At 34.7% G+C, this 72,089-nt stretch overlaps 5 protein-coding genes across 5 annotated transcripts; 2 read left to right on the forward strand and 3 right to left on the reverse strand.

The window, feature by feature from the left end:
• Positions 1-13,156: 13,156 nt before the first annotated feature.
• LOC123251052 (olfactory receptor 4S1-like) lies at positions 13,157-14,098 on the forward strand. Its single transcript, XM_044680221.1, has one exon. It carries the CDS (start codon positions 13,169-13,171, stop codon positions 14,096-14,098), a length of 930 nt encoding a protein of 309 aa, XP_044536156.1. The 5' UTR covers positions 13,157-13,168.
• Positions 14,099-28,927: 14,829 nt separating this feature from the next.
• On the forward strand, positions 28,928-29,881 carry LOC123252166 (olfactory receptor 4C12-like). Its single transcript, XM_044681557.1, has one exon. It carries the CDS (start codon positions 28,928-28,930, stop codon positions 29,879-29,881), a length of 954 nt encoding a protein of 317 aa, XP_044537492.1.
• A 5,931-nt stretch (positions 29,882-35,812) lies between these two features.
• Positions 35,813-36,742, reverse strand: LOC123252881 (olfactory receptor 4C12-like). The gene has a single exon (XM_044682112.1). It carries the CDS (start codon positions 36,740-36,742, stop codon positions 35,813-35,815), a length of 930 nt encoding a protein of 309 aa, XP_044538047.1.
• Positions 36,743-47,947: 11,205 nt separating this feature from the next.
• Positions 47,948-48,877, reverse strand: LOC123252888 (olfactory receptor 4C5-like). The gene has a single exon (XM_044682121.1). The coding sequence runs from the start codon at positions 48,875-48,877 to the stop codon at positions 47,948-47,950; it is 930 nt and encodes a 309-aa protein (XP_044538056.1).
• Positions 48,878-62,950: 14,073 nt separating this feature from the next.
• Positions 62,951-63,880, reverse strand: LOC123252877 (olfactory receptor 4C12-like). Its single transcript, XM_044682109.1, has one exon. The coding sequence runs from the start codon at positions 63,878-63,880 to the stop codon at positions 62,951-62,953; it is 930 nt and encodes a 309-aa protein (XP_044538044.1).
• Between the last annotated feature and the right edge of the window lie 8,209 nt (positions 63,881-72,089).

The following is a 72,089-nucleotide window of genomic DNA, read 5'->3' on the forward strand; positions in this document are numbered from 1 at the left end:
AAATCCTTGATGTTTATTATCTATGTAATGGTGGATAAAGTGCTTTACCTCTATGTGTCTCAGGAAACTTATTGGTCCTTTTATCTACAAAGCAGAGAGAGGTCATGATCTCCTCAAGTAAACAGTTTACATATGCAAATACCCACACTGATGAAATGATAAATCATTCACTTGTTGATGCAAGTGCATTCGAGAAGTATAAATGGAATGTCCTGTGGAAAGTCAACTGTTCAATTAAATTCAATTTGTTAAGTATTAAATACGCAGCTTCTCTGTCCCAATACACCAGTGATGTCAAATTCAAATACAAACGGGGCTACTGATCCATATATAAGGATTCCTGCCTATAGCAGATTGACTAAGAAAAGCAAAAATTAACTATATTTATATTCTATGATACTTTTATTTCTTGTGTTAAATATTTCCTAGTTAAATTTTTATTTTTTATATATTGATATAAATTTGGATAATCATTTAATATTTTTTCTGACATTTCACAATCTGTATTACCTCCTTCCCCAAACAGTAAGCAATATGATATCGGTTGTGCATATGCTGTTATACTTTACTTATTTCCATGTTCATATTATGAAAGAAGACATACGTTACTTTTGGGAGCAAATAAAGAATGGTATACCTTAATCTGCATTCAAAATCCATCCCTTCCTTCTATGTCATTGGATAGTCTTTTTTCAGTATGATTCCCTTGGGGTTGTCCTGGATCCTTGTGTTTGTGATAATAGTTGTCATTAAAAGATGATCATTATGCTTTATTGATGTACTGTGTTCAATGCTCTTCTGGTTCTACTCACTTCTCTTTGCATCACTCCATATATCTCTTACCAAGTTTTTCAGTGATCAGCTTGTTCATCATTTCTTATAGCACAATAATATTCTATAACAATTATTTACTACAACTTGCTCTTTCCCCAGTTCTTGGAGATCCCTTCAGTTTCTAGACCTTTGCTACCACAAAAAGAATTTTTATAAAATTTTTGTACAAGTAGATCCTTTACCCCATCTTTGATCTTCGGTATGTAGACCTAATAAGTGGTATCACCAGGTTAAAAGTTTTATGGTCCTTTGAGCATGGTTACAGCAATCATATTTTAAATCAAGTTTTGTTGCATTCATGAGAATTTCTCGTCATGACCAGCAGTCACATATTTGACATCTCTATTACACAATATGTATATAAGCATATCAATGAGATATGTCTTCTATTAAAGGAGTTTACGTTCTACTGGGGAGTTACAGAATATCTACCCTCTATGCTTTTGTACTGGCTTTCACCTATGCCTATAATGTTGACTTTCCACACTACCACTATTGCCAAACTCCTCTCACACCCCAACTCTAAGGGTCATCTATCTTTTATGTGACTAATTTATTACATCTTTGCTCTTCCATTAGAATGTGAACTTCTTAAAGGTAGAGACTTTTTTGTTTTTCTTCAGTTTGTATCTATTTTGGTATGCCTAACACTCAGCATAGCACCTGATACAGTAAATTGTTTTAAAAAATGGTTATTGGTTGACTGGTTGGTTGTTCGGCATTTTCGAGAGGGTATCTGCTTTATGATGGTAAGAGAGAGGTGAATATGTCTAACTAGCCCCCACAAGGAGGATGAAACTCTCTCAGAGGCCTCTCCTGGGAGAAAGATTTTGTATTTTATCCCACTTTGGAATAGCAGTGATGAGAAGTCACTGGCTAGTCAGCAAGGGAATATAAAGTTTATAGTATTATAAGGAAATTATTCTTAACCTCTAGTAAGAATTGGGGACTAAGTAGGAACAGACATCATCTTTGTTGTAGCCCTAATATCTCTGGTTTGAACTTATGATTCTGCTTCTGACTTTCTAGAATTTTATATCAAGTGTTAGCTGCATCCTTTAATGCCTGGAACCTTTTGATCCTCGATTTTTCCTCTCTCTCTTTTTCATTTTGGAATTTCTCTCTGCTATTCTTACCTACTTCTTCCATTGCTGAGTTCTTCCTGGGAACTCTATTTCGGCAAAGAATCTAGACAAGTCAAGCTTTATTTCCCTCTGGGTTCCTTCAGAACTTTCAGATGTAAACACTATATCATCATGTGGGTATTTGACCCTCCCACTTTTATGATGTTTTTTGCTTCCCTTTTCCCTTTATCATATAAATTCTTTGACAACAAAGACTGTTTTCCTTTTCTTATATTTGTATCCCTAGAATTTAGCCCAGTGCTTGGCAAATAGTAATTACTTAATAGAGGTTAGTTGCTTTGTTGTAGCATGGAGCGACAAATACATAAAAATGTATACTTTTATGTATATATGAAATAAATGTAAATTTTGGACAGGGGGTCCTAATATCTAGTAGAATTGGAAAATCACTTTTTAACATGCAACATTTGAATTTAGCTCTAAAGATCCTATTGGTTCCAACAGAAAGAGGTTAAGGTAGGAGAGAATACCACTTATGAATAAGAGTATGTGCCATGTCACAGAGATGGTAGATGGATTGTCATATATGGATAAAAATAGGCAATTGAGTTTGGTTCAAAATATAATTGATTACATTTTCATTGAAATTTAAGGTTTTTAAAGTGCTTCTTTTTTACAGTAACAACTCCACCAACCATGAAGGTAACATTCAGAATACATTATTTTTTAGTTCTTTAAAGACATAGATATACAAAAAAGAGACCCTCAGAAGTAATTTGAATTGCATATGGTGAAAGAGCTTGTAGGTAGCAGAGTTGTAATCTGAATTTAGGTCTTTTGAATCTACGTCCATGGTTCTTTCATTTTTCTGCTTTTATAAGACAGTTCTGACATGCTGATAATCAAATTGAGGAAAATGTCTATATATATTGAAGTTTATTTTTAATTGAATCTTCCATTTTCCTTCTCCTTTTCCTTCCTTGAGAAGCACACCATAAAAATAAAACCCAGCCTCTTTCTGATTACCTATTTCTTTTGGTCTCTTGGTGTCTTTATGTTTTCAGATCCCCAGCTATTTCTTTCTTTTTTTTCTCTTCTTCGTTTTCTTTTCTTCTTCTTACCTTCCTGACAACGTTTGCTCTTTCATTTGCCAGGCATTTTGTGAAGAAACTAGTAGGCTCAGGAAGAGAATTTTGAAAAATAAATACTGATGATGATAAAAATTTTTTTAATAGAAATCAAGAGGAAATATGCTAAAAGTCCTTCCCTGCATTTGTAACTTTGGAAAAGTCCTCTCTCCTCTTTTGTCCTCAGTTTTCTTCCCTAGAAAAATGTGAGGGATGGATTAGTTTGATTTCTTTTTTTGTTTTTTACTTCCCTAAAATCTCCTATGATGTTCTAACCTTCGTCAGGATCTATTAAGGAGAGATCTAGACTTTAGTGCACTAGGATTATAGGAACTTAAGTAGAGAGATTTGTTAGTGATTGTAAGTTCTGTCTATGGATTCCATCTTAGCTGGCCTAAGAAAAATGCCCTGCTTAAAAGTAGTCTATTCAGAACAGGCTACAGTTAGAGTGGACTAAACTCAGAACCTTGGACATATTATACAAAAGGCTGTTAATGATCCTTCTTCATAAAGCATTGCACATTGTAACTCCTCAATAAATATGTATAAAAGAAAGACGACTGCTATTGATATGTTTTGACCTTGTTACCTCTAGAGTCATGTGTTGTCATTGAAGTTCAATTTTTTAAATATTAAATTATAACAAAAGAATTTGATAGGAGAAATCTCAGTGACCACCTAGTAAAATAAGCTTCCAGGGCTGACTTTATATAAACATACATATATGCAATATATGTATGTACCTACACACAAACATACACATAGATATATGTATATATACATATATACATTCATATCTGCACATGTATACCTACATACATATGCCACACACATATCCTCCAGCAATATGTCCAATAAGAGGTCATTCTTCCTTTATATGAAGGACTTTAATGAACCAATTAGTGGGCTACCTCTTGTGAAAGTCTATTTCCCTTTGGGAGAGCTCTAATTGTAAATATTTTCAGAACATGCTACTAATTGTCTTTATTTCTATCATTGATAGCCCCAAATATCAAGTCTAAAGCACCTTTTATGCAATGACTTTTTAAATAATTGTAAGCTAATAGTATGGCTACTTTGAACCTTTTCTTCAACAGAAGAATCAATTTCCTTTTTATCTTTTATTTTCAATGTAGAAATACATAATTTATTGATCATTTTATAGACTGAGACACTGATATTTCAATATATTCAAAGGTTATTTCTGTTCAGTATATCATCATCAACATCATCCACCATGCTACCCTCTTCCAGAATTCAACTCTCAGTAGATTTATCTTATTCATTTTTGGAAGTTCTATTTTGGGGATCTGATTGATCATTTACTTAATTTCTTATTATATCCAGAGATAGATCTATTCACATTTTGTTCCACTCCTGGAAACCTCTTTAACACCAATGCAGAAGCATAACTCTTCTAGTACTTTCCATTTGTTAAACTTTTGTCAAATCAACTTTGCTATTTTTCCTTGCAAGATGTGTAAATCTTCTCTACATCTCTAATCTTTACCTTCATAACTTTCCAAAAGGAAATAATTTTCCTGACAAGGACTTCCTTATAAATGATACCCCTTCCCTTAGAAAATATGCTCATTGAGGCCAAGGACTGTCTAATTAGAGGCATGCAGAAGCCCATTCAAATGGTTCTTTTGAGCCAATTTTTAAATTTCTAGTGCAATTGATTATTTTTACCTTTAAATAAGCAATTTTAAATAATGACATTTATAGTTTTATTGATTGCCTTAAGATTGCAATGGAGAAAATGTTAATAATGCAGTTTAAATTTAAAAAGTGTATCATCATACTCTTAGTTATCTCCCTTTTCTAATTGTATCATGAATTTATTTTTATGGAGTTCTTAATAGAGTCTAAGGGAATAAGATCACAAAGTTAGTCTTTCTGGGTTGAGTAGGGGGCATGATACTTTTTTTGATGATCATCAGGAAAGACAACAATGACAGTAATTGGGGTGCAATTCTTCAGTCATACAATAATAAGGTACAGAAAAAAAAAGACGCAAATGGCACAAAGGTATAGGGACAAAGCCATATGGAATAGGGATAGGGTTTGGGGTGACAGAGAAAGGCATGTAACAGTTTTAGCTTATTAAAATCAGTCATCTTTCAGTTCAGGTTTTAGACTTATCAACTTATATTGATTATTTTGCATCCTGCCAAGAGCAAGATAAGTAAGTGGAGGAATGGTTCACCTGAAGTTAAATACCTAGGGAACCTCAATTCCAGCCTGGATGCTGTGCACCCTAGTGGTAGGACATAGGAGTCACAAAAAACATGGCTTGTTAGAAGACTGGGCTTCTGGGTTCCCCATCAGGGTGGGTGCCCTGAGTAAGAAAACGTCAAAGCCAGTGCAACGTGGCCATGGAAGGAGTTCAGGAAGCCAAGTCGTTCTAATAATTTTCATATCGTCTCTGGTCTTAGGGATTTTGCTCTCTCTCTAAGCCATCCAGGCTTTGGCTTATCTATTTAGCCATTTCTGGCAAGCCTCAGCAAATAGTGGAGGGAACTGTGTGGAGCTGGAATCTGGCACCTGATCTTAAGTTAGTAAGGCCGAGACCTCTCTCTGTCTGTCTGTGTCTCTGTCACTCTCTCTGTGTCTCTGTCTCTCTCTCTGCCCTAATAAATGCTTATAAATCTAGTAATAAGCCTCCAGATCAAATTTTATTTCTAATATACCAGAGCCACATGGTAATCAGAATTTGAAAAGATTTTATCAGTGGAAATCATACTGGTATCCACACAGTAGTATCTGATTTATCATTGCATCCTAATGACCACAAAATCTTTTTTAGCTGACTTGTAGCCAAAAGTTCCCATATGCATTTTCTTCCCAATTAAGATGCAAGGTGCTGAAGAACAGAGACTGTTTAAAATTTGGTTTCCCAAATAGAACAGTGCTTTGAAAAAAGAAATTGCTTAATAAATGGCTAATCCTTCCATCCCCTGATTCATGAAAAATAATAGACATGGACATGGAATTTGGATGGGGAAGTATAATGGAAAGATTCCACCCATTTCACAATGATACCCAGGACTAATTTATTACCATGGACTTGAACAAGATCCTGGTATTTGTAACTGGAATGTATATTAGTAGCAATTTCTTAAAACATATTAATTTTTATGGAAGAAGAAACTGAGGCTTATAGATGAAATGAATCATTCAGGATTAGATATAGAAAGTAAGTAGGGATTTGATCTCCAAATTTTCAAATTTTAAATCAGGTACTCCTGAAATTTTATTTTTCTGCTCAGATATGAATATTGTTTAACACATCTAATTCATTCATCAAATTTAAAAACATTTTTGAAATATCTTCCAATATATTTCTTCAGTACTAATACATAGAATGACCTGAAGCCAGAAATGGGTCAGCAAACTTGTGAATTTATCAACCAATTTATATATGTGGTATCTGAAACTCATGATCCAGGTTTCAATAAAGGAAAGAGAGCAGTGCTCTTTTATAGTTCTCCACAGTCAAATCATATAACTATAATAGCACAATACACAGTTTCAGATTTTATTGTTTTGTTACTCTCTCATTTACAATTGAGATAGGCCCTTAATTTTAAATTATTTTAAATTTTTAAAAATCTGTTTAGTCCAACTTCACTCTTAAAAAGAAATTAAAAACAAAATCTGGAAACAAATGTGTATACATGTATTTATGAGTGAATATGCAAACAATAGTCAATCCAAAACGGTATACGTGTATATACATGTAAATATGTATATTTGCATGTATATAAAAACTATAAATTTGTCAAGATCACAATATTGATGATTATTGATTGACATAGTTTAATAAATATGTATTTGGTATTTAATGTGGTATTAAATTATGAGTTATTATCATTATGGATGTATGTAGATGTATATGTACACACATATTATCAATCCAAACAACACATATATGTGTATAATTGTTCCTAGGTTCTTTTATGGCTATATAAATTATTATTTTATTGCATGATAATATATATTGTTAGATATATTTAAATAGAATATATTAATAATATTTAACATAAAATATAATTTTATTAAACTATTAGGTACATTTTGATATACACACATTCATAAAATAGTTCATTTAAACACATGCTACATTGTCCTTTTCAAAAACTTTGTTCTATATATAGATTCAATTAACAATCATTTATTAACAGTCTACCATTTGGAAGACAAGGTATTTACATAAGAACCATTGGTCTTCCAAGTTTATCCCTCAGTTAATTATTACCTTTTGCGAACCCTTCCAAATGGGGAACATTTCTCTCCAGAGACCACTATACAAAGGCCCAGGCATTTGGGAAAGCTACTTAATATTAAGGCATTTTTTTTTTCAGGGTGAGAAAGACAGAGAGCTTTCCCAAGACTTAGTTTGATGATATATTTAGACATTCATGATGATAAAATACTCATTATGGTGATTCTCTTCACTTGGGGATTTTCCTTTATCCCTTTTTTCCTCTTCACTGATACCAGAGAATGGTGAATAACCAAGGAGAAGTCCATGTATATCACTTGCTGGCAAAAGCTGAAGAAGTTAACTGAAATTATTGGTGTTGTGTTTCCTGTATATGTGGATGAATCTATATTTTCATCCTTTTTGTGGTGGGGGGCCATGCTTGTTTGTTGGTGAGAATGGAGAATGACTTGTTTATTAGCTTTAACCAAGGAATGCAATTTAGTAGACATGACAGAATTGTAGAGCTCAAAGCTAATGAAGATATAGGTAAAGCAACAACTACAGTGGTGTGTTTTGAGAAGCATAGCTCAGGACTATATCTGCTAATTCCTTTTGTAGTACTTGAGAGTAGATCTGAGATTAACTGACAGAAAAAAATGAAAATATGTGTATTTTCCAAATTTTGAGCCTTTTTTTCTAAAGATACTTTCAAGGGAGCAAGACAAGTCACAGAATTCATGAGCAAATGGTCACAAAATCTAATGGAAAACAAGTTTTTTTTTTCTGTTTGATTTTCCTCCTCTGTCCACACCCCCTTATATTTATTTTTTGAATATTATTTTAATTCTTATGACAAGTTTAGGGAAATGTTGCTTTGTTTTGTAAATACTCTTAAGATTATTGGTCATACTTCTGTTTTTTAAATGTTATAGTAGCAAGTGCAGGAGCAGCAATAGCAGCAGGAGCAGGAATAGGAGCAGCTGCAGTGGTAATAATAGTAGTAATTGTTTCCCAAGAAGGAGAATTTAGAAAGTAACCCACAAAATTTATAATTTACATTTTAAAAGGAAGATATGTGCAAAAGAAATTGATGATTTGATAGTCTTCTGTGTATCCTACTATGAATATGGAAATATCTTATTTTTTAGTGTGAGGATAGAATAATTTTTGGCCAATATACAAATAAAAAAGCATATTCTTCATGATCATATGTGATAATCAATTATGGTTCTGGACTTGATTTACAAGTTGTACCATATTTTACTTTTTCTGGATGATAAGACCAAACGGTTCCTGACCACAGAATGACCAAATGTATAAGTAGAAAGGGCTTCCAGAAATATAAACAATCCCAGAACTATTGTGGGAGAGAGACTATGGTTTCTAGACTGAAAAACCAATACCCAATAGAAAAGATGCTTTTATTAATATAGGCTTAACTATATGATGTCTTATTTCCCTTCCAATTCTAAAATTTTGATATTCGTTATCCAAGTCTAGTTTGATCTAGGTGAGCTCTAATATTCATTTTAACTGAAATATTCTTTGATATTTGAAATTTGAACACAAATTCTTGTGTGTTTAAATGTCTAGTATCCAATGTTAAAAGTCTATTTAGAGGTTGATCTACTACCACAGTCCTTGTAGTCTGAGTGTTAACTAAATTGAATTTCATTAGGATGCCAGTGAAATGCTTTGCTGTGTGTATCCTCTCTGATCTTCTCTACAAAGAATTCATTTAAAAAATTAAAGTGAATCAATTATCAACTGAATATTGACAATTTTGAAACACCCCTTAAGATAATGCAGGACAGACTAGCTATCTAAGAATAGAAACACTATCATGTAACCATATATCAACATTAAATATACCTATAGTGCTTTAATATACACAAAGCATTTTACATGTTTCCTTTCTTTCTTGTTATATATGTTATTACATGTATTAAACTTTACATGTATTATTTCTTCTGATCCTCAAAACATGCCTGTGAAACATGTACAAAAGTTATTATTATTTCTTGTATAAAAAAATTAAAAAATTTAAAGGATAATAACTTGTCCAAAGTTATACACAAGTAGGTATCAAAATTTGCTTTCAAACCCACTTCTTTTCAGAATCAAATCCAATTTTCTTTTTATTACATTATGTTGCCTTCCTAGAAATATGATTTCCTGATCATAACGGAATTGCAGCTTCTACGATTGAAGAAAATTTAGAAATTAACTACTTTTATTCTAATATTTTATCAAGCAGAAAACTGATGCCCAATGAGGTAAGAAGAATTATCCAAGGTCTTCTAACTAGTAAGTGGTAAAACCAAGCTTACATTCAGGTATTCTAGATTATAGATACTTATTTTTTCCAATGTAATATTCTATCAGTTTTGAAACTGTATTTCCACTCCTTCTGTTGTCCCAATAGCTATTAAAATCCATTTCCTTCAACCTCTAGGAAGACTTGCAAATACTTTTGTCAACTGACCTCTTCTCTTCTACTCCACTTCTCTGGCAATATGAATATAATATAGTGAATTGTAGGTGCTAGAGTAACATAGGCCTAGTAGATATTTAGAATTATGGAACTTGTATTTAAAAAGTAACAAAAGTTGGGGCATATTTATGCATTTGAAAAATACTAATTTGTCATTTGTAATACTAATTGTAATTTGTAATAAAAATACTAATTTGTAATACTAATTTGTAAGCAACCAAAAGCAAATATTCTAAGAATAAAAAAGAGATTTTAAAATGAAGAGATAGTGAGTTCTTTCCAATGACTTTTTTTAAACCCTTACCTTCTGTCTTGGAGCCAATGGCTCCAAGGCAGAAGAGTGGTAAGGGCTAGGCAATGGGGGTCAAGTGACTTGCCCAGGGTCACACAACTGGGAAGTGTGTGAGGCCAGATTTGAACCTAGAACCTCCTGTCTCTAGGCCTGGCTCTCAATCCACTCCACCACTCACCTGCCCCATTTTCCAAAGACTTTAGACCTTAACAGAAAAATTGAATCTCCATATTTTCTGTTCCTGAAGTGGGACTTTTCTTTTCATAAATTCTGTATATTGAGAGAATACCAAGGAACTGTTTTTCCATGGAAAGAGAATGGGCAAAAGATTCTTAGATGCATTTTTAGTAGATATAAGAAAGAGGTAGTAGGTTCCTCTTTCCACATAACCTTTAAGCTGTAAGCTTTAACAGATTTCTGATTATATTGTGCAGCTAAGCCTTTTATTCATGTTATATGGATAAGAGTTAATGGAATTCAATTGAGCAGGCAATTATTAAGCACATTTTGCATACCAGGAACCATACTTATTATAAAGACAACATTAAACAGTTCCCTTACATCATTATCATAATAATAGTAGAGGTATTGGTAAGTTAAGCAAGGTATATTAATATTTTCTTATTTGATCTTTAGCTTTAGGAGATAAATTTTATTATATTCCTCATTTTTATATATGAAGAATCTGAGCCATCCAGATGCAAATGATTTTCCTAGGGTCACATAGCTAGTAAGTCTGTGTGGCAAAATTTGAACTCAGATCTAGTACTCTATGCTATCTTACACTTTACTCCATCTAAGAACATACATTTTCTTTGGAAGACAAAAAGCAAATAAATAGGATATAATTTGAAGAATAAGAAAGCAGTAACAATAGAGGAAAACTTGTTAATCTTCTTGTATGAATTGGTTTATGAGTTAAACCTTGAAACCACTAAGGAATTGAAGAACTGCAGGTAAAGAATATTCCAGGTACGGGGAAATTACTTACAAAAATCCAGAGAGATTGGAGATAGAAGGCTAAGTTCAAAGAACAAGAAGCATTATTTGGTTAGAATAGGGTCACTGAATATGATAAAATGGTGAAGGAGTCAGAGCACCTGGCTTCAGATCCTGTTTCTTTCACATTGTGACCCTTTTCAAGTCATTTCACCTCCATGTGCCTCAGTTTCCTCTTCTTTAAAATTAGGAGAACAAATTAGATTACCTTTGAGGTCCCTTTTAGTTCTAAATTTAATTATGTCATTAATATGGGATAGTTGCTACATTTTTATGGGTACAATAAAAGATGCATTTTTATTAGAGGTTTATAGAATGTATCAAACCAGAGAGAGGACCTTAGAGAACATCTTCTTCCACTCTATTTTATATGTTTGGAACCTAAAGCCCAGTGAAGTTAGATCACTTCCCCATAGTCACACAGTTAGTAAATTGAACAGAGAATGACATCAAGCCCTTATTTGATAGATTATCTGACACAAAAATTGGGTGAAATGTCCTTGGTTTTGTAAAAAGATGGGGTACCAGGGATGTTAAAATATAACCTAAATGGTTATGGGTACACACACTGGGTTGAAGGAGAAAGAGCACCAGCCAGGATAGGGAGACCAGAGTTCACTGCTAAGATGCTGCTGTTAACTGTCAAGAATGGCAGTTGGTCCAGCTCACCCTAGGCCAGGGTCTTGGAAACCAGCAGGCAGGGTAAAAAATTTTAACAGTTTATTTATGATTAACTAAATAAAGGTGGGATAGGGGATTCTGCACTTAAAAACCTAAAGGGCAAATCACACAGCAAGGGGAGGACTTGTCTACTCTATTCTAATTGACCTAGGCCAGACTGGGCTTAAAGGAGCAGTTCTGGAGTCACTGGGAAGGCTGCTTCAAACCTGGTTCCAGCCAGATTTGACCAGCACAGCTAAAGGGCCTGAGGGTGGCTTTGAGGGTTCTCATGGTAATCTAAAGATGATTACAGGATGCCAAAAGCCAAGGTGATCCAAGGTACCCAGGTAGAGAGTGTGCTTGAGATGCTGTCTACCAGATCCCTAAACTCCTCCTCCACTTGGTGCAGCTCTTGCAGGTCTTGTCCACTTGCTGAAAGCCACCACCACTCAGGATCCCAGGGAATCAGGATGCAGGGTGTCCTTAACTCTGAGATCTCCCAGGGCTAGCAACAGTTTGTGCCAACCACTAATGGAGTCTCTCTCAGAGTACAAGCCCACTTCATGCTCCTTCATTTCATCTTGGAATCCTCCAGCCCTTCCTGTTAGGTCCATATAAACTATTGCTACATAAATTGCTAAGTAAATCTTCCTCACATCAGTTTCCCTGGAGAGGTTCCCAAGAGATGGTTTATAGAAATAACTTTGTACCATGATGCTCAGGAGGGAAGCTGCCAAATACCATTTTCCTTTCACTTGTCCTAAATGTAATATAGTATTGTTACTAGATAAAAAATAATATCAATCTGGAAAATTATTCATACTAATAATTACTTAGACATAAACTAACATTTTTATAGGTTATTTTGAAGGTTTTTTCGATTCTTAGTTTCATGAAAATTTCAGGCTTTGTTAAAACAACTTATTGGAGCAATCAAGTCTTCTGATGACCTGAAAAGGTTACTCATAATCACACATGACAATCTCCATGTGAGGTGATATGGGTAACTGGCAATTAAAGGCAAGTATAATTCCTGTTTTACCTCTGGTGAGATACAAATCTGTCTCATAAGATTATGGGATTTTTGCATTATATTTCCGTATTATTATTAAATCTACTTCCTTCTCCCCTTCCCACGAATGTAGGAACATTGATTTAGATCTAGAAGGGAATGTAGAGGTCATCTAATCTGACTCTGTGAATCACATATGAAGACTCTGGGACCAAAAGAGTTAAAAAAACAAAAACTTGCCAGAATGTAAACTCCTTGAAAGCAGATTTTTAAAAAAATCTTTTATTGTTTTCCCAACTCATAGAGCATATTTTGCATATAGCAGACACTTAGTAAATGCTTATTAGATCATATGACATGCTATTGACTTTTCATTCTCTTCTGTGACATTTTTTCTTGTGATATTCTTGCAGGTGTTTGTTTTGATCACTATTTAGCTGCAGAGTAGAATATATATGGAAGACGCAAGGAATGTGACAGAATTTATTTTCTTGGGAATCCTTCAAGGTTGGAAGATGCAGCGAGTGGCCTTTGGTTTCTTTTTAGTACTCTATGTCCTGACAATAGTAGGGAACCTGCTCATTGTGGTCACTGTAAATTTCAGTGGCCACCTCACTTCCCCTATGTACTTCTTTCTTAGTTATCTGTCCTTTGTTGATGTCTGCTACTCCTCCACCACCACCCCAAAGATGATGGCAGACTTGTTCATAGAGAGGAAAACCATCTCCTTCAATGGCTGCATGACTCAGCTCTTTGCCGTGCATTTTTTTGGTTGTACAGAGATCTACCTGCTCACTGTCATGGCTTATGACCGCTATGTGGCCATCTGTCGCCCTTTGCACTATACAGTCATCATGAACCGCAGAGTATGCCGGACCTTGGTATTGGCGCTCTGGGTTGGAGCATTTCTGCATTCCATCATTCAGACACTGCTTACCATTCAACTGCCCTTCTGTGGACCCAATGTGATAGACCACTATTTCTGTGATGTCCACCCACTGCTGAAGCTTGCCTGCTCTGACACTTATGTGGTAGGGCTCATCGTTGTAGCCAACAGCGGCATGATCTCATTGATTGCCTTCTTCTGCTTGGTCATCTCCTACTCTGTCATCTTGTTCACTCTGAGAACTCAGTCAGCTGAGGGCAGGCGCAAGGCACTCTCTACCTGTGGCTCTCATGTTGTTGCTGTATTGCTTTTCTTTGTCCCCTGCATCTATATGTACATTCGCCCAACTACCACCCTTGCAGCAGATAAACTGGTGACTTTATTTAATACAGTCATGCCTCCCATGCTAAATCCCCTCATATATACCCTGAGAAATGCTGAGGTAAAGAAAGCCACGAGGAAGCTGTGGAGCCAAAAAGTGATTTTAAGAGAAAAGTAATTGAGGCGATTTAGCAAAGAGAGTTAATAGCTACCATATATGTATTAAGTTGCAGTTATGTCCAGGGTCTCATTAACACTAGAAGTGGCACTAAAATATGCATGTTCCCTGCCTCTGAATAACTTATAGCTTCTGAAAATTGATACCTGACAAGGTCTACAATGACAAAGCATAATTAGCAGAGAACAGTTACCAAATCCATGACTGAAACTCCCTTTTGAGTCTAGATTAGTTTTGTTAACCAGAGGCATTAAAATAAATAAAATGGTGTGCTCTCAGGTGATAATCCCCACTTCCTAAATCTAAGTGTTCTTGGGAAATAGAAATAAAATCATCCTCATGACTGACACCAGTTGGTCTCTAATCAAATCATAAACTAACTTAAACTGTTGATTTATTTGTAATTAAATAGGGGTAGGATATATCATATTTTGGGAACAGTCATTAGTCTTGGTTAGAGAACTTCATCAATAATTTTCCTTCTCATAGTTTTGGAACTACACTTTATTCTGCATTAATAGCTCTGTGGATACTGTGCAACATTTTTAAAATGATTATTATTAATTATCAATGCAAATAGTTGAAAACATTTTTATATAACAATACATATCATTTTCTATGCACACAAATAGTTGGTAGTGGACAAGTACCAGGCATACTTCTTTTTTTTTTTTTTTTTGAATTCAAAGCTGGGTTTAGACACTTATTAAACATTTGATCCTTTCCAACTCACTTAACCCATTTTGCCTCAGTTTCCTCCTCTGTAAAATGTGACAGAGAAGGAAATAACAAACCATTTGCATACCTGTCAAGAAAAATCCAAATGGGGTCACAAAGAATGAGGCATGACTAAAAACAACCAAAAAATAACAACCATTTAAAAAATAATTACAGTTCACCTGGATAAAAAGCATGATTCTTTGCAATGTATTTCCCTCATGAGCACTGACTAAAGTAGTAAAATATCACTACTCCCATTTTATGAATGAAGAAACTGAGGCAAATAAAAAGAAGAACCACTCTATAGCAGTATTAAGTCCCTCCTCCAACCCCCAAATAGGAATATGATTAGATTTTCACTGAAAGACTATAAGAACAGTAGGACTTATTTGGGAGGATAGAAAGGGTGATGTTCAAGATATTCCTTTCCCTTGATGCGATTTCCTAAAAAATCCTGGGCATTTTTCAGGCCATTCCAATCTAGAAGATGTATAACCACATCTAGCTCTATTTGGCAAGGTAAGTTTCCATGTTCAGAATCCAGGTAGTGAGGTACAACTACACAGTCAATGTCCTATTGTATTCTCATTTAATATCCTTGATATGTTAGGGCTAAGTAAACATGGTTTTGTCAATTATTCAATGATTTATAAGGGGCTAAATTTATCCCAACATCAAATCTGAAGTCACGTCATGCTGGCATCAAACGTGTCCCTAGAGTATCCATATTGTATGATTTGAAAGAAACATTTTGTTCCTTGCTCTTCCTCTTACCCCCACCAACATCTTCATCAGTGCTTGAATTCCAACACTAGCCTTCCTTTATTCTTAAACTTTCCTCTCCTCTATGTTCCTTTCCAGGCCTCACTTTTTGCAGAAAAACTGTCTAAAATTCAAATCTAATAATTGATATAAATAAATAAAATATAAAATACTGCACTTTATGAATCAAGTTAAATTCTGTTATTATCTCATAGCCTCATTTCAATGATATATCCTTTATTTCAAACTGAAAAAAACGAGAAAACAAAATTACCTTCCTTTTTAGAATCAGAAGATCATAAGTGGAGATAGGAGGGAAAGTTTAAGGCTTCAGGAGAAGCTAGTTAATGGAAGAAGGAAGCTGGAGATTTGAGAGGATGTCCTAATTTGGAGGCCCTAAACACTGTTTAAAGATTCAGGGCCAAATTACAGTGTAGATAGGGAGCAGATTTCAGAAACTCAAAAATGTATTAAAATTTGATCATTCAAATATTGATTGAATTATTTATATCTTTGGGCTTGAATCTTTATTTTGTTACTTTTGATCAATATGACCTTGGACTAGGAACTTCTCAGAGTCTCTGGATAATGAAAGACTCTGCACATACCAAGATAATCTCCAAATGATTATATGGCTATGAGACAAAAGGCAATATCATAAGTAAATTAGAAAATCAAGGAAGAATTTGCCTCTTGTAACTATAGATGGAGGGAAAACTGATGAGCAAACAAATGAGAAAAAGGCTCATGGAGATAAAATGAACAATATTTATTGTGTAATTTTTAAAAATCCCAACCAAGTTCATATAGATTGTGAGAAGATGGTGGAATAGGGCATGAGGTTGCTAAACACTTGAAAATTCCCCACAAAAATATTAGAACTAACTCCATAGTTTTGATGCTAAAAGCAGCAAAAATGAGAAAAATGAGAAAAAAGATGCATCTTTCAACTGAATCTATCAATTGCCATCAAAAAATGACACCAAGATGAAATGCACAAGAATATCATTGTGAGGTGTTGATGCTTACTTAATGCTATGCCAATTAAGTTACCAAGAAAATTATCTTCTTAAGGTAGAAAAAATAACAGAATTAATTTGGAAGAACAAAATATCAAAAAGCAAAGAAATTTAAAAAATGTTAAGGAAGTCTTGTAATCCTAAATTTTAAATTATATTATAAAGTAATAATTATCAAAAAGTATCTTATAGGGGGCAGCTGGGTAGCTCAGTGGATTGAGAGCCGGGCCTAGAGACGGGAGGTCCTAGGTTCAGATCCGGCCTCAGACACTTCCCAGCTGTGTGACCCTGGGCAAGTCACTTGACCCCCGTTGCCTATAAAAAAAAAAAAAAGAAAAAAAAAGTATCTTATAGTGGCTAAAAATCAGAGGAAGAAAAGAGACATGCAGAATATTATAATAACCTTGTATTTGATAAAAATATAGATCCATGCTATTGGGATAAGAAATCAGTATTTCATAAAAATTTCTGAGACAACTGGAAAATACTTTGTCTGAAAGGAGGTATAGAAACTAGATATCTTATGTTTTTCACTAAGATAAGATCAAAAGCAATATGTAATCGGAATATAAAAGGGCACAATAAAAGCTAATTAAAAGAAGGAATATATTACCTATCAGAATGGATAAGAGAGGAATGTATGAGTCAACAAGAAAAGAAGAGCTTTATGAGATATAAAATCAAAATTTTTCAGTACATTAAATTGAAAATGCTTTGTACAAACAAAATAAATGTTGCCGAGATTAGAAGGGAAGCAGAAAACTGAGAAAAAAAATTTCCAGTTTCTCAGATAAACATCTCCTCTAAAATGTATAGAGAATTTTGCCAAATTGGTAAGAATAAAGACCACCCCTCAAAAGATAAATGGATAAAAAATATGAACCAACAGTTCTCTGATGAAGAAATCAAAACCATATTTAGGTACATAAAGATGCTCTAAATCACCACTGATAAGGGAAATATAAACTAAAACCAATTCTGAGTTATAATCTCACACCCATCAGACTGGATAAAATTACAAAAAAGAAAAATGAGCAATTTTGGTGGGATATGGAAAATTAGGGAAACTAATACACTGTTAGTGGAACTGTGAACTGATTGAACCATTTTGGAGAACAATTTGAAATTACACTCAGAGAGTTAACAACTGTGTGTATGAAGAAAAATACCACCATCCAGCAGCATCCCAATGGTGGGTGTTACAGAATAATGTCAAATCTAAAGACCTTGGAACCTCTGCCATCAGTGTAAGCATCAGCCTTGCCATGCAATGTCACCATGGAGGGAGGAGCTAGTGCTGTTTAAAATGGGAGTCCTTCCCAGAAGGAGAGAGGTTTCTTTACTTCTGCTTTTCAACAGACTGACTCATTGGGCTGCTGCTTGGCCTTTTTATTTGTTACATGTGTATATCCATAGACCCAGCCTATTTCCCAAGGAGACCAGAGGAAACAAAAAAGAATGTATATGTTTCAAAATAAATATTTTTGAACTCTCCTTGTGGTGACAATGAACTGAAATTTTAAGCAGCCAAAAAGAAACTACTCAAACATTGTGGAGCCACAGTCAGTAAAACAAAAGTTTAATGACTTCCTTGTTAAAGGAAAGGAGTGCTTGGAATATGATGTTCCAGAAATCAAAAGAGCCAATTGATGGATGGAATCCCTTCAGTTTCTAAGAAACTTAACAAAGAAACCAAGTATAATGGGGGTGGTGGGGAGGATATTTATTTAAATAGAGAACTTTCAAGTATTTCTGATGAAAAGAATAAAGGTGAATAGAAAATTTGACATTCAAACATATGATTCAAGAGAAGCATAAACAAGCAAATATGAAAGATAAATAATAAAGGACTTAATATGGTTAAACTTTTTTCATTTGTAAATGGGAAGAACATACATGTAACTGCTAAGAATTTTATTATTGTTGGGGCAGATAGAAGTAAGCAGAGACAGGATATGGATGTGAGACGATTTTGTTTGGATGATTTGAAAAAATAGGAGGGTGAAGAGGGATGCACTTGGAGAAGGGAAAAAGGAGAAGTAGAATAAGACAATTATCTTATACATAAGAGGTGCACAAGAAAGAGTTTTTATATTGTAGGGGAAATGCAAAGAGGTGATGGGCAATGCTTGAAACTCAGGCTTAACAGAAAAATTGATAATTAGAAATAAAAGGTACCATAGACAGTGAAGTCATATTAAAAAATCAGAGTAAAATTTCTCTAAGTTCTCCCCCCCCCCCAGTGTATAGGGAACTAAATTAAATTTATAAAATAAGAATGATTAATTGTCAAGGAATACGAACAGGTAATTTTTCAGAAAACAACATCAAAGCTATCTATTGCCATAGGAAAAAATGTGGTAAATTACTCTTGGCTAGAGAAATATAAATTATAATAACTCTGAGTTACCAACTGACATCTATCAGAAATAACAAATAATGGAAGGACAAATAATGAGACAAAGTAAGTATACTAATGAAATATTGATGCTGTGAAGTTGTCCAACCTTTTTAAAGAAAAATTTGGAACTATACCTGACTGTCAAAAAAATATAGATATACATATATATACATATATATACACATATAAACACATATATATGCATATATACACATATATGCATATATATGCATATATATGTATGTATATACATACATATATATGTATGTATGTGTATATATATATATATATATATATATATATATATATATACACTTGTCCTTGGATCCAGTAACACTACTAGGTCCGTAACCCAAAGAAATCAAAGGAAAAGGAAAAGTATTTCTAGCCAATTCTTTTTGTGAAGACAAAGAATTAAAAATTGAAGGGATGACCTTCAATTGGAGAATAACTGGCTCAAAAAGTTGTATATGATTCTAACAGAATACTATTGTAGGATAAGAAATAATGAGGGAAATTGTTTCAAAAAAATGAAACAAAACACGAAAAGGCCTTATAAACTGATGCAAAGTGACCAGTGACAGCAATATTATAATGATAGTTAACTGAAAGAGTTAGATACTCTGGTCAATACAATGATCCATAAAATTTCCAAAGGACTTAATGGTGAAAAAATTCTATTTGTCTCTAGAGAAATAACTAATGAACTCTGAGATAAAATTGACATATAGTTTTCTCACTTTATTTTTCTTGCTGTTTTGGTTGATATGGCTGATATATATATATATATATATATGTATGTATACATATATATATATTTGGTATAATTTCACATGTATAATTGATATATTTCTTGCCTTCTCAGTGGGTGGTAGAAGGATCAGAGGGAGAGAGAAAATTTGAACATATTTTTTAAAAGTTTAAAATAAATAATATTTTAAACTAAAAATATCTATAATATTGTTCTATATAATATTGCACCTAATATAATAATTTTATTTCAAATAATTGATGTTTTAAACATGGCTTAAAGTAGAATGCTGTGCATCTGTTAGGGACAGGATTTATTCCTACCCCTCACTGTCAAATAAAATGGTCTCAGCAATTTACTTGGCAAATAATTCTGACTGGGGAGGTTAGAGTCCCTGTGAAAGCTTCAGAGCCAGTGGCTAGGTTGGGTCCTTAGAGAATCAACTTGATGCAATCTGTTCCTGTGTAAAGGTAGCAGGAGTTCCAGTGAGAGAAGGGTGAGATAGACAGCTGGTTGTTGGCTCTGCTGATGCTAGAACATACACTCTCCCTTTATCTAGTCACAGAAAAGGACAAATGACAAGCTCTCTGAATCCACTATAGCAAAGAATCCTTTGAGTTGAACTTGAGAAGACAAATGCCCACACTTGGATTCAGAGGATTGACTATGTGAAGCAGATTAATTAAGAGTATGGACTGTTCTCAGTAAGAGGTACTTCATGTTAATCTTCTATCAGTTCAATACCTTTCCGACACTGAGGTATTTATCAAATGTAGAAATTAAATTTTTTTCTTATCCTAACAAATGATATACAATTTTTACTTTTTATTGTTTCAAATATTGTTATTGAAAAATATCTATCTTTCTTTCTCCCTTTTTGTCCTTCTCTTCAACTTTCTTTTTTTTTTTTAAGTGATGTAGAGGCAGAAAACTATACTAAGAATAAAGAGGTTTGGGTTCTGGTCCTGGTTCCCTTAACTATTGACTGTATTATTCAATGGGGAAGTAGGGTATGTCACCTATAGTTCCTGGATCATAATTTACTTAATTGTGAAGTCACAAAATGACCTTTAAAATCTATATAACTCACATTCTGAGCTTCCAAGTTTATTGGAAAGATTCTGGGATTTAGAATCATGAGATTTGTGTTCAAATCTCAAATTTAATGTTTTTTAGCTGTGTGACTTCCAGCAAATAACTGACTTTCTACACTTCACTAGACAAGATATAACTTGCTGGAGATGTAGAAGGAAGCAAGGAAACAAGAATTCATGAAATGCTTACTACATGCAAAAACATTGTGTTAAGTATTTAAAAATATTATCTCATTTGATCTTCACAACAAACCTTCAAAATAGTTCTTATTTTTTTTATCTCCATTTTGAAGTTGAGGAAGCTGAGATAAGTGTTAAGAATTAAGCCCAGGGTTGCATAGCCAGTCAATTTTTGAGACTAAATTCAATCTCTGTTCTTCCTGTCTCCAGGCCCAACCACCTATCTGTCCCAAGAAGGGATTCTTATTTAATTCCAGTTTGGATAAAATTAAGCTGACTGCTGAGATCTTATCAGGCTCTGGGATACTCAGGACAAGGCAATGCAACCTTTGTAAGGTTAGAGACAAAATTAGTTAGTGAAACTCCTGCTGTTATCTTTCTAAAGGGGGCAGCTGGGTAGCTCCGTGGATTGAGAGCCAGGTCTAGAGAAGTGTACATAGGTTCAAATCTGACCTCAGACACTTCTCAGCTGTGTAACCTTGGGCAAGTCACTTGATCCCCATTGCCTACCCTTACCACTCTTCTGCCTTGGAGCCAACACATAGTATTGACTCCAAGATGGAAGGTAAGGGTTTAAAAAAATAAAAAAATAATAATAAAAGCACTGGTGACCTACTTAAATCACCTCTATTCTAGAGGAAGCAGCCTCATTTCCTTCAACTGATATTCATATGTCAGGATCTTAAGGACTTTCAACAATATGGTTGCCAAACTCTGGATCCTCTTTTATTTATCAATGACCTTACTATACTTTGAAATACAAAATGCAACACTCCTGAGGAGGTCTAAGCAGAAAAGGATAGAGCAACACTAGTGAGATCTGAGTATTATTTCTCTCAAGCTAGACTAAGATTGTATTGACTTTTGGAGTGCCACCCCTCATTGTTTATTTATATTGAGATCCCAATCCCAAACTCCCAGACTACTTTATCAGCACTGTCAATGATAAGTAGCCCTAACTTTTCTTCTCAAGTTTCTTTGAGCTTTAGGGTCTTAAATGTTAAAATGAAAGAGCTCTGGATGATCAGGATATCTTATGCTGGAGACTATGAGCAGCTTTAAAAAAATACATTCTGATAACTTTATTCCAGTATAATGGGTTTCCTTATTACCTAATTATATTATGTCTTTAAAACACACTGAACATATTTCCATAGGATAGGTTTGACTGGAAGTTGAGTAGGGGAAGGAGACCTGGACTTGATGCAATTCATGTGTAACAGACACCTGAAAATAAAAAAAAAAAAACCTAACACATTCATGTCAGCCTGGTAGATGGTGGTTCGTTTAGGGTTAGGAAGTTTTTAAGTGAGGAATTTTTAAGCCATTTGAAGTTGAGATGCTAACTACTATTACTGAAGTATTTCCCTTTTATTGTTCCACCTATATATCTCTTCTTAAGAGGGTTTCAGTGGAAAGGAAGCTAGAAACCTCTACAAATGAATCAGAATCTTTGACTTTGTGAGTTGGTTTAACTTTATAAACTTCCTTCCTTCTTTACTTCATTCCTTCTTTCCTTCCTTCCTTCCTTCCTTCCTTTCACCTTTCCTTCCTTCCTTCTGTCTTCTGTACTTCCTTTCTTTCTTCTTTCCTTCATTCCTTCTTTCCTTCATTCCTTCATTCATTTCATCTTTCCTTCCTTCCTTCTATCTTCCCTACCTCCCTCCAGCTTTCTGTCTTCCTCTCTTTCTAATCAATATTTCAACTACTCTGATGTCCTATACAATATGATGAAACATTATAATGATTTAGATTTATAAATCTGACTGAGTTTGGAGGAGTTAGAGGAGGCAGAAATGTGTATGTGGGATTTTTGTTTTGTTTTGTTTCATTTTTTTGAGGGGGAAGTAAGACTTGAAGAGCATGTATGGAGAGTATTGTATCTTGTTCTGGTTTTGCTACTGACCTGGCTTGGGCACCAGTTGGAAGAAAGGAGCAGGAATTATAGTAGAAGAGCTTAAAACCCCTTTTTTTCTTACACTATACCGTGCAGATGCTTTTTGGAATTCTGAGACTGGGCTCCAATTTCTATTCTGATACTTCCTCCATGAGTGACCTTAGACAAATCAATGACACTTTTAAGGACTCAGTTTCCTCAAGTGTATAATGAAGGGTTGGATTGAATGTTTCATATACTCATTGATAAAATATAAATTGATGGAATGTTTTATACATTTCTTTGCTCTAAAATTATCATATCTGGGTGACCAGAGATCAGAATATAAAGAACAGAAAATAAAAAATAAATACTCTATTATCACAACTAAAACACTTTTGTTATTTGCTCCCTCTTTTTCTGTCCATCTCAGATGGCCTTAATCTCTGCATTGATCTTTATGAGTTTAGAACTAAATGCAAATACTTTGTGTATCTGTCTTCTGCTTCTGAGATGGCTAGTGCAATTGAGCAGTTGTCCTCTCTTTCTGATACTTCATGCTTATCCTGGCTCTCTTTTCCTTTAGAGTCAGACCAAAAGGGGGTGATATAAAATTAATTGTGGGTAGTAAAACGAGAAGTAGGAATGGCATTGTAAAACCTGTTTACCTCCATGACTACCTGCTCGAAAAATTACCTCATTTCTTGAAAGATCAGTTTCTCTAATTATAAAATGTGGATAACATTCACAATCTCGATCTCAAAGGAATGTGAAATCTACAACTTCTTAATTCACAGAGGAACAACTACTTTTCTGAAAATTAAAGTTAAAGGATAAGGGCAACTATGTGACTCAGTGGATAGAGTCAGACCTAGAGATGAGAGGTCCTGGGTGTGACCCTGAGAGTGATTTATGCTGTTATATATATGAAAATTATATACGGAAAGTACTTTGCAAACCTTAAAGGACAATGCCACTGTATGCTTTTATTTCATTCATAGACTCAGAATTCTCTTCTTCACAACTCATAAAAACAGGGAAACTTGTATCAGGTTCTGGCAGGGGTACTATTTACAGAAAGGGAAACAGAGTTCAGAAGAATTGAAATGCAAAAAAAGGAGTAAGCTGACCTTCTGAGGCTAAATTGTTGAATATTAAGTCAGAGAACCTAGAATCATATCCTTTGTGACCTTAGAAAACTCATTTTCTATTTCTGTACTTCATTTTTTCATCTATGAATTGACAATAAATTATATGTATGTATGTATATAATTATTTGGATGAGTATAAAATATACATGTGGGTATGTTACATATAGCATGTGTTTATACATATGTTTATATACTCAGACATTTCTACAGATAGCCTGCATTTGATACTTAAGAGAAATATCTAAGAGGAATCATTTTTTTATGTCTATTATCCCATATATAAGATGAGGAAACAGGTGTAGCAAGTAACATTGAGTGGTGTTGAATAAGAGGACACCTAATGCTCATTGATACTTTGACTTACATTATATTTTTTGATGATTAAAATTTGGTTCTGAAAGCTAGGTGGATAAAGTACACTAAATCACGGCCAACATTGTCAGTAATGGATGAAGTAAAAGAGACAAAAAATTGTGTATATTTGTGTTTTTGTATATGGGCATGTGAAAGACAGACAGACAGACAGAAATAGAGAGACAAAGACACATATAGACAGAAACAGAGAAGTTACATAATGGTTTATAGTTTAAAATATTATTGCTGCCTACTCTGTGTGACCTTCATGACATCACATTTTATTACATATAAAATAGGGATCTTATTCTAGAAAATTGTTAACTTTTTCTAGCCCATAATCTTTATAAAATAATGATTGTCATTATGGCACTTTAGGTTTTACAACAGTCCTTTCATCATAGAAATTATGTAAGTTTGTTTAAATATCAGTATTTTATAGACGTATATAAAGTGTGACATAATTTATAAGGGATCCCATTAATGGTAAATGATGGCACTTAGACTCATTGCTGGATCTTCTAGTTCCAAGTCAAAATCTTTGTTTACTATATGTTGATGTAATATAATTTGAAGAATCACTAAGAGGTTGCAGCACTTATAACCTATACTATATTGAAACATTTCACTCTGTTGCTTGAGAGGAAGAATACAAGTGTTATTAGGTTAGATGTCCCTGAATCAGCTGAGAAATGAATGAAATGATCAATCCCCTAAAAAGACATTAAAAGATTGAAATAAAAATGAAGTTAGTGACCCTGGATGGTGTTGGATTGTAAAGGATAATTTAGGTTTAAGTGTTTCCAGAGTCCCTGACAATTTTTTAGATTTAGATTTGATTGTTTTGAAATTGTATTTAGAATATTTTTCCATGGTTACATGATTCATGATTTTTTCTACTCCTCTTCCCTTACCCCTCCAGGAGCTGACAAGCAATTCCACAAGGTTATGCCTGTATCATTGTTCAAATCCTATTTTGATGTTATTCATATTTGCGGTAGTGATCTTTTAACATCAAAACCCTAATCATATCCCCATCAAACCATGTGATTGATCATATGTTTTTCTTCTGCATTTCTATCCCCACAGTTCTTTCTCTAGATGTGAATAGCATTCTTTCTCATAAGTTCCTTGGGATTGTCCTGGATCATTGTATTGAAGCTAGTAGAAACGTCTATTACAATTGATTGTTCCATAATTTATCAGTCTTGGTGTACAATGTTCTCCTGGTTCTGCTCCTTTCTCTCTGCATCAATTTTTGAAAGTCTTTCCAGTTCACATAGAAAGCCTCCAGTTCATTATTCCTTTCAGCACAATCATATGCCACAATTTCACTCTGTAGCTCCATAACAATCATATACCACAATTTGTTCAGTCATTCCTCAGTCGATGGACATCCTCTCATTTTCCAATTTTTTGCTACCACAAAGAGTGTGGCTATACATATTTTTGTAAAAGTACTTTTCCTCATTAACTCTTTGGAATACAAACCCAGCAGTAGTATGGCTGGATCAAAGGGCAGGCAGTCTTTTAAAACCGTTTGCACATAATTCCAAATTACCTTCCAGAATGGTTGTATCAGTTCATAACTCCACCAGCAGAGTATTAGTAACCCATTTTTGCCACATCCCCTCCAACATTTATCACTTTCCTTTTGCTGCCATATTTGCCAGTCTGTTAGGTGTGAAGTGATAACTCTGTCCCCTTTGAAGTGCTTTGTTTTTGATTGGTATGGAAGGGTTTTTATAGAGGAATCTACTTTTGCTGCTTCTAAGCTCCCCATCTTGACCCCTAACATTTATTTTAACTAAATCCATTGACTTCTTCAATACTTTTTTTGGATTTATGGTCAGTTGTGAAGTCTGGAGTGAAAGCCCACTCTGCTACTCTCTTTACAATATGAAACATTGTCAGAAAATAATGAATGAGGGGGGCAACTGGGTGGCTCAGGGATCTGAGAGCCAGGCCTAGAGATGGGAGGTTGTAGGTTCAAATTTGGTCTCAGACACTTCCTAGCTGTGTGACCCTGAGCAAGTCACTTAACTCCCATTGCTTAGGCCTTATAGCTCTTTTGCCTTGGAGCCAATACACAGAATTGACTCCAAAATGGAAGGTATGGGCTTAAAAAAAGTGAAAATAATGAATGAAAAATGTACAGGTTGACAAGGGGGAAGGTTTCTTTATTTCATTGCTCTGCCGTTGTTATTTTTGTTGTTCTCCTCCTTCCTCAGTTGTGGATCAAAAACAAAAAATCAAACCAGTCACTTGACTTGTACCCAGAGAGACTCTCTAAGAGGGATAGGACCACAAACAATGAAGAAATGATGGAATCTCATTTGGATAGTCAAGTATAAAAATGACTTAGATACAAGCCACCAGATTTTAATAGTAAAATATGGAAATAAAATAAAAAAATATTGGGTACATATGTGGTGGTGGAATTGACTTTAGCAAAAGGTAGTAGGGATAGTAGAAAGGAGAATTGGTTTGGAATTACAGGACCTGAACTAAAACCCTACCACTAATACTAATTACTTGTGTGACATTGGTCATTTCATTTTACTTCCCTGGACCTCGGTTTCCTTCTCTATAGAATGAGAAGATCTGAGCAGATGACCTTTGAGGTCTCTTAAAGATTGACAGATATTCCAAAGTCCAAAATTCCACTTAATTTTGCGTGTTAACTGCTCAGATTGCCAATTTTCTAAGAATGTTTTAAACATTGGAATGAATTCTGTAATAAGGGAATAAAGCAAGTGTATGGGGTTTGTGGGTCAGTAGGTAGGAAAGGAGGGTGTAATAGTGGAGGTAGTAAATTGAGGTGGTAGGAGAGATGTAAGGGAATGGCTGAGTTTAGGGAAATATAGGTCCATAAAGTATAATGAGCGGCAAGGGAAGAGGATGAGGTAGTTGGGCAAGCAGCTGGAACAGGGAGACACAGACTGGGGACACAGGCTTGAGACAGAGGACACTGAAGGGAGACAGGCTGAACCCTTCCAGGTAGGAAGGGCACTTCTACAGACAAAAGGTTAGGGCCAGCCAGAAATGGTTTGAAACTAACTAGAGGGCTTTCTAGTCAGTTTCTCAAAGAAAGAGTCCCCAGGCTCTTCCCTGTCTGTGAAATAGAAGGGCTTCTCAGAGGAAGTATAGAGATCACCACTTCCTCCAAGATGGACACCTCCAGCTCCCCTCAGGACTCAAAGAGAAACTATTCCTTTCTCTCCTTATCCCTCTTTTATCATTCAACCAAAGATTTAGCAGAAGGTTTGATCAAATGACAACAGGGTTTATTAAGTTTCAGGGTTGATTATAAAGGACAGAGGGATACAAGGTTTCTCTAACAACCACCTAGAGAGAAGCTTCAGGTGGGGGAGGGACACAGCAATGTGAGACTGAGAAAAGGCCTGCCCTCACTCAGTCCTGGGAGGTTTTGTTGCCTTTAAGGTTAGGAAGTTACACACAATGAATCAGGAGATAATTTGTATCAAGGGTAAGCCCTACTTGACTATGGAGAAAACCTAAGTCTTCAAAGTTTGATTGCTACCACCCAAATCTACCCTTCTCCCAAAATCCACAGGAAATCAGGAAGGGCAATGGTGATAATTCTATCCACATCTAGAGGAATTAGCTAAGCTACAAAATCTCAAGAGGAAAGGCACAGAATCAAGGAATCAAGGCCAGGTTTGAGCCCCAAGACCTAGCTCAGTTGACCCTTCTGCTCTGACCACGCCTCCAGGATCAACTCCTCTAGTGAGGGTTCTAAAGACTCTCAACTGCCAGAAATTCTGCAGTTAGCCTTTTGCAGGGTTGTTTGTACCTCTGCACTACAATTCTTAAATTTATTTTTATTGTTGTCAAATATATATAAAAACATATTTGTCAAATACATGTATGTAATGAGCTAAATATGCAAATATGTGTGTATACACAAATGTAAATACATTTGCACATATAAACAAATGTAAATATAATAAACATAGGTACAGTCACAATCTACAATATGTACAAAGATATATCACATAAAAGATAATTATATTTTATATATAATGAGATGTATATGTGTGTGTTATCTATTTCCCTTTATTAGAGATAACATAAGTCTCCATCCAACACAGTCCCTGTCTTTGATGTCCAGTAATGTATTTCTTTTTTTCTAAAAACATCATTTTTTCTGTATTCCTCTCATAGGTTAATATATGTACAAGTGGAAGAGTCTTCAGAGAACCCCTAAAATAAACATGTCATTTTAATGTAAACAGAGTGAGACCTGGAAAAGAGATATAACTTCCCCAAATTGACCTATGGTAAGTACTATAGTCAGAATTTACTTCTCCAATTAATTTTTACTTCAAATCCAGTACAAGCCAACTGGCAATGCTACACCCTCATTATTTATTTATTTTTTTATTTATTAAATTTGGCAAAAATCATTTTAGCCTCCAGAGATTTCTTATGAGAAAAAATTTAAAGTGTCAATAGTAACAAGTACTTATTTTTACAGACAATGACCCTCTTCATGCAATGATCATCTCGACAACCAATAAATACATGGAGAATAAAAGGAATGTGACAGAATTTATTCTCTTTGGGCTTACCCAGGACCCTAGTTTGGAGAAAATTGTTTTTGTCATGTTTTTTGCCATCTACATTATAACTCTGGTGGGTAACATGCTTATTGTGATCACCATTATTTCCAGCCAAACTTTGGGTTCACCTATGTATTTCTTTCTTGCCTTCTTATCCTTTATAGATGCCTGCTATTCCTCTGTTACAGCCCCCAAAATAATCATCAATTCAGTGTCTATGAGAAAAACTATCTCATATGAAGGCTGCATGATCCAGCTCTTTTCAGAACATTTGTTTGGGGGATCAGAAATCATATTGCTTACAGTTATGGCCTATGACCGCTATGTGGCCATCTGCAAGCCTCTTCACTATATGACTATCATGAATCGCCGTATGTGTATCCTCCTTGTCCTGGTGGCCTGGGCAGGAGGCTTCCTTCACGCCCTGATCCAGCTACTCTTTACCTTCAAGTTGCCCTTCTGTGGCCCCAATGTTGTTGATCACTTCATGTGTGACTTATATCCATTGCTTAAACTGGCCTGCACAGATACTCATGTCCTGGCTCTGCTGGTGGCTGCCAACAGTGGATTCATTTGCATGCTAAACTTCCTGATGTTGCTTGTTTCCTATGTAGTTATCCTGCTGTCTCTGAAGTCCCATAGTGCTGAGGGACGCCGTAAAGCTCTATCTACCTGTGGCTCTCACATCACTGTGGTTATTCTATTTTTCGTGCCCTGTATTTTCATGTACATGCGCCCTCTGACTTTCTTCCCTATTGACAAAACCGTAGCTGTATTTTATACTCTCATTACCCCCATGTTAAATCCTTTAATCTATACTCTTAGGAACAAGGAGGTCAAAAATGCCATGAGAAAGCTCTGGAAGAGAAGGGTGACATCTGACAACTAATAAACATTCTGGCATGAAATAAAATTGTAGATATGAATGGAAGAGATAAAAAGGGAGCCCTCTTACTGATAGCAGAGAAGTGATCAGTAAAATGAATAGTGAATAGCATGCAATCATTTTATTAAATGTTTATAATATTTCAAGACATTGTGCTAAACACTGAGGAGAGAAAGGGTAGGGGTAGGTAGGCAATGGCAAAGCATTCCCTACTCTCAGGAAACATTCTAATGGGGAATATGTTATGTAAAATTTTAGGTACATAAAAGATATATGTATAGAGTAGATGGATTTAATATGAAAAGGAGTCATCACTAGCAGGAACTGGTGGTGATAAAGAGTATAGTGTGATGGGGAAAGAGTAGGTATCCTGAAGAAAATTAGCTTTTTAAAAAAGTGTTTAAGGAAATCAGAAAATGGGAAAGTCAGAGGTGAAGAATCCTGGGAGAAATGGTAGAGTCATAGTTGAGATATCACTAAGAGGTCAGTATAGTTGAATTGGAGAGAATATATAGGGGAGTAAGATATAGGAATGTTTGAAAATAAGCAACATGCCAGGTTATGAAGACCTTCAATTTCCAAACATTCCAAAAATGTATATCCTACTGTGGCTCCTTGAGGAGAGGGACAAAAAAATCAGAGCTATACTTCTGAAACATCTTAGCAACAGAATGGAGGATGGGTTGGAATTAAGTTAAGGAGACAAATAAAATGACATTTGCAAATCAGCAATACCATCATTAGGCCTATATATAAGAGAAAAAAGATAAATACATACATGTATATATAATATATATTTCTATTATCTCTTATTGGAGTAGCAAAGAACTGAAAATTAAGGACAGCATCTATCAGTTGAAGAATGAAAGAATAAAGGGTATATAAGAATATGATGGAATATTATCATATCATAAGAAATGACAAAAGGGGTGGTTTCACAGGAAGTCATATAAAGTGAAGGGAGCAACATAACCAAGAGAAACAAAATAACAAAATCACTGTGAAGATAAACAACTTCAAAAGACTTAAGAATTCTGATCAAAATAAGAATCAACTATGATTCTAGAAGAATGATGATGATGATGGTGATGGTAGTAATAATAAAAAAATTTGATGACAAATTTCTATAATTCATATAATGTTTTAAAGTTTGTGAAGCACTTCACATTTGTTAATTCATTTGATCTTCACATGTAAGGTAGGTACCATATTTATTCTGATTTATAGATGATGAAATTGATGCTGAGAGGTTAAAAGGTTTGACCAGGTGTGGGAAGCCAATAAGAGAAGTAGCCTCAAATAGATAAAAATCTGAGACTCTTATTTTGAACCCTTTTATGATCCATAACTCTTCTTATTGAAAAACATTATAGCCTTATTGGAAAACTTTAAATTCCTAGCAAACCAGCAGTTAAGAGGTTAACAATTTGTCTCCAAGACTAAAGACAGAAATTAAACAAAAAGCTGCCTGGGCTCTGAATCTATTTCTAGACAAGTCAAGGTCAAAACTGGACAAAATTTAGACAAAACTTCCTCCAGAGGGGGCTATTCACCCCTGAGAAAATATTCTCAGACATAGCTTACTGATAAGAATCCAGCGAATATCCAGCCTTGGCCTTGTTCTATTTTGAAGCCAATGAGATTTTTTGTGTTTTGATATGACATAATTTGTAATTTCTGTGCAAATGTGAAGTTCTGGGGTTCTTTTGTATGAAATCAGTCTTGAAATATATATATATATAATAAACTCCATGCTGCTGGAGACAGAGCTGGAAGCATGAGATGAAAGATCTTCTGTGACTGTTTCTTTCTTATCAACTAAGCCATCCTTATAAGACTATCGGGAGATGATAAATAGATTTTGACAACCAGGATTGCACAGTTAGTATCTATACAAGATTGGAAATCAGGACTTTCTGATTCCTAGTCCCTCTGTCAACTACATGTTACCTGCATCATGGTGAAGTGATAAAACATAAGTGAAGAATTCAGAGATACTACAGATATATATAGTGGATGTGTGAGCATATGTCCACACGTGAGCAGATATGTATACATATACATGTTTTCATATACATTGNGCATGAAATGAGTCTTGAAATATATATAATAAACTCCATGCTGCTGGAGACAGAGCTGGAAGCATGAGATGAAAGATCTTCTGTGACTGTTTCTTTCTTATCAACTAAGCCATCCTTATAAGACTATCGGGAGATGATAAATAGATTTTGACAACCAGGATTGCACAGTTAGTATCTATACAAGATTGGAAATCAGGACTTTCTGATTCCTAGTCCCTCTGTCAACTACATGTTACCTGCATCATGGTGAAGTGATAAAACATAAGTGAAGAATTCAGAGATACTACAGATATATATAGTGGATGTGTGAGCATATGTCCACACGTGAGCAGATATGTATACATATACATGTTTTCATATACATTGTTATGGATACCAATAATGCAAAATCTTTTCTATTTTATTTTATTGCAAAGGATTTATTTTTTGCTTACTTTAATAATAGGGAGATGCTAAAGAGATAAAAATAGAGATTTTATTTTTTGTAAAAATAAAACAATTTTTAAAGGAATTTTATAGAAGTAGTCCAAATAATTTGTGATTACCGTGAAGCTATAAGACAGAATAAGATGTTATTTAGTTAGGAAGAACAAGATTTGGCATTAATTTTGATATGGGGGTTGAATCAGAGTGTGAGCTAAGGGTAATGCATAGGTGAATCTTTATGATTGGGAGCTTGAAATTTCAGGGATGTTTGAAACAGGGAGGGTTTGAGAGGAAAGAAAATAATTTTATTTAGAATGTATTGAGTTTGCCTATAAGACATACAGTTGGAGATATATGACTAAAGCTCATTAGTGAGAAGTTAGAGCTAAAGCTTTGGGAATCATTTGCATAGGTAGGTTAATTAAAGCACTGAGTTGAAAAGATTACTAAATGAGAAAGTATAGAATGAAGATGATTGGGAGATGAAATTGGGAGACACATCTGTCTCTTTGTATTCCTTTGAACCCCTAAATTTCTTCAGTGTTCATCTTAAACATCTCCTACATAAATCCTTCTGTTATTCTCCTGGATGTATGTATTTTCTTTTCTTTTTTTTTAAACACCTTCTGTCTTAGTATCAGTTCTAAAAAGTGACTTGCCTATGTCACATAGCTAGGAAATGTCTGAAGACAGATGTCAACCTAGGTCCTCCAGACTAGGCCTGATACTCTTTCCACTGTGTTACTTAGTTGACTCCAGATGAGTTAATGAATTTTTCCTGAAATTCTGTTGTATGCACTTTGTATCTATTTCATGCCTCTCTTTATGTGTGTATATATTGTTTACCTAAGATAGAAAGGAAGATTATTAAGAACAGAGAGGATTTCATTGTTTTATTTATATCCATTGAGACATAAATACAGAGTTCTTGGCATAAAACAGGTCATGACTAATAATATATAAATGCTTGTTAAATAATTGATAACTTTAAAACTTTTATTGGATTTTTTTAGTTGAATCACTTTATAATAATCTTTTCCTTTAATGAACTATCCTTTATGATGAAAAGAATCAATTAGGAGGAGGAAGAGGAAGAATAGGAGAACTACTAGAATAGGACAATATATCCATATATGTACGCATATATACATATAGACAGTTATGTACATATATGCAATTATGTCTGTGTATCCTGATAATGGTTGATATAGATAGATAGATAGATAGATAGATAGAGAGAGAGAGAGAGAGAGAGAGAGAGAGAGAGAGAGAGAGAGAGAGAGAGAGGGCGAGGGGGAGAAAAAGAAACTCTTTCCTCCATTAGAATAGAATCTCTTAGGATAGGCATTATTTTTCATTTTTCTCTGTACTTTCAGTACTTGGAAAACTTCCTGGCATAATAAGCATTTTATAAACACTTGGTTGAATGATTGATTAATCTAGTCTAATTCCATCTTTACTGCCAAAATACATTTATTACAAATGCAAAAATTCTTGGTTATGGATCTAGAAATCAATACATACATTTCAAACCATGTTTATTATGTCATATTATCACGCCATCCTATGAGTCTACTGACTTAAAAATTCATATCTTAGGCTACCAATGAACTTACCAGGTTTTATTTTTTCCCTATGGCCTTACCTATTCTAGCAAGAAATCTTTCATAAACCTGTCCACATCTTTCCTTTACAAGAGTTTACAAGAGATAGTAAGCATTGATAAAATTAAAAAAGAATATGTCAAAAATCATAGAAGGATTGTTTTTTTGAAAATATGAATTGACCACCATTTTGTTGTAGGTAGCACTATGAACTACAGATTAAATTTTAGGCATATCTTGATATTTTTCTTCTGTCATTCATATTGATCAAATAAGCAAAAATAACATTTTTCTGAATGAACAAAAAACAGACATATTCAGAATGCTGAATAACTCACTGGAAAATATTTATAACTTAGTGAAAGCTATGAAATATGAAGTGGCATTATAAATATATTTTAGATCCATTGTTTGTATAGTTCACCTTCAGGTAAAATAAATCTATCCTACTTCTTTTTCTATTCTTCATTTGCAATGTTCAATTTCCCAACTCTGTGCCTTTATACTATCTGAATACACACACACAAACATATATAATGTATCTCTTTTTTTCTTTCATTTTTGGTGTGTGGGTCTATTTCTTTGTTTATTAATGTCTGTGTCTCCCGATAGAATAGAAGCTCCTTGAGAACAGGCACAATTTTTGATGTTCTTTGAATCTCTGGTATAAAGAAAGCTTCCTCAATCAGTAAACAGTTAATAAACCAGTTTTTGAATATTGATTGATCTAGTTTTTTGTTGTTGTTCAGTTCTTTAGTCATGTCCACATCTTTATAACCCCATGAACCATAGCACAACAGGCCCTTTTATCCTTCAGTATCTCTAGATACATGTTAGTTGTTTTCTTAAGACTATGACATCTTAAGACATCTCATCCTCTACTGCCCCCCTCTCCTTTTGCCATCAGTCTCTCCCAACATCACATTTTTTTTTCCTATGAGTCTTGTCTTCTTATGTGACCAAGGTATTTAGTCTTCAACTGTAGTATTAGGGTCTGAAATTAATTGAAGTTTTGACTGATTTGATCTCTTTGGTCTCCAAAGGAATCTCAAAAGTTTTCTCTAGCAGGACAATTTGAAGTCATTGATTCTGTAACACTCAGCTATCCTTATGTCCCAGCTCTTGTTTTCATACACTATCACTGGGAAAGCAAAACATAACAAAAACAAACAAACAAAAATGTAGCTTTAACTCTATGGACCTTGTCTTAGTTCCATTCCATCATTTATAGGATGAGGAAAATTTAGATTAAATAACTTGTTCAGTTTACTGAGGCTATATTGGAACACAGGTATCCTGGCCGTAAAGCTAACACTCTCTCCCTCATACCATATTCCTTCTATACTTAATCCAATGCCATTCTCTTTATTGGTATAAATGTATGCAATATATTTCTAGGGTAAGGGTTATCAGCCCTTTATGATACTTCTCTTTAAGGCAGAGCAGTTTCATACTGAAAGAGGAAGAGAAAATGATTTTATATAAGGAGAAAGTAGTTAAATCAACTGGCAAGAATATACAATATTATCTCACTCATAGATGACTAAATTGATATTGGAAAAGAGAAAGAAAAGTACTGACATCTGGGGAAATTAAGGATCAGGTATGAACCCTTATTTCCATATTTGTAAAATGAGAGTAATAGCCATTTTGCTATTCATATCATGGGGCATCTGTGAGGAAAGTATTGTAAAAATGTTTAAAAATATACACGAGTTATAATTTTGCCTATAAATCATAAAGCTCAACCATTTATTTTATCATCTCACATTTCATGTAACTTTCAAAAGACATTTTGTTTAAAATTTATTATTTTGTGAAATTCATTTCTCATTTGAAGACATACTTTTTTCCCAGAGTTTCCTCATGGCATTTTTCACCTCTGCATTTCTCAGTGTATAGATCAGGGGATGTAACATGGGGGCTACCAGAGTATAAAATACTGTCACAGCTTTATCTATGGGTAGAATTACCACAGGCCTCAAGTACACAAATATACAAGGCACAAAAAATAGGATAACAACAGTGATGTGAGACACACAAGTCGAGAGGGCTTTGCGTCTGCTTTCCCGACTGTGAGTTTTCAAAGAATTAAAGATGACAGCATAGGAAGCCATCAATAGGAGAAAGTTTAAAAGACAGATGAGGCCACTATTTGCTGCAACAAAGAGGCCAAGATTATGGGTGTCCATGCAGACAAGTTTGAGTAAAGGGTTCAAATCACACATGAAGTGATCTATGACATTGGGCCCACAGAATGGCAACCAGACTGTGAAGAGAAGCTGTATTATTGCATGGAGAAAGCCTCCAGCCCATGCTACCCCCACAAGGAGACCACAGAGCCTCTGGCTCATGATTGTAGTATAGTGCAGAGGCTTGCAGATGGCTACATAACGGTCATAGGCCATGACTGTTAGCAAGATGATCTCAGCACCACCAAAGAAATGTTCTGCAAAGAGTTGAGTCATACATCCATTAAAAGATATGATTTTCTTTTCATATAATGAGTCAACTATCAGTTTGGGGGCCATGGAAGAAGAACAAAGACCATCTATTATGGACAGGAAAGACAGAAAGAAGTACATGGGAGAGTTCAGAGCTTGGCTGGTTGTGACAGTAACAATAATAAGCAAGTTACCCACCAAAGTTACCAAGTAAATTAGTAAGAACACCACAAATATAATTTTCTGCATCTCTGGATTCTGTGTGAGGCCCAGGAGAATGAATTCAGTCACATTGTTTCCATTCTCCATCTATATTGTTGAAATAAAATGGGAGAAAGGGGATGGGGAGCTGCTTTACCTGCAAAGAAGATCACAGAATTGTAAGGGGTTGTCCAAAAATTCTGATCAGATGATCAACCTACCTCTTTTTGAAAATTTTGAAACTCCTCCAGTGATTCATTTGTTCAAAAATTCAATTTGTATTTCTTTAAAATATTCTTTTTTTCACATCACCATGCTGGAACTAGACATTTGACAAGCTTTCATGTTTTATTGGTTACCTATTTGAGCATTCCATCGCCTTGCTGGTAGACAGGCCCTGGAATTCTGGGCTGTCAGAGGAAGTAGGGGTCTCAAAAGATTATTGATGAGAATCTTTCTGGGACCTTGACTTTTTCTGTAAGTAAAAATGACACTAATGATTCTGAGAATCAACCCATCCTTTCTGTTATCCATCTAAGATAACTTTTTTCTTTAAAATATTTGTAATCAACAATCTTATTAAACAACATTTTCAGGGGGAGCTATGGACCTCTAACTATTCTAATTATAAATTATAAAATCACAATTTAGAAGTTCCTCTGTTCCAGAAATGCCCAAATGAGAAACATATATACTTTACATATGAGAAAACTGAGGACAAAAGATTTTAAAGGTTTTATGATGGCATTGCATGTATCCAGTGAGTGGTAGAGCTCAGATTTAAATTCAAATCCTTTAACTCTAAAGCCAACCCTCTTCCAACTTCACCACAATTCATGTTCTTTCTATCATCCAATAGCACTGCCTTTTAAAATTCTGATGTTTAATGATCCTTTTTCAGTTTGTCTATCCTCCTTTTCTCCCCCCTGTAGTCCACCTCCTTTGGATCTTCATAGCTTCTCTTCTAAGTACTGGGAACTTTTTCTCAGTACATTGTTCTATCTGTTGAATCCTTTAATCTTCTGATATTATTCAATTTTGAGCATTATTTTAAAGGGTTCTCTCCAAATGTATATGTGTGTATCTATCTAGCTCTCTCTATATATAAATATTTTCATCTACATATCAATATCTACATATCTCTATCACTCTATCTATATATCTCTATTTTCATATTTACCCAATGTCCTAAGCTGATTTTTGTTATGTAAATTCTGAACTCACACTTTAAGGAAATAATCCTTGATGATAAGAGGAAACTTTATTCACACAAGCTGCCCATGATGAATAATGCTATCTAATAGCTGACTCATCTCTAACCTACAGAGTGGCCCAGGATTTAGAGCCTATTCTGCCTAATTATAGGTATATCAAAGCACATAGATAAAGCAGTGTTTCTATGAAATTCAGGAATGCATCAACAACCCAGTGAGAGAATAGCATTTTAAGATAAAGAGTTTAATGATAATAAGTTCTGTGGATAACAAAGAAATAGTCAACTAGTATAAATAGAAATACTGCTAAAAAACTTACCTTGATTCTATTTTAAAATGATGACACCCATCAATGGAGAATTTTCCATGATATTATTTTTGTGTAATAGGAACCTTCTGTTTTGAAAGATATAATGATGGACTTAGGAGAGAATGTCAGGATGACACAACTATCAATCAGCCATTGTTTTCTTATGATCAAAGGACTTACTGTTGGAAGGAACAAAAGAAATTTTCTAGATATTTTTTATGATTGGACAAAATGAGGAACAGAGATAATTATTTTCCTCATTTCATGCAGGTCAGACTCAGAATTTGAACATGTCTACTGATTATAAATCCAGTACTATTTCTATACTATGAAAGCTAGAACACTAAGTTCTTTCCCTCAGTAACTACAGCTGTAGAAAAACCTAGAGCAATAAGGAGAGATCATTAATCTTCTCCATTATTTGACTTTGTGATCTAAAGAAAAGTGATAGACTCTGGACTTGGACTTTCTCCAAGTGGCTCCCTTTTATCCATATATGTATCCTCTGATCCTGTTCTTAAATAGTCAATGAGAAGACAATTTCTCCCAAGTCAACAATGTGACTTAAAGAAAATCTCAAAGTTCAGGAACTATTTTTTATAACTATTGCTCTACCCTCAGAGGAATTAATTATCTCTCATATTTAGGAGATCTTATTTAGTCGATGTGTTTGGTAACACCTGCATTTTTGTATAATTGGCTACTTGTTTTGTATTTGGAATCCAATCCGTGCCCATTAATTTGTAAGTTCCTAGCTCACTAAGAATGCTGAATCCAATATGAAAAAGAAATAGAATGAGTCACATCATTCTATAGTCTTTTCATGGTAACTAAGTTCACAAAGGATTTGTCATATCAGTTTTCCATATTTTTTGTAAATTTATCGGGTTTTTGAATATTCAGTTTTGTCCCTAACTTTTTGTAGCCTAAAACCATGTCTCCTGGACTACTGAGTCATCCTAAAACTTCTCTCACTTCTTGATGCCTGTATGAGATAGCTTACCAGTCTTGTACCCTGATTACATTATAATATTCATCCACCAGGCCTGTCCTCACTCTCCCATTAAAGTGCTCCTTATGTATCCTTTATTATGTGAAGGTATAGAGGTCATCCTCCCCTCATTATTTTCCATCCTTTTTGTTGCTTTTCTATACATTAAAACCATGACACTACACTGGAACTTTAATTATCCTTTCCCCTATTCTTCTACAGAGATTACATACAGAACTTTCTGAAAGCAACTCATAAACACCCAAACTATTTGTTTATTCTGGAGATACATTTGTCCATTTTAATAATAGGATGTTAGTTAATAGTGATCTCCTAAGACTCTGGAAACTGAAAATCAAATAGCCTTGGGGTTGCCAATAGTATCCAGAAGCTAGTATCACTTCAACAATCAACATTAGAAAACTGGATTACATCCCTCTCTTAGTCTATGGCTTGATAAAATAATGGGCTCTGACTACTTGAAATCTAAGGTCCTTTTCATCTCTTGTAGTGTATGATCCATATTTCTTTCCAGTTCTACTTTATTGTTCTATTCTTTATTATCACATAGATTTCCATAAATCTGTTCACCTATTTTCATAAAAAAGATAACTTTGTGTAATGTATTTAATTACATCTCAATCACTACCTAAATGAATCACTAGAATAATATAAAAACATGGAAATCTTTGGCTTGGTTGAAATGACACTCAGAGTTAGGGACTATGCAGAATTATTTTAGAAGGGAGAGGAATTAATTGAAATAGTCAAGTAGCAAGATAATATAATAATGTTGCACGTGATTTTAAGAGCCAGAACAAGGGATTTGGTCATGGAATAAGAATTAAAGTTTTGTGAGTAGCACGAAAATATGACAAAATCGAAATGGGAATCCGAAAGTGAGGCAATATTAGTTTTTGTTCAAGAAAATAATATTTTTATAGTGTAATAAGATCACGCTGGCAACTATCAACTTGGAAAAATAGATCTTTCTATTAATAATAGTAACTCTAACCATTTGAAGTTTGAGAGAGATTGTGTTGTTCAGTTGTTTTCAGTCCTGTCTAATTCATTATGACCCCATTTGGTGTTTTCTTGGTAAATATAATGGAGGCTTTAGCAATTATATAAATTAGAGGTGATGAAAACTTCAACTAATGTGTTGGTCATCTAAACAGTGAGAATGAGAATGTTGCAAGAATTAGGTGGGTAGAAAATATACCTTTTTATGTGAAGTAATATTGGAGGATAACATCATATCCCCTTTGAATGAAATTGTAGGTTTAGAAGAGGGTAGATAAGTTCTGTTTTGGATATTTTAGGAAGTTTTTGAGACATCCAGATTAGAAAGATAAAGAGGCAATTGGTGATATGGAACTGAAGATCAGAGAAGAGTGTGTATTGTGGAAAAGTCCTAGAGGATGTTAGATATTACAACCCACCTAGGAACTCCCAAGGCCAGTGAAGCACAAAACCCTTGGTTTATGTAAATTGAAGTTTATTAAAAAAAAAAAAAAGAATAAAAAGAACTGGTAGGCATGACTCTAAATCTATCCAAGCTAATTCCACTCAACTTTCTAATTCTCTTTGGAAAGGAGAGCCTTCCTTTCTTTTATAGGCCCTGCTTAATCCTCTCTATGCTATCTAAGAAATCCCAGAATGCTATCTGACTTAATCTAACTTAATACCAATAATTAATAGGAAAGAGAGGTAAAAAACAAACAAACAAAAAACCTCTGGGTTTGGCTGCTGTACTAAACAACTCAAAGTTATAGGTGGAAAGCTTTGAATTACCTTAGCCAATAGGAATTCTGCTAGTTGGATCACTGCCAGATGAAGACTAGTCTCAGGGAAATTAGTTTCTTCCAACAATACTCTCTATCTGGATGTCAAAGAGTTTTGCCATAAAATTCCTGACTTTCCAAGGAGAATCTCTTAGTACAAAACTCCTCCTTCAGCTTAATGGGAATTGTAGGCAGAGACAAAATCTCCCTCCAGCTTGGTCAAAATCCAAGAAGGAAGTGAAATTCAGTTATTTCTAGTTGTAGACCCACAATTCCTTTCTACCCAGAATCCTTTCCCAGGGCTTCTCTCAAAATCCCCTTTCTTCAACTAACCTTAGAAATTAGACTATCCCTAACTCATTCCTACAAGAGAATTTGTATAGTTATCCAAATATGTCATTTTAAGATATGAAGAGCACATAATTGCTGATATAATCATCAAAAAATGCAGAAAAAAATGGAAAAGGACATTAAACAGATCTTATATGAATACCTAAATTTAGGTGGCATGTTATGGAGGCAGTCAAAAACAAAAGACAGAGGAGTAAAACAAAATGAACCAAAGGGGAGAAATGTCATGAAAATTAAGAGATCAGAAAATATACAGGAGGATGGCATTGTCAAAAAAGTCAAATGCTGCTAAGAGATCAAGAAGGATGAGAAACGAGAAACAACCATCAGATTTGACAACTGGAGATCAAAAGAAACATTGATAATTGTAGTTTTTGTGGATTTATTACGTCAGATGCCAAATTTCAAAAAATTTGGGAGGTAATGAGAGTTGAAGAAGTGGAGACAATGAATGTAGATAGATATTTTTGGTAGTAACAACTATAAATTATAAATTTTCTCCACATTAAAAATATTTAACACTTATTATTTTGAGAACAAAATACAAACAATTCTGTCTGACATTTTAAATCTTCCACATACTAGCCTACATTTAACATTGTTCATTGTAATATTTTTTCTTAAAACACTTTTCATGTTTGCTTTCACATAACAAGCATGTTTTTCTTAGTGTATGGCCTTCAGCCTCAAAACTCTGTCTTCAATTACATGCATTATGCCCAATATTTTGAATTCCACTTGATTCTTACCTCCTCTGACTTTTTAAATGCCAAGTTTCCATCATTTTCAGTTTTCTACATTACATTTGCTTTAATTCTCCTATCTAAATTTTCTAGGTTTCATTCATTCTTGAAATGTTTTTGTATTAATATTTATGAATCTTGTCCTTATTGATCAATGTACATGTTATAGGTCAGGATTTTACCATTTTTTTTCCTTTACAACATCAGCCAGAGTACCTGATAGTGTGTGTGTATATGTATGTTTGTGTGTGTGTTCCATTAATATATGGAATTTTTGTTTTGTAGAGAAAGAGGGTTTTGGATTTTTCTCTTTATTAATATAGATGGTGTCATTTTGAACTAAACTTCAAGTATGGAACAAATAGGCAGTTACATATATCCTCAAAGGACTTAATTGCTGGTGGTGGTAATAACAAGGAATGAATAGGTTTGATGATATTACATAAGAAAAATCAATAATGGTTGGCAACCTTATTGGATTTTGATAAAGAGAAACAATGATATAGCAAATGTTTTAAGTCTGGGAAATGAGGAGAATGGTATCAGGGGAAGGCACAAGATGGTGAGAATGTTTAGACATATTAAGTTTGAACTGATAGTGGGATACTAAAATAAAGGTGTCTAGCAGTATATATATATATATATATCTATATATGTATATATATATATATATATATATATATATACATATATATATTATTCCTGTTGACTCCTTAGGAGCATAGGGCCGCAACCATCTCATGCCAGCGGACTCTGTTCTGGGCAACTTCCCCCAGCTGAGCCCATGTCATTCCGACTGTTTTTGTTTCATTTTCGGCAGATCTTCGCCAGGTCTGTTTTGGTCTTCCGACTTTCCTCCTCCCTGGTGGATTCCAGCTCAGTGCTTGTCTGCCTACGTTGTCTTCCAGTTTTCGTAGCATATGTCCTATCCATCTCCACTTATATTTCTTTATGTCCTGACTAATGGGATACTGGATTGTTCTTTCCCAAAGACCAGCATTGGAGATCTTTTCAGGCCATCTGATGTTCAAGATGTAGTGTAGACATCTGTTAACAAAGACCTGGAGTTTATTGGTGTTAGCGCTCCTCACTCTCCAGCTTTCTGATCCATATAGAAGGACGGCCTTTACATTGGTATTGAAGATTCGGAGCTTAGTGAGGAGGGACAGTGCTTTGGAGATCCAGACAGACCATAAGGTGTTAAATGCCTGTCTGGCTTTGTTGATTTGGTTTCTGATGTCCTCATCTGCTCTGCCATCCTTACTGACTATGCTACCCAAATAGGTGAAGTGGTCCGTCTCCTTGATGTTTTCTCCCTGTAGTTGGATTGGCAGGTCCTGTCTGCTGTTGACTGTGATCACCTGGTCTTCTTCTTGTTGATCTTCAGACCTGTCTTCTCTGCTTCTTCAGAGAGTCGTGCAAGTTTGGCTTGCGCATCCTGCTGCTTGTGAGAAAGGAGACAGATGTCATCTGCGAAGTCAAGGTCCTCAAGCTGTTTGGTATGAGTCCATTGAATGCCCGTATTGTTGTCCTTGGTAATTCTTCTCATGGTCCAATCTATGACCATCAAGAAGATAAGGGGCGAAAGCATGCAGCCTTGCTTCACTCTGGTCTTCACTGTGAAGGGAGCCGTCAGTTTCCCATTGTGGATGACCTGGCAGGTAAAGTCTTCGTATAACCGCTGGATGATGTTGATGAGCTTCGGGGGAATCCCGTAATGCTGCATCAATCTCCAGATGATGTTCCTGTCCACGCTGTCAAATGCCTTCTCGAAATCCACGAAAGCCATGTAGAGGGGGGACTGCCATTCGATGGACTGTTCGATGATGATTCTTAGGGTGACGATATGGTCGGTGCACGATCTGTGCTGACGAAACCCTGCTTTTTCTATTCTCAGTTTCCTGTCCAAGGCCTCCTTCAGTCTTTCTATGATTACTCTGGTCAGGATTTTGCTGGGAGCGGATAGAAGCATGATTCCTCGCCAGTTGCTGCATTGGGATAGGTCACCTTTCTTGGGTAGCTTCACTAGGTAGCCTAGTTTCCAGTCTGTCAGGACTTGTTCCTGTTCCCAGATCTTCTGTAGGAGGGGTTGTAGCATCTCCGCTGACATTTCTGGGTCTGCCTTGAGTGCCTCAGGGGGGATGCTGTCTGGACCTGCAGCCTTACCATTTTTCATGGTCTTGATGGCTTTGATGATCTCAACTTTGGTAGGTGGGCCCATGTTCACCTGAAGCAGTTCGGTGGCTGGTGGTATGTCCGGAACAGTTGGTGGAGGCGGTCAGTTCAGGATTTCTTCGAAATGTTCTGCCCATCGGGCTCTCTGCCCTGCATTGCTTGTTATTGTCTTGCCAGTCTTGTCCTTCACTGGCTTGCTAGGGTTGTAATTCTTTCCCAATAGAGTTCTTGTTATTTCGTATAGCCTCTTCATGTTCCCCTGCCCAGCTGCTATTTCTGCTTCTTCGGTCATATCGTGAATCAACCGTCTCTTGTCATATCTTGTGCTCTTCTTGACTTGATGGTTAATTTCCCAGTACTGTGTTCAAAGTTCTTCTTTCTCCTGTTGATCTTGGCATTAGCTGATCTTCTGTTTCAAATCTCTTCTCTGTTGTATCTTGCCCCATGTCTCTTGTGTTAACCATTCCTTGCGCTTTCTCTCTCTCTTTCTCAGGACTTCTGCGCAGGTGGTCTTCCAGGTCTGCTGGAGTTTGGTCCAGTGGTTTTCAACTGTTTCTCCCGTGAGTCCTGTCAAGGCCACGAACCTGTTCTTGATTTCGCAATCGAATGCTTCTTTTTCCTCTCTGGTAGTTGTTGATATGTTATTGTAGCTTAGGGATCATTCGTAGTAGATGAGTTGAACTTAGACATTCAATAATATACAACTCTAGTTTTATGAATAGTTACATATGCCAATCTATTCCAAGTAAATTCATTGTATGGCAAATAGATCATTTATATCTTCAAATAATGAATTCCTTCCATGGGAAAATAAATTTATTCCATTAGTTATTTGGATTTCTGATTATATCCCCAGACAACTTCACTGTTATGGATCTCCTTATCCTACTAGGTAACATATAACTTGAAACTCACATTTGAATGGAGGGAGGAGCAAAGACATCCTCCACAAACTTCCATTTAAGCAAAGAACTCAGACAATTCCTGACTTCATTTCCCAATGGGCTGTACTCCTTTGCAATTCTCAATTACTTCTCTAAAAATTTTATCATCCTGAAACCTGGCAACAGGCTTGTTTGTCACACCTCATTGGTTCCCTTTGCCTCCATAATTTAAGGGAATATTATAGAGGTCCTTCTCAAATATTCATCTGAAGAATGCACTCAAGTCAGTCATTTATTCATGTCTAATTCAGTTTCATTCTATCTGACTTTTCCACCAAACAACCATACTGGATACCTCTTCCCCCAACAAAAGCACATTTCAACTTCCTTATGTATGTTTTATTCTCCTGGTGAATGGTAAACTCCTTGAGGGCAGAGATTATGTTACTTTTTTAATATTTAATTCTCCAAAACTTAGCACAGTGTTTGGCATAAAGTGGGTTATTAATACATTTTAAAACTGTAGCTATTGGGCAGCTGGGTGGCTCAGTGGATTGAGAACCAGGCCTAGAGATGGGAGGTCCTTTTCTTAAAGTGTTCATTCCATCGCTGTTCATCTCTCATGTTTTGGCTTTGGGACTAGGCATCTATATTGGAAAACGACTGAGCTCCCCGTCGGCTAGCACCTACTGAGGGAGAGGAGAGCCCTGGACGTGCGCGTGCCCTGTGAAGTGCTGTCCCTGTCACGTTAGTGTATTTGAACTTGAGACCATTCTAAGCATGCCCCAGCCCAAGATCTCTTTTTACCTAGCCACGTTCCAGCTCCTCTTGGGACTCAGTATTTTATTCGAACTCTTGGGAGGCATTTTCATGACCTCATGCCCTTTTTGGCCTGTAGACCCTCAGAGTTTCCTCACAGAGTTTACCAATGTCTAGAAATTTTCGGAGTCTTCTTTTCGACGCAGATGCCAACAGCAAGTGATTTTTCCGCAGCCTTCTTTGTCTCCTTCTTTTCCATCCCAACTGAGTTAGAGCTTCAGCCTTCCCATAGAAATGCTGCCTGCTCTAGGACAGCAGTCATCACTCTTTTAAAAAAGAAGGCAGGCTAGCAAGTATCCTATCAAACTCTGATTTTTCAAGATAAAGACAAGCTCTCCATAAGCTCACAATTTATAGTTATAAAAAAAAAAAAGAAAAAGATACATGAGAAAAAGTAGTCTGTGGCAATAAAAAATATCTCAAACCAAAAAAAAAAACTGTAGCTATTACTTTTATTCTTAGGTAGATTGTAATATTCAAAATAATACCAATGAAAAGGAAGAAAAAACATTGAACTCTGCAATTTATGAAGGCACTAGTAAATTTTAGCATCTATTAAGTAATTAGTCTGTCTATACTATTTCAGATTAAATAGGTATGGGAGACAATGGTGGAATAAAAGAAACTGTTGCAATGGTCTAAGAATGGGAATTTTATTGATAGAATGAAATTCTTAGCTCTGATTGTCAGGGATCAGAACTCTTAATTTAGACTATACCTATATGTGTATGCATGTGTATATGTGCATGGGTCTATATATACCATATATTGTGATATAAAATATACACATGCCCAAACATATATTTTAATGCACATATAATATATACATGCATAATAATATAAATGCATATACATATTTGCACATATATGACTATGTTTGATTTTTTCAAAGTAGAAAGTCTACTAGGAAGCCTGATCAGATAAGAAAATAGTATTGAAAATATGATGAGTAATTTTCCTTGTGTGGTGGCTATTTATAACAGTTTGGGAATTTGAGTGTTGTGTCCTTGGTCTTGATACATAACTGCTTAGTGGTATTAAGAGGTCTCCTCTGTGGCCTCGAACTGTTTTCCTATTACAACCACAGAGAGGAGGAGGGTTCATTTATACAATATCAGCAATTGAATGTAAATTAGAAGTAAACTTTCCCAAATTTTCATAACAGCTAATATTACTAAGGCAATGAGGGCCTCTATGGAGATTGGTCTTTCCATATGCAAAATTTACCTTTTTTTTAAGGAATGGTGATTAAATGGGAGGAAGAGAGAGAAAGAAGAGAATTCCTACCCTTTATAAAGCACTGCCCTAAAATCTAAGCATGCATATTTAAAAGAAAAGATAGTCTACCTCAAGGAAATTATATTCTATTGGAGGAAACCACACACAAAGAGAACAGTGCAATAAAAGGCACTTTATTCTTCAAAGTAACAAGGATAGTCAGTGGAATCCTAGAGTAGTAAGCTTATAGGTACCATCAAGGAACAGTGATAGAACTTACTTGATCAAGGTTCCAGAACTGCAGAGTGGGGGTTGATAAGAAGGTTGAGAGGAATGATAGGACATAACAAGGAAATTGAGCCCACATATAAAGTTGTGAAGCATCCAAATACTTGGTAATCAAAAATTGTATAAATAATCATTAAAGAAATAATTATTTTATTCCCCTTAGATGGCCCAGAGGATACAATGTTGTGCCTTGAGTCAGGAATTCCTATCTTCAAGAATGAATTCTAGACCCAGACAGCTGAATGAGTTGGACATGTGACCTAACCCAGTCTGACACAGCTTTCTCATTTGTAAAAATCAAACTGAAGAAGAAATTGATAAACTACTCAATTACTCCATTATCTTTGACAAGCAAACCTCAATTAAGTCACAAAGAGTCAGACATGATTAAACAACAAGAACAACGAAATAATCACAGTCACATATGTGCCTTCCTCCATATAGTATTTACACAAAGAATCAATTTCATTTACAAGAATGTCATATGTTCAGTTCTAAAAGTGGTCCTGAGTCATATGTTGTTTCTTCATAGTAGATTATTTGTTACTCCAGGCAAATCTTTGACTCCATAACTTCCTCATGGCACTTTTTACCTCTGCATTTCTCAGAGTGTAGATCAATGGGTTTAACATGGGGGTTATCATGGTGTAAAATACAGCCATAGCTTTGTCAATGGGAAAGGTAGTCATGGGACGAAGATAGACAAAAATACAGGGAATGAAGAATAAGACAACCACAGTAATGTGGGACAGACATGTAGAGAGGGCTTTTTGCCTCCCTTCTGAACCATGTGTTTTCAGGGAGTAAAAGATGACAATGTAGGAGGAAATTAGCATGGTGAATATTAGCACACACATTACCCCACTGTTTGCAGCAATAAAGAGAGCAAAGGGGTGAGTATCAATACAGGCGAGTTTCAGCAATGGGAAAAAATCACAAATAAAATGGTCCATAACATTGGGACCACAGAAGGGCAACCAAAATACCGACACGATCTGTATTGTGGCATGAAGAAAGCCCCCCAGCCATGCCAGCCCCACCAGTATACCACACAAATGTTGGTTCATGATGGTCATATAGTGCAGAGGTTTGCAGATGGCCACATAGCGGTCATAGGCCATCACCGTGAGCAGGATGATCTCAGCGCCACCAAAGAAATGTTCTGCAAAGAGCTGAGTCATGCACCCATTGAAAGAGATGGATTTTCTCACCGAGAGTGAGTCAATTATCATTTTGGGGGCCATAGTGGATGAACAGCAGCCATCTATGAAGGACAAATAGGACAGGAAATAGTACATGGGTGAGCCTAGAGCCTTGCTTGTGGTGATAGTGATGATAATTAGCAAGTTGCCTGCCAGTGTTGCCAAGTAGATGAGCAAAAACACCACAAATATAATTTTCTGCATCTTTAGATTCTCTGTGAGTCCCAGGAGAATGAATTCAGTCACATTATTAATTCCCTCCATCTATACACAGGAGTAAAAAAATACATATGTTCAAGTATATTTACATGAAATGACAATAGCAATGATTGGTAGTGCTTTTAAATTTAATAAACTACGTATTTCATATCTTCCCAGGGGGAACATCATTTTAAATATTGAGAAATAAAAGAGATAAGTGAAAAGATAAAAGACTCATTCCTGCTTCTCATTAGTGGCTTTCTGAACAAAAATGATACTGAGTCTAATCCATACATCTGCCTCCATAATCCTTATCTTCAGCCCTTGCTCCTAGACATCTCATTCATTTTCTTGAGTCATGGACAGAAACTATATCTATAAGTTCCTCCAGTAAACAACATTTTAGTAACACCTGGCAGAAACATCTAGCAAGAACATGAGCATAAGGCATGTATTTTCCTGTTCTTGTCAAAGATAGGTATACATTAAATTTTGAGGGTATGTACTCTGCCACTTACATAAATTATTCCAATCCTATTATAAAGCACACATCCACACTCTACATGAATCAATCAACATATATTGTAATTAGGTCATAGAATTAGAAATGTGTAAAATGAACTCAGAGCCTGTCTAAAGTCTAGGAATTCCAATGAGGAAATTATTTTCAAGTCAATTTTGAGTACAGCAAGAAGCATCGAACACTTTTTTCCTGGTGCCATGTTTAAAATCTTTTCAATAAGATATCACTTTAAATATTGGAAAACACTAATCAAGTCTCCATTATTCTTTTTACTGGGTCAAACATCCTCATGACTTGGCCCAGGCCTTATTAGCTCCAAGATATTTGTCTCTTGATCTTTGCTGAATTCTTCCACATTTTTCGCTAATCTTTCTAATATATTCCCCACAATTAATGACAGTTCTCCAGAAATGTCACTGCTGGCTCATAGTGTGACAAGCCTAATACCTTCTAATTCTAGATGCTATATGTCTCTAAATTGGGGCTAATATTTCATCCAATTTCTTTAATGCTATATCATCTAACTAATGTATATTAAAGCTGAAGTTCATTAAAACTGATAAGTATTTTCACATTATCTAGCTGAATCTTCTCCACCTTGTACTTGTGGAATTTATTGTGTAACCTAAGTCTAAGACACCATGTTTTTTCTTTAATATATATTTTTCACATTATTATTACATCTCTAAATAAAAATGTCTGTTGATGACAAACTCATTTAATGTGAGGATTAATTTTTAAAGAGTCCTACATATTAGCAATCTTTTTTAAAAATTTGAATCAATATATGCATCTTTTATCCTTCATCCACTGGTTTTAGTTGTGCCATCAATGGCTAAGCAGAGAGTTTCAGAGGCAGCCTAATGAAATAGAAAGAACATTGGATTAAACAAGGAAATTCTAGAATTCTTATTTATTATTCATCTGATCTCAAGCAAGTTAGTTAACCTTTCTGGGTCTTAACTTCCTCTTCTAGAAAAAAGAGAGCTATACTAGACAACATCTAAATTCATTTGCAGCTTGGATCTTCTGACCTCAATTCTTCTAAGAGATAGTCTCTCTGCTTACAAATCCTTTTGTTAAGAGCAATGGTTGTGGAGGCACAACTTTACTACTTGTCATTTCTGAGTTGTGTGTAGCATAAGGCATTTCAACTATTTTGTCCCCAAAATTCATTGATCTGATCAACTGAACTTTGCTTAGGCCCATGAACACATAGTTGAATGCCTGGGAAATTAGTGGGATTCAGGAATCAAGAAAACTTCACATCCTGGAACATGAGAGAAGTGTGAGAAACAGGGAGGAAATGAACATAAAATTGATAATATACATAAACACAATTAGTCAAGATAACAGTTTAGATTTAATTTACTGCAAGCTCAGTATGTGTCAAAAGGTGACTTTTTGAGGAAAATTGTTATACTTCCTGATCTCTGAAGCTGCTAGATCCTCAACCCACTCTTCAAAATGAACAAACCAACCACCAATTCTTTAAATTAATTTAAAATGACTTATCCAAGGCAATTACAACTTGAATTCTGAACTTGGAGTCATTAAGACCTGAATTCAAATCCTATAAAAGACACTTATTAGCTTGTTACCTTAAGTAAATCACTTAATTTCTTTCCTCCTTAATTTTTATGTTTGTAAAGCTGGGATAATAACAACAACTGCCACACAGAGTAGTTATATCAAATGAAATAACATATATAAAACCATTTTGCAAACTTAAAGCACTACATAAATAATATACATTTATGCATTATAAGAATGATGTATATCTTTATATGTTTACACACAGACATTCACCCATCCTTATAAATATGTATGAGTATATGACAATAATACATACCTATATGTGTACTGCATTAACATGTATTATATTGTATGTATATTATATGTTTGGATGTATATGCATGTGTTTATATAAGTGAACTTATGAGCACATATATATACTTCCATGTGAGTATATATAGATGCATGTAAGTAAATGTGTTTAAGAATATATAGTTCATATGCTGTTTCTGTTCTTTTGCTTTTCAGTCCTGTCCACTTTGTGACATTATTTGAGGCTTTCTTTTAGAAGACAGTGGAATTGTATGCCATTTCTTTCACCAGCTTATTTGAGAAATAAGGAAACTGAGGCAAAAATGACTTAGTGCCATGCCAGGGGTCAAAAGTCTAGTAAACATCCGCATTCAGAATTGAATTCAGGAAGCTGTATCTTCCTTACTGCAAGCCCAGCACTCTCTCCATTCTACCACATAGCTGACTTTAGAGTGTATTTTTATATGACTATACATAAGTGTATGAATGAGTATGTGTGTATACATGCATACATGTATGAATGTACATATAGTCTCCCTTAAAATAATGTTCTTCAAGAAAGTCAATATAATATTTTTTCATAATATTACCAGCAACAAGCATATTGCTGGTAAATAAGAGAAGAAGCTCTTAATAAATGCTTGTTGATTGCTTGACTGAATGGTGATAGACTGCATTAAAAGAAAACTAGTGTGCAGAATGATAGAAATGACTCTACAGCTATACTCAGTCATAGCAAGATGATATATGATTCATTTTCTTTGGTTCTGGGAATCGCATTTTAGAAAGAACGTAGTGGATCTATAAAGTGTCCAAGGCCCAGGAAAACATGACTGGATTATAAAAGTCATTCAGATACTAGTATATGGAAAGTAGTTAAAGATACTGGTGTGTTCAACATGAATAAGAAGAGACTTCAGGGTAGGTGAAGAGAAAGTTTGATTTCTTCAGATGTTTAAATGTTTTAATATAGAAAGAGGAACAAATATTATGTTGGACAAAAAATAAAGAATGAGAAATAATAGGCTGAAGTTTCATTAAAATATGTTTAGCTTGGTGGTAAGGCACAATAGTCAACATTTTGAACTACATAAAAGTAGAATGGCCTACCTGGGGAAGTTTCCCTTTCATCAGGAAAAATAAATCCACTGCACTGATATAGGGAATTTAGATAAAGTCAAATAAGTCAAAAGTCTCCAAGTCAAGGTAGAAAGTTAGATTTTATTGGAAGAGGGCCATATCTTCCAAAAAAATGATCTCTTGCACATATTACATAGTTAGACCCCAGCAAGAAACAATTCAAAGAAGCACAGATCTGGCTTATATACTAGTACAGTAATAAAATGAATATTTCCATACAAGGTGCATGACATATCTCCATACAAGGTTTGGACTTATATCACAAGACATCATATAGAACTTCTTAGGATACAGTTACCAAACAACAAAGCTTATTGATTAGTTCATTTAGGAAAGCCCATATTAGTCTAAAGTGAAATCACCAGGCAATGCCCTTATTTAGAAAATAATGATGACCTTTACCTAAGACTCATCTGATCTGGAGGGGGAAGGATGTTACTTATGGTTATTTCCAAAAAGGGAAGGGTGTAGATATTTCCACCATACCTGGACATGAGAATCAGATGGTCAGTATCTTAGGCTAAAGGGAAATGCAAACTTAGGGAGGGAAAGGAAACCTGCTTAGAAGCAGTTTTATGCTTTAGTTAGAAGTCCTTATAAAATCATGAATTCTCCTGATTGTAATTAAGATTATGATGGAATTATACTAATTGTTTTAGAATCACAATTCTGATTATCTTAAACCTATCACTATCACTAAAATCCAGTCAAGTATAAGGGGGTAGGGGGTCTATCTTTTCAATGGGATCTTTAATAACTATTTAAATAATTTTGTGGTAGATTTTTGAAGAGTCTTTTGTTCAGTTATTGGTTAGACTAAATGATCTGTAAAATCCTTGAAAACTCTTAGATTTTGTGAGTAGTTCATTGTCATTTACAATCAGCTACCCTAATAATCTCTTAAAGAAATGTTTAAAAAATCCCTAAACCACTATTGTTGGTTTAGTCGTACAGCCACACTCCTAAATTTTGATGATTTCTCTCAAGAATTCATAACTACACTGAGATTTTTATATCCTTTCAATTTCCCCAAATTTATACTTGAATATGAGCTCATTCCTCTTGCTTTGTAGATTTGGTTTGGAGAGAGATATGAATTCCAACATATACCTTATTATCTGTCATTCTGAATATGTACTATGCAACATCATTTTCTGATAAGAAAATGGAGAGCAAATTGAGTGACAACCAATAGTTTGGAATTTGGAACTTTACCCAGATGCCATGATACAAGAGACAAAAGACAGTTGATGCCAACACTATAAAAAGGCATGAGCTGAAGCAAACAGTCTCTCAGGGGTGGCTGGGTGGGTAGGCTAAACAACCTTCTTGAGTTACTTGTATCCTGCTTAATTGATTACCATATTATTAACTACTGAATAGAGCTGTGAGATATATACCAATTACCTGATTATTAAGAAGAATATCATCAAGCCTCAGTCCATCTGGTCAAGGACAAGGTGCCCGACCTGACTAGGGCCAGAGAGGAGAGGCACCTCACCAGTCAACTAACACAACCTGATTATCTCTATCATCTATATTCTAAAATAGATTCCCAACACCTCATTCCTCAACCTTGATCCTTCCCCTGAGTTTATTTTAGTTAAATTCTTAAAACTCATTTAGGCAAAGGCTGATTTTATCCTAAAGATCAGTTTAATATTCTGGCATCTAAGGGGAAAGAGAATATTTTAGCTAAACCACAGTCAACCTTGTTATCCATTTATCATTAACATTTATCTAATCAACCCTAATATATGTCTATCAACTCAAGCCCAGAACAATCAGACAGAGAAGCTGTGTGACTCTATTCATAGTTTCTCACTGGATTATTTAGTTCTGAGCACTGTAGGTGGAAACTGGTGTTTGGCTGAGATGCAATCAGTTTGGAAACTAGTGTTCACTTTCTCAAAGTTGGTATTCATTTAGGCTTCCCATCCTTTTTCAGCTTAGGTCCTTAAACCATCTGAGGACCTTGGGTCATCTCTTTATCAGAACCAATCCAGAAGCACCATACCGCCCATAACAGGTACTTCAACTTTCTTAAAAACAACACACATTAATAAATGTTAAAAAAAAATTAATAAATGTTAAAAAAAACACACAGACATCAATAAAACGTCACTAGCAAGGCATTATTCCAAAGTGATAAGAAGCTGACCTCGAAATAAGGAAAAACTGACTTTAATCCTTCTGTAGATTGGGAATGAGACCATGACAAGTGATTTTACCTCTTAGCTTTCCATATAACTCTCTAAATCTACAAGTGGAAGAACAGATTGTGAGATTCTTCTCTAAGTGTACCTTATACCATTGGAATCACTGAAGATCCAAACTAATAATTAAAAATTATTAAAATATACAATTATATCTATATATCAATGCCTACACCTATACTTAACTATTAAAAGCATAATAATAAGTTAATCATGAGGATGAAATGATATGATATTTATAAAGCATATTATGGATTGAAAACCCATTATATATGTAAGATGCAAATTTTTAAAAATTTATTCTTGAAAATAAATGTTGAAATATACCTTCAAGACTCTGAGATTTTAGTAGAGATATAGGACTTTATGATCAAGGGACTGAGAGACAAGTGAAGATGACTTACTCATAGAAATATTCATTTAGTGCTATAAAGAAATTTAGAGGGCATTTAATGTTTCCTCATTTTATAAATGAGGTAGTTCCAGTCACAAAAAGGAAAATTACTTATCAAATATATCACAATAGTAAATGTTATAATCTGATGATTTTTGAAACCTGGACTCTCCAGCTCCAAATTCAATAACATTCTCACTGTGCCAGTATCCATTTTCATCATTTTTTAATTTAAAAAAAGATTAAGAGATTTAGGTGATTCTCTAAAGGTTACACACTAATAGGTGTGCTAAACTCAACTGAAGATTAACTACCATCAATAGCAGTAACCAAAGTTTCTTACAGTAAAGAATGGCTTTCCATCTTTAATAGTTTTTAAATGAAAGAGATGAAGATTTAAAAAATAATATCCTGATCACCATATTTTCTAGTAAGGTCATGAGTGTTTATCATTACTTGACAAATATCAGAGAGGATTAAGGGTTAAACTTGGAATCAGAAGACACAGGTTCAAATTCACTTCAGACACTGATTAAATGTGGGACTCTTGAAAAACACCCAAGACTTAGTTTCATTATCTGTAGAGTGGGGATAATAATATTTATTCCACTCATTTGACAAGATTATTATGAAGAATTTTCTTTATAAATATCTAAAAATAAGAATTTCCTACTATTATGAGATACTTTAATACTATGGAGATTGCAGTGGACTGGTCATAGGGTATTCACTGACAGATTATAGATATTCTAGTATTTATGCCCTGTTACTGCATGCTATGAATCATAGGTGGTTGTGCTGTTTTAAAGATGGAAATAATATTTTTTTGTTTAAATCAGGATGTATGCAGCTATGGCCACAGATGCTATCACAAAATTTTAATGTAGTAAATGAATAAAAATTGAATGCCTTATAAGAAGTTAAACATATTAAATCCATGTCTCTATGAGAATACTACAGATTTAAGTGACAGTTATGAAGTATGAGATGATTTTATACACAAAGAAGCAATCCTATAATGGGTGAAATCTACCCAATATTACCATACTAATTAATATTGGAGATAAAATTTCAATCTAGGCCTTCAGGATTCAGTTCCCCACTCTCCTTGTAACTCTTATATTTTAGGGCATCTACTCTTTGGAGGTAGACTTTTCCAGGACTTATTGAAAAAAATCACTGACAGGATCTAAATTCAAAAGTCACAAGTCAAAGATCAAACATAACATAAATGCTCAGAAAAAAAAAAAAAGGATCATCATTTTAAGAGAAGAGGAAGAAATGAATCAGGACTACAAGTACAGTGAAAAATTACCTGGATAAGACAGTTCTACTTGAGGCAAATTTCTTTCCAGAACTAATTTTTCAAAATTGCTATGTCAAGACTTGAGGATTTGTTTTTGTTCCCAATACACAATTTCTTTCCTCTTTCATTCTGGTTTGTCACCAGAAACAGAATTGAGTTCAATGTTAAGTGATGTCATTAGTGAGGCTCCTTCCCTCTGACATTAGCTCCTAAAATGTGCTTCTGAAACCTTTCAGAATTGTCTTCTGAACTATTCTCACTCTGAAGGCAAAGAAAGCTTTCTTTTATGCTGGCTTCATTCAAAGAACTGACCTCTTAGCATCTCTGAGGATTTCTAATTGGTCCTGGTAGAAGGATCTGCCAAAGTAGCAGTAAAATTGATTTAACTTCTACAAACTTCTTTTTTTTCAGACAGGTGGATGGGATGAGCAGATGAAGGTATCCAATGAGGAATTGTGTTGGGCTGTGGGCCACCCTAATCAAGATTAGTGGCTGAACTCTGGCTAAGATTAGGTGGCAATCAGTGTTGAGAATTAATGCATAAAGAATTTTTTTAAAAATAGAAAATATTACCTGAACTTGTGCAAAGAAAAGTAAAGTCAGGAAAACAGTGTATATAATGACCACAAAATTTTCAAGAAAGCATCACTTAATTTCAATTCAATTAAGATTAATTATAGTAGTCATTTTGGCTGCAAAAAAGCTGATGATAATTTTCATATATATGTATGTATGTATGTATACATGCATCTGTAGGGCATCTAGGTTCACACAGTTGTTAGAGCTCCTGACTTAGTAAAACTCATCTTCTTGAATTAAAATCCAGCCTCAGACACTTATTAGTTGTGTGACCCTGAGCAAGTCACTTAACCCCGTTTGCCTTTTTTCCTCATCCATGTAATGAGCTAGAGAAGGAAATGGTAAACTTCTCTGATATTTTTGCCAAAAAATAAAACAAAAAAAATGACTCACAAAGAGTCAGATGTGACTGAGAACTACTCAATAAAAATATGCAAACATGTGAATATGTTTATGTGCATAAATAACACCAGTGATCATTTTTGGTAGCAATTTCCAGGGTTTCTTTTTTTTTTAGAGACCAATTTAGGGAGGATTTAGGTAGCTCAATGGATAGAAAGTCAGGTCATGTATTCCAAGCTGGTCTCAGTCACTTCCGAATTGTGTGATCCTGGGCAAATCACTTAATCCCTATTGACTAGCCTTTACCACTCTTCTGCCTTGCAACTGATACTTAATATTGATTTAAGACAGATGGTAAGAGTTTATAAAAATAAATCTACAACAGTAATGGTGAATCTATGGCATGACTGCCAAAGATGGTACACAGAGCCCTTTCTGTGGGCACTGATAACCCTCCTCACCTCTGCCAACCCCCAGAGTTCATTACTAGAAAGGCAAAGAAACTTGGGGAGAGCTGCTCCCTTCCCCCTCTTCATGTCCCTGAAGACATTTTTTCACATCATCCTTCCCTCTGCCCAGCAGCCCAATGGGAGCTCACAGAGGGTAAAGTGGGTCACTCACAGGCAGCAGAGCTGAAGGGCAGTGGAACACTCCCCTGTCCCTCTCTATACTCTGCTAACTAGGAAAAACACAGAACCATTAAGATGGTCAGAAAAAACAAATCTTTAATCAGGTTAGAAGCAAGTTCTTAATATTCAGCCACCAGACAGAGTCAAGGGCTTAAAATCCACACAGAGCCAAGGGCTTTTGAATTCTGGAAACATTATCTCTGAAAGAATGCACCACCAAATATGATCCTCTGAAGAGGAACAGAATTTGCGGGTCTCATATACATTTTGGGGGAACAAAGGGCAGGGAAGAATGATTGACTAGCTCTATACTACATACAAGGAAAGGAGGAGCCCAGGGATTGACTGACAGGAAGAGGCTGATGCTTTTCACTAGCTACAAAAAAATGTTTCCAGCCAGGGGCTGGACTACCTGGTTAATGTAGATAAACTTTTAAAACAAAAAAGAAAGGATACCTAAGGCTTGATTGACTACTAATCTCATCTAACCTGAGATCATTTTGTACCTCAAAGTCTATTGTTCAGTTCAGTGATGGTGTCAGGCAGATCAGTTGAGTCAGTCAGGTGCTTTCCCCCAAAGCAATTTCCTAAAGGACAAGGGGCAAACTTGGGATCTCCAGAAATTGATTTGACAACTCACAGAAGACATTCCTCACTTCACCCACCCCTCTGCTCAGCAGTCCAATTGGAGAGCTTTCTCTCTCCCCTTTGTAGGATGAGGGGGAAGCAGGATATGACCGGCACTCGGTGAGGGAGGCATGGTACAGCATGTGGTCTCTTTGTGGGGTGGGCACAACTCTTGGTGGCTTGTGGGGGGGAGAGCTCGGCACATCTTCTAGTGGCTGGGAGGGAGGGGCCTGGCACTCTATCTCTAAAAGTTTTTCTATCACTGGTCTAGAGCATAGTTGCAAAATTAGGGGACATGATAGATACAAAATATGGCACTTTAAGAATAGGGCCAGGAGTAACAAAGTATAATATAAACTAAGACTGTAGAAAAAGAAAGGAAAATGAAAAGATTTTTCTCTACATTAGCTATATTGGGAAAATGTACTCAAAATGGTGTGGAGTGGACTTTGGGGGGGGGGGAGTTTGCTCACTCTAATGAGCATATAAGAGAGTTTAATAAGATGCTGGAGGTTGTGTCTTTAGAAAAAAACAGTAGGAAGTGAGGAATGGGGAAAAGGGGATGAAGGCGGAGAGGAAGGGAAGGAAAAGGGATTCTGCCCACAAAAGGTGCTTTCTTGGGGCAAAAATGTCCACTCTCTATGTGTAAGCACAGACTTTTGTAATAATATTGATGCAAGATTCTTTTCCTTTCCTCTGTCCTTTCCTGAGGAAAGGGAGGGGCTGTGTGATATTTCAAATCTTGAGCATGTGATTTTCAATAATGCATATCCCTAAAGACCCCCATAATCAAAAAATCCATGACTGTCATGCAATTTTTAGCCTGGGACAGTAGAGTTATATTTGAAACACCCTGTTTGTTCATTCCTTCTTCAGCTTATCTTGTCCCTCTTCCTAGAGCTGGCATCTTTCCAAGGATATAGATAAATTTTTCTCAAGATTTTTGAAAATGGTCATGAAAACTAAAAACTTTATGAGGGGGTAACAGCTTTATTCTAAGGAATAGTAATACTAAGAGTATTGAAAACTGGGGTGGCAAGCCAAATGCTACTCTGAGAATTACACACTGAATCTCAACTCATGCCAAACCAATCAATCAATCAAAGATTAATTATTTATTAAACACTTATTGAGTATCAGGTACTTTGCTAGTTACAAATAATCCAAAGACAAAAAAGAACCAGTCCTTAGTCTAAAGAAATTCATATCGATTAGGAGAAACAATGGGGATATAAATGAGCATATATAAGTATATGAAAAGAATGTACACATTTTGTGTGTATGTAGTTAAATGTGTGCATGTATTGTAGGTGATAAGAATAGGAGATACAAGAGGGGGGAAATACACAACATTTATAAAATGCTTCCCTGGAGGTGTTATTTGAGTAGCATTTTAAAGAAATAGAATCTTAAATGACAAATTTATTGTGGAAATACATTTTAGTCAAAGGGAACATGTGCAAAGGCATGGGAATGAGATACGGAGTTTTACTCCAGAGGAACGGAAAGAAGACTGAATGTTAGATAAAAAGATTGTAAAATTAGATTGTTTTCCCCAATTATATATAAAAAAGGAACAAAGAAGAAGAAAGGATGTGAAATATAACATGTTTGGGTCAGAATTCAAATTTAATCTATTATCTCTCTGAAGGCAGATAACATTTTTCATTGTCTCTGGAATTGTCTTAGATCACTCTATGGCTGAGAATAACTAGGTCCTTCATATTTTCTCATAAAAATAATTCTGTTACTGTGCACAATGTTCTGGTTTTGCTCACTTCACTTTGTATCACTTCATGTAAATCTTTTCAGGTATTTCCAGAATCATCCTGTTTATCATTTCTTATAGCACAATAGAATTCAATTACAATCATATACTACAACTTTTTGAGCCATTCTCCAATTGATGGACAACTCTTTCATATCAAATTCTTTGCCATCAGAAAAAGAGCTGCATAAAATATTTTATACAAATAGGTCACTTCCCTTTATTTATTTAGAACTAGTAGTGACCTTGGTGGGTCAAAGGATATACAAATTTTAGAACCTTTCGGGCATAGTTCCAAATTGCTTTCCAAAATGGTTGGATTAGTTCACAACTTCACTAACAGCTCATTAGACTCCCAATTTTCCTACATCCTTTCCAAAATTTATCATTTTTTTCTCTTTTCTCAGACTATTCTGATAGGTGTGAATTAATGCTTCAAGGTTGTTTTAATTTGCTTTTCTCCAATCAAGACTGTAAATCAAGAGTTCTTACTTTTTTTCAGGCAATGGATTTCTATAGGAGTGTTGGGGAAGCTTATAACCACAGCCAAAATGTTTTAGGATAAAATAAAAAATACTTATGATTAGGGAAAAAACCAATTGTGTGTAGGGAAGGGAAAAAATAATCATTTATTAAGTTTTTTGTATGAGCCCAGCTATTGTATTAAGTATTTTGCATAGTTTATCTCACTTAATATTTACAAAACCCTGGCAATTATGTATTATAATAATCTTCATTTTACAACTGAGGAAACTGAATTGGAAAGAACTTTAAGCAAATTGTCTGTGAAACAGAGCTAATAAGTGTCTGAAGCTAGTTTTGAATTCAGGATTTCCTAACTCCAGGCTCTATGCTCTATCCACTGCATCCTTTATCTGCCTCTATTTGTATAGACATGATGTAATTTTCTACCTGTTTAAAAAGGTATTTTGAAATCTAATGTTGGACTTCATTTTAATAAATCTGGATCTTGATGCTTTGACATTGTACAAATACCGAATGTGTATTAAACTTATCGACAATGTATCCATTATTCCTGCTACATGATCAGTTCACTTACTCTTATGACGTTCTTTTAGTTGCTTCTTTTTCTCAGGAATTCACTGCTAATAAGTTTCAGTCCTCTCATGTTTAGAATTTGTCTATTGCCTTTGGATTCCCACAACTTTTAAAATTAAATTATATTAATTAGAAAAATTAATTTATTTATTTAAATATTTTCCCATGGTTACATGATTCACACTCTTTCCCTCCCCTCTTTCCTTCTCCCTCCCACAGCTGATAAGCAATTCCACTGGGTTATACATGTATCATTGTTCCAAACCTATGTCCATATTATTCATATTTACAATAAAATGATCATTTAAAGTCAAAATCCCCAATTTTATATTCATTAAATCATGTGATCAGTCACATATTTTTCTACTGCATTTCTATTTCTACAGTTCTTTCTCTAGATATGGATAACATTCTTTCTCATATGTCCCTACGGATTGTCCTGGATGCTTGTAGTATAGACAAAATCTCCTAATGAATAGGGAGAGAACGGACCTTGAGTTGAGAATACCTGAGTTCATGTCCTGCCTCTGACATACAAATATGATCTGATTGTGGACAATTCACTTAATGTCTCAATGTCCCTATACAATTCTCTAGAACTATAAGTTTCAGAGAATGGTGCAAATCTCTATTGGTATAGCATTTTTCATTTCTGTAAGTTCCCCATACCACTGACATCAGAATTCTAAGCAAAAACAAATATCACATCAACCTAACAGTTGGACATTTTGATTTAGATTTCTTGCAAATGATTAAACTCAACTATAGACAAACTTTGGGTTTACTATTTTTCCTATAAATCAATTTGATCATTGTTTTCATACTGTGGTGACAGAATCTTTCCTATCTTCTTTGAAAACTTCCTATTCAGATTATGTAGGATTTACATTTTTACTAGATGATGTTCAAAGAATATGTATAATATATTGTTCTTTAAAAATGAATAAGTGAAGGGGCAGCTGGGTAGCTCAGTGGAGTGAGAGTCAGGCCTAGAGACAGGAGGTCCTAGGTTCAAACCCGGCCTCAGCCACTTCCCAGCTGTGTGACCCTGGGCAAGTCACTTGACCCCCATTGCCTACCCTTACCAATCTTCCATCTATGAGACAATACACCGAAGTACAAGGGTTAAAAAAATGAATAAGTGAAAAGATTTTATTTATGTGAAAAAAGAAAAGCCCAATTTTTACTCTGGTAGAAGACTGGACTAGATGATGTCTAGAATTCCTACTACCTCTCAGATTCTGTGCTTTTGGATTCTGAAAAAAAACCTCACTTTTCAGCACCAAGGACAGGGCATGAAGAAAAAGAAACTGAAAAAGAGTTCCCAAAGGGAAATGATAATCCAAACTGCTTATATTTTATCTGCATCACTCACTTATATTATTATTTCCTCTGTTTGATAAAGAATCTGTATCTATTTGACATCAGTCTTTTCTAATAAAGAAATTTGGTGCCAGAAATTGTTGGATATGAAATTTAATTAGGCACAAATTCATGTAATAGTTGTTCTGCCTCCAGTCTATCCTTGAAATGACTCATTTTATAAAGTTAACTCATAAGATTTCTGAGGATTCATATCCTAACTACTAGTCAGAGTGATAAAAAATAAACAAATCATGTCCCATTTGTCCCTTCAGATCTCTAATGAGTAGCTATAGGGAACAGTATTTGAGCTTTCTTAAAATGTAGTGCTCATCTTATTTCCCATACAACACTTCATAGAAAATTATTTCTTACATGAGGCAATTCTTTGACTCCATAAATTCCTCATGGCAGCCTTTACTTCTTTATTCCTCAAAGTGTAGATTAAGGGGTTTAACATGGGGGTTATCATTGAATAAAAAACTGTGATAGCCTTATCAATGGGGAAGATAGTCATTGGCCGGAGATATACAAATATACAAGGAATAAAGAATAACAGGACTACTGTGATATGGGAGACACAGGTGGAGAGGGCTTTGAGCCTCCCCTCCTGACTATGAGATTTCAGGGAAGTCAATATGACTACATAGGAAGCTATCAAGAGGAGAAAGTTTAAAAGGCAGATGAACCCACTATTGGCTGCAACAAACAGACCCAGGGTATGAGTATCCATGCAAGCAAGATTGAGCAGAGGGAATAAGTCACACATGAAGTGATCTATAACATTAGGGCCACAGAAGGGGAGCCAGATTGTGATGATAAGCTGTATTGTTGCATGTAGAAAGCCCCCAGCCCAAGCTACCCCCACTAGAAGGCTACAGAGCTTCTGGCTCATAATCATTGTATAGTGCAAAGGCTTGCAAATTGCCACATAGCGGTCATAAGCCATGACTGTGAGCAGGATGATCTCAGTGCCACCAAAAAAGTGTTCTGCAAAGAGTTGGGTCATGCACCCATTGAAGGAGATTGTTTTCTTCTCAAAGAGTGAGTCAATTATCATTTTGGGGGCCAAGGAAGATGAACAACAGCCATCTAGGAAAGACAAGTAGGACAGAAAGTAGTACATGGGGGAATCCAGAGCCTGACTATAGGCAATAGTGATGATAATGAGCAGGTTGCCTCCCAGTGTTGCCAAGTAGATGAGCAAAAACACCACAAATATGATTTTCTGCATCTCTGGATTCTGTGTGAGGCCCAGGAGAATGAATTCAGTCACATTGTTTACACTCCTCATCTATATACATATATGTGAGAAATAAACTGGTTAGAGTTAATTCACTTTAAAAGAATAATTATAATTAGACACATAGAATTTCATATGCAAATATCTTTTTAAATATTCTCAGGTAAATCCAGTTTTGTAGATAGTAAAAGAAACAGAAAGGAAGGTGAAGTTGCTTTCATTCTTTCAATGAATGAGTCACTACACCCTGGTTCAAAGAGATCTAATCTAAGAGTATCTATGATCCTTGTCATCAGCTCTTGTTCTTATACTGGTTTTTCCTTTTTCTGGCTGAGCTCTTGTGAATAAGATTTTTTTTCCAGAAACATTCAGCAGACATATGACCTTGGGACACTTATGTTTCTCTTTTCAGAGGCAATAATGTACTAAATTTACAAGTCAGAGTACATTAGAACTATATAAAATAAAAGCTCTCACTTATGACGTTATTCTGTCATTCTCTCTCTCTCTTTCTGTCTCTCTCTCCTCTCTTATCTCTCTGTCTCCATCTCTTTTCTATCTGCCTCTCTTTCACACACATATACACACAGATACATACAATATCCTGTAACCAGAGATATGGCAAGATATCAAAAGCATACAATCTCAGTGTTGTAAGAATTTCAGAATATGTTTATTTTAATCATTCTCCTCACTTTCATCCACCTTCCAAAGTTACTTATCTATGACATATATGATAATTGTATTCTCTGTGTCTGTATGAGACAGAATTACTAAATTCAAATGCAACTAATTCCATTTTAGGATGATTCTAATCTTTAGGATATTTTAAAAATATGTTCTGCTTACATTTTCCTTTTTAAAATGTGATCCTTCTTTGTTAAAAAATACTAATTTATTATTCATATAAACTCCTTGAAAACCTAATAAATGTTATTTTCCTCAGTGTAAAGGCTTCCACTTTCTTCAAATAATTCTAATATAATATGATCCAGAGGGCCTTCAACTCCAGCCCTCTTCCTGTGGTTTTCTTCATTTCACCCATATTTTCTAAAATGTGATGTCCAAAATAAAATTCAATTCTTTAGATTGAGTTTCAATTTCAGCATATGATGTCAGGAATATTATCTTCTAAGCCTGGATTCTATGACCTTGCTTATTGCTAAAATTGCTTTTTCTTTCTCAGTGGTTAAAATTACTGTTGGCTCATATTTCATTTGGATCCACCAAGCCCTGACATCTTAAATTTTTTTTCTCCACATAGACTGTTATTTATTTAAATCTCCCTCATCTTATGTTTATGGAGGTTATTTGTTAAACATAATTATAAGAAACTGAAAATATCCTAAATATATTCTTACAAGAAAAAAAGAGATACTTATGCATCAAGATGTCCAGTGATGAATAAGATAATATCTATAAATGTAAAATATTATAGTTTCTGATAGTTATAGTCCTTGAGACAATTTTACTTACAGAGTCCAGAAAGGATGATTTTTAACATTTTGATCCTATATCTATTCTTTGGGATCAAGGAAAAAACGATAGGAGTCATTAAGGAGGATAAAAAATGAATTTATTTTTAAAGACAGTGAACCTCAGCTTGAAACTGAGTCTATATTTTCCAACCTGATTACTTAGTGCAAGTTTCTTAATCATTTTGTACCCTATCTACACTTCTATAAAACAAGAAAGTTTAGTAAGAATACTACAAATATCCTCTGTTAAATCTAAATATAATTATTATCAAATTATTTTTTCTATTCTACTTTTAACAAGCACCAAATAATGAGAACACTTCTTTACACAAATTAGAATAAAAGGTGATTGTATATTAAATTGCTGAATTTAATTATGCATAGTTTATTTTGATTTTTGAATATGTAAATTCCATGCATACATTTATTTTAATGATCTTAATTCTTAATTTCTACATGTACTTGTCTTTGTTTCTTTTGAATCTTCCAGTTCTCTTCTATTCATTTTGCATTACATAATGATCCTTCTTTTCTTTATTTTCATTTTATAAACCTATTAATAGCCTTTTCTCTCCTCCCTCCCTCATTGTGTAAAATATTCAAAATCACCTTCACAAATATGCATGTTTGTGGAAGAAAACTGTGTCACTGAATATATTCCATCTTCCAAACCTTTAAACACTTGTTGCTCCAGTCTGGATAGCTGTTTATCAATGAAAATTTTCATTTCCATGTTGTATCCCAAATATGCCAAAATGATAAGCCAATTCAATCATTTTGTCCCCAATAGGTTGAATGTGCACCTTGGTTTGTTTCATTGAATTTCCTCAATATAGTTGCTTATTTTATTTTGTTTTCCCTTCACACTTTGATCTCCTCTGTCTCTGTCTGTCTGTCTGTCTGTCTGTCTTTTTCTCATTACTTCTGAAAGTATCTTTCTTATACAAAAATTCTAGAAAAAATCAACACTTAAACAGCACAAAATCTGAGATGAAATTAGAGTTCCATTCTATGAATACAAAATACATATTTCAAACTATAAAAGTTATAAAAAATCAAGCTTACGGGTACCATGAAAATAGCAGTGACCTAAAAATTCTTGCATTACACACCCCCTCCTGAAGTCAGTTCCTCAAAGGGAGTTTCTTGTACTGCCCATATCCAGAAGATTCCTTCCTTTTTCATTAATCTGTATTCAGAAGTAAGAGACAAATAAAATATAAGGTCTTGGTATCACTGGGAAATGAGTTTTGGAGAATAGTTCTGCTAGGGAAAATTCCCATTCCATCCTTTTCAACTCTTTTTCCATTCACTGTAATAGGAGATTTAATGTGAATTTCATTCAGTGTTGAGACTTGATGACGTATTGATCTTTTATCTCTTTTGAGGATTAATAATTAGTCCTGTTAGGAAGGTGTGCCAAATACTGGTTCAAATATTTTAACCAATTAAAATCAGTTATTTTGTAATGAAATAGGTTGAATTTTAGGGTCATGGAGTTTTGTTAAGTCTGGTCTATAGAAACCCATTGAATTAGATAGGATTAGTGGCTAAACCTTGCTTGCCTAAGATTAGGTGGCATACAATGAGTAAAATTAGGATACAATGTAATCAGAGAAAAATGAAAAATGTGTACAAACATGTGCAGAGCAAAACAGGTGCTCATTTCAACAATATAAATGACAACAAAATTTCAAATAACAGTGTACTAATAATGACATCTGTGAATAGCATTATTGACAATTAACAAATCAGGAAACATCTGTTTCCTCCTAGAGTGGTAGGAGATCATGGTTCTTGAAAATCATATCTTCTTACTCCTTCTTCCTGTTTATCATAAGGAATAGTTCACTAAAAGAGAATATTATTTGGAGTGACTGCTAAAAAAAACAAACTCCTGATAAAGGTTTTTGAAGTCATTAACTAATCAATCAACAAGTACTTATGAAGTGCCTACAATATGCCAAGAACTTTCCACCATTGTTTCAGTGAATTTAAATAAAACAATAAACTTGCCTCTTCTCAAGAAGTTTATTTCCTAGCTTTTTAGATGATATATACACATAGAGGTATGGAACACTTATGAAACTATCAAAAATAATATTTTTAGGAAATATACATGTATCTAGGGCAGTCAAGGAGGCTTTATGTAGGACAAAATATTTAAGGTGATTATTGAAGAATATTAAAAATTGGAAGGAGTACAATTCAAGGATAATCAAGCTATACAAAAAGGTACAAAATTAGGACATATGGCTCCATGTGTAGGGAAACATAGAAGGATAATCAAAATGACTTGAAGCCTATAGAAGAAGAATTATTATATAATAAAGTTTGGAAATCAGAAATAACAGGTAGTTAGTATTGTTTTAATTTTAATTTTGTTTTTTATCAAATTTCCCCAACTATATATATGTAGACACAATTTTAATAATAATTTTCTGATATTATAAGATCCATGTTCTTTCCTTTCCTACATCTTCTTTATATGTACTATCATGCAATAAATATTTCCATGCTCTTCTTGTTGTTAAAGAATACACATATCATGTATATAAGAATTAAAACTTATGAAGGAAATAAGTGAAAATGGTAGGCTCAATTTTATTCCATCATAATCATATACCACAACTTGTTCAGTATTCCACAAATTGATGGACATCACTTCCATTTTCAAAATTCTTTGCCACCACAAAAATAGCTGCTATAAATATTTTTATACAACTAGATCAATTCCCCCTATTTAAAATATCTTTGGGATATAGGCCAATTATGGTGATAATTCTGAGTCAAGGGTTAAGTACAGTTTCATGGTCCTTTGGTCATGATTCCAAATTGCTCTCCAGAATGGATATATGAGTTCATAACTCATATATTAGTGTTCTGATTTTGCCAATATTTATCTTGTACTGCTCAATATTTATCATTTTCTTTTCCTTTTTTGACATATTAGCCAGTCTGATAAGTATGAAGTAGTATCTCAAAGTTATTTTAATTTGCATTTCTTCAATTAATAGTTATTTTGATTATCTTTTCATGTGACTAAAATAGGTTTAATTTATCAATCCTAGAAATTCCTGTTCATATCCTTTGAGAATTTACAAATTGGGAAATGATTATGTTCATATAAATTTGACTCATTTGACTAAATATGTGAGAAATGAAGTCTTTGTTAAGACACTTGTTAAAACATTCCCAGATTTTGTTCCATTCTAATCTTGATTACATTTGTTTTGTTTGAAGCAGAAACTTTTAAATTTAGTACAGTCAGTTATCTATTTTATATCTGGTAATATTCTCTGTTTCTTGTTTGGTCATAAGTTCTTTTCTCTTCCATAGATCTAACAAGCAAATGATTTCATGCTCCCCTAATTTGTTTATGGTATCACTCTTTATTTTTAAGTCATGAATCCATTTTTACTTTATCTTGATGGCAATGAAGATGATTGAGAAATGAATTGTCATGCTCAGTCTTGCAGTACAGCAAACTCATTTTGCTTCTGAAGAATGAATTAGAGTAGAATGATACTTGAGCCTAGGAAACTAAGTATTAGGGCACAGTAATATAACTGAAAGGTGATCCCATGTGGATGAGATACACACAGAATCATGTAACATTTGAAAACACATAAAATAGAAATATTGTAATGTGTATAAAGCTTAGTTTAAAATTAGTCTATTTGTGACATAAGAAATAATGAAGATGATCACAAAAAATCTGGAAAGATGAATTCATGCAAAGTGAATGTTGTACACAGCAATAAAGTATGATAATCAATTATGAATCACTTAATTACTACCAGAAATACAAGGATATGGGACAACTCCAAGGGATTCATAGTGAAAAAGACTATCCACTGCTATAGAAGAAATTGTCAAAGTATGAATGTAGATTAAAGTGTGACATGCTTTATTTTATTTCTACATGAATTTTTCTCAAATGTAAATAATATGTGTCTTCTTTCACAACTTGGTAGCCATGTAAATATATACTGTATAACATATGTACAACCTATACCATATTAACTGCTATTTTGGGGAAAGAGCAGAGAATGGAGCAAGTGAGCAAAAATGGATAAAAAAATGTCAGAAAATCATTATTGAAAATTATACTATATAATCTAGAAAAGAAATGAATAATTAAAAATAAAATGAGATTAGTGAGGAAAGCTAAGGACAAATTGTTATTTTTATTTTTGCCATTATTGTTTTTATTAAGATAATGAAGGACAATATCTGAACTTTGGGAGAATTATATGGCAACTAATAGTGGAGATTATGTAAAGATCCCTATTTTTATTTTCTTGCTTTCTATGCCAAGGGTAGGGGTGTCAGATTGAAAAATAGAGTAGACTTAGGGTTTAAGATGGCTACAGAGAAGAAGCAGGGCAACTTTCTCTCCTAACCAACAATATAGCATACCTCCAAAGGACAAAAAAACAAATCCAGATGAAAGAAGGGACCCCACAATAGGGTGCAGTATCAAAGGTATGTGGGATTTGGGCACTTCCATGCTATAAGGTGGGGGGGAATAGCTCCCATCAAAATAAGAGCTAATCAACCCTCCCTCACCCCACCCATAGTACCAGAGACAGAGGCTGCGCAATAGAGTTAGAGTGAGCAGGAGCACAAAATCTAGCTCCTTGGCAGCTAACTGGCACCACTAGGAGCTTGCCCCTGAGAACAGCAAGACCTGAGAAACCAGGAGGCTGGGGAGCTCAGACCTTGGACACTGGAGTGGGGCTGAGAGAAGCAGCATCAGCTTGCTGAAACTCATGGGAAAACCTCATGTGGAGGAGCAAGTGTGGGCCAATTTCCAGGCTCTGGGCAGCCGGCTAAAACCATGGACCCTGAAAACAGCTAGACCAGAGACCCCAGGAGGCTGCGGAGAGCAGACCTTGGGCACAGGAGTGAGGCTGAGTGGGGCAACAGACAGCAAATGCCTAGCAGATAGTGGAAGCCAAGAGACTCACAAAGTAGCCTCAAGCAAAAACTGCTCCCTAACTTCATACAAAGAGACTTGGCTTGCCTTACTCAGACTTCTGACTGAGAAAGCATAATGATGCCAAGCAAGACCCAAGAAATAAACAAGAAGGCCAAGAAAAAAGTTCTAACACGTGATAACTTCGGCACAGAAAAAACCCAGAAAACAGAGAACAAACAATTAAAAACATCTAAACCTTCCCCCCCCAAAAAAAAATAAAAATAGAGTAACTATGGCTAATAAGAATTTTAAATATATATATTCTCCAATTACATATAAAAACAAATTTTAAATATTAATTTAAAATTGAGTTCCAAATTCTGACCCTTTTTTCTAACCTTCCTATGCCAGTAGCTTTCATCCTTCCCTGAGACAATAAACAATGTGATATTAATTTTCTATGTGCAATTATGTAAAACATTTTTCCATTTTAGTTATTTGGGGAAGAGATATTAAACAAACAGAAAATAAGGTGAAATGTAGTATATTTTGGTCCTCACTATAATGGAGAAAACCAGGGGAGTTAAACTAAAATATTATTTTTGGGCTCAGTGGGGTGTGAGGGAGACAGGAATGACAGAAGGCAGGACCAAAGTAGGGAGACTGGGTTTAACTACTAAGAAGTGGCAGTTAGGCCTGTCACCCTGCACCACCTTCTTTCATGGTATTTTATTCCTAACATTTCCTGGAAGTATACAAGAGTTAAAGGAATTAAAATAATAGTCAATTGTACCTCTCAGTAGTGAGAATAGGCTCAGAAAAAATCAAATCCATAGCTTAAGAATCACAAAGCACATAATTTGCTCCCCAGCATGAGAAAAGCAAACTTTCCCCCTCCCCAAATACTAGATGTCCTGCCAAGAAAATTACTGATATAAGAGTTTTGTGAGATAATACATTATTCTATACAAAACTGGGTCATGCATCAGTATGTTGAATTGACATGTTACCTGTGTTTTAATATCCCATAGAAAATTCTGTTCAAAGCCACCTAGGTAATCTAAATCCATTGTCTCCATCTTTTAAATAATTACTAACCATTGTCTCTACAAAAGGCTTACTTAGTCCCTTGGTCTACAACATTTTCTCTATAAAGTATGTACCCCCAAATCATTAAACTTTTCACCACCCAGCAAGAGAATGTCTGCATGTCTGATCTGTCAGTCTGGTGGTTCGACCCTCCTGTAATCCCAGAATCATTTTTTTATCCCAGTTCATTGATCCACAAGTAATTTGTTGAGCAGAACTCAACAGTTAATATGAGTAAAATGTCTAATCCATTTGAGCATACTTATGGTTGTTAAATAAGTTATAAAAAGTTAATTAAAATGTTTTCAGATCCTTAGCATATCAGTCCACTGTAGTGGGATGTGAGAATGTTGAAGTTATAAGAAGTTAGAATTATTTTAATTTTTGAAATAAATTTTTAATTTTTAGAACATGTGAATTTAATTTAGAAAATTGTTTTGGGACTTAAATTGCTCTGCAAGCATTCTTAGCATTGTTTGGGGTTTTATAATAGGATATTTAATTAGAACTTCACTTAGTATTAGCTGGTATTTTTATTTATTTTTCCATAAATGGTGAGTGAACAGGTTTATAAACCTTCATAAACCTATGATGTGGATTTTATTTTTGTTTTTATATTTCTATAATTTAGTTTGTATCTATTTATAATGTTGCTTTTTTATTAGATTACTTTGTTAAGGTAAGACAAATCTTTTCTGATCAAGTATATAGCTTAGGTATATTTGTTATTGGCTTAAATATTTTTACTATAAATAATAAGACATTGTTA

Source organism: Gracilinanus agilis, chromosome 6 (genome assembly GCF_016433145.1).
Source record: "Gracilinanus agilis isolate LMUSP501 chromosome 6, AgileGrace, whole genome shotgun sequence".
Classification (NCBI taxonomy): domain Eukaryota; kingdom Metazoa; phylum Chordata; class Mammalia; order Didelphimorphia; family Didelphidae; genus Gracilinanus; species Gracilinanus agilis.

Excerpts from the sequence above, each read along its gene's own strand:
- LOC123251052 (XM_044680221.1), top strand. The coding sequence starts at position 13,169 with ATGGAAGACGCAAGGAATGTGACAGAATTTATTTTCTTGGGAATCCTT.
- LOC123252888 (XM_044682121.1), bottom strand. The coding sequence starts at position 48,877 with ATGGAGGGAATTAATAATGTGACTGAATTCATTCTCCTGGGACTCACA.
- LOC123252166 (XM_044681557.1), top strand. The coding sequence starts at position 28,928 with ATGATCATCTCGACAACCAATAAATACATGGAGAATAAAAGGAATGTG.
- LOC123252881 (XM_044682112.1), bottom strand. The coding sequence starts at position 36,742 with ATGGAGAATGGAAACAATGTGACTGAATTCATTCTCCTGGGCCTCACA.
- LOC123252877 (XM_044682109.1), bottom strand. The coding sequence starts at position 63,880 with ATGAGGAGTGTAAACAATGTGACTGAATTCATTCTCCTGGGCCTCACA.